The sequence below is a fragment of the Sorghum bicolor genome, chromosome 5 (assembly GCF_000003195.3).
Source record: "Sorghum bicolor cultivar BTx623 chromosome 5, Sorghum_bicolor_NCBIv3, whole genome shotgun sequence".
In the NCBI taxonomy this organism is placed as follows: domain Eukaryota; kingdom Viridiplantae; phylum Streptophyta; class Magnoliopsida; order Poales; family Poaceae; genus Sorghum; species Sorghum bicolor.
This window is the reverse complement of record NC_012874.2, coordinates 14,978,238-15,050,326: the sequence shown is the minus strand read 5'-3', so window position 1 is coordinate 15,050,326 and position 72,089 is coordinate 14,978,238. Positions and strand designations below refer to the sequence as shown.

At 40.3% G+C, this 72,089-nt stretch overlaps 3 protein-coding genes, 2 long non-coding RNA genes and 1 pseudogene across 10 annotated transcripts; 3 read left to right on the top strand and 3 right to left on the bottom strand.

Moving 5' to 3' along the window:
• On the top strand, positions 26,938-27,306 carry LOC110435884 (uncharacterized mitochondrial protein AtMg00810-like). Its single transcript, XM_021461980.1, has one exon. The coding sequence runs from the start codon at positions 26,938-26,940 to the stop codon at positions 27,304-27,306; it is 369 nt and encodes a 122-aa protein (XP_021317655.1).
• On the bottom strand, positions 28,152-39,340 carry LOC8060034 (disease resistance protein RPM1). Of its 4 annotated transcripts, none has more exons than XM_021461640.1 (3): positions 39,187-39,340; positions 34,601-34,670; positions 28,152-31,184 (listed from the first exon to the last, which is right to left on the bottom strand). In XM_021461640.1, exon 3 carries the CDS (start codon positions 31,177-31,179, stop codon positions 28,447-28,449), a length of 2,733 nt encoding a protein of 910 aa, XP_021317315.1. In that variant the 5' UTR covers positions 31,180-31,184; positions 34,601-34,670; positions 39,187-39,340; the 3' UTR covers positions 28,152-28,446. The 4 variants fall into 4 exon arrangements, with proteins under 4 accessions (XP_021317315.1, XP_002449338.1, XP_021317316.1 ...); XM_002449293.2 differs by having other exon boundaries at positions 28,152-31,181; XM_021461641.1 differs by lacking the exon at positions 39,187-39,340 and adding an exon at positions 34,831-35,132.
• On the top strand, positions 55,459-60,032 carry LOC8060033 (annotated as a pseudogene).
• On the top strand, positions 61,288-63,713 carry LOC8071589 (cysteine-rich receptor-like protein kinase 25). 2 transcript variants are annotated; one of them, XM_021461102.1, is made up of 6 exons: positions 61,288-61,711; positions 61,906-62,036; positions 62,160-62,421; positions 62,537-62,768; positions 62,880-63,030; positions 63,108-63,713. In XM_021461102.1, the coding sequence occupies exons 1-6, from the start codon at positions 61,534-61,536 to the stop codon at positions 63,285-63,287; spliced, it is 1,134 nt and encodes a 377-aa protein (XP_021316777.1). In that variant the 5' UTR covers positions 61,288-61,533; the 3' UTR covers positions 63,288-63,713. The 2 variants fall into 2 exon arrangements, with proteins under 2 accessions (XP_021316777.1, XP_021316778.1); XM_021461103.1 differs by having other exon boundaries at positions 61,628-61,711; positions 61,889-62,036.
• On the bottom strand, positions 63,709-66,158 carry LOC110435501. Its single transcript, XR_002453207.1, has 2 exons — positions 63,991-66,158; positions 63,709-63,905 (listed from the first exon to the last, which is right to left on the bottom strand). It is a non-coding gene; the product is annotated as an uncharacterized LOC110435501 (long non-coding RNA).
• LOC110435500 lies at positions 66,161-70,390 on the bottom strand. Of its 2 annotated transcripts, none has more exons than XR_002453205.1 (3): positions 70,203-70,390; positions 67,785-67,929; positions 66,161-66,221 (listed from the first exon to the last, which is right to left on the bottom strand). It is a non-coding gene; the product is annotated as an uncharacterized LOC110435500 (long non-coding RNA). The 2 variants fall into 2 exon arrangements; XR_002453206.1 differs by lacking the exon at positions 66,161-66,221 and adding an exon at positions 66,856-66,966.

Here is a 72,089-nt window from a genome sequence, read left to right as displayed (position 1 = left end):
CACATATAAAACCTCTATTCTAATAACCCGATCGAGTTAGTTTTAGCCTACTAATATCTCTTAGCACTCTATACTTAGGCTTTGCTAGGGTGCTGGTCCGATCGTGAAATTTCCCTTCGGTGGGAATGACTTCTCTCAAGAGAAAAGTGTAGAGGTCCTCAACTATGTTGTATAGAACAACTTGAGTCATGCTCTTCGCCTTTTCTAACTCATGTTGCTGCGAAGGAAGTTAGAAACATCATATATTTATAGTTCATAACACATGCTTAGCAACCAAAAATGGCATAACTATATAAATGACTATTAGAGCATTATCTTAGAAGAGTTAGTGACATATCTTCCCGTCTCTCTCATGGACTTGCAGACGTAGAATCCACAGTGGACCGATCCAACTATAGGCACGATATGATGAAAAATTGGATATTTATTAGTTACAACATCGTCTTATGCGTATTGTATGTATAAAATAATGATAACTTGTTAAATTTTGGTACGTACCGGCCATTTATAAAATAATCTCAATGGTTGCCCCAATTCTGATGACTCGCACCTTCCAACTTTAACCTTATAATACATATAGGCCCATATAGTATCGAATATACATTCCTCAAGTTATTCTGAAACTCTTATAAAGTATGTATGCATATTTAATTTACTCGGCTTACCGTTCTAAGTGTGTAATGAATTTTGCAAAACTTGAAGGATCGTAGTCTGTAGAGTCTAGGACTAGCACACGTCCTAGCCTACGATTAATGAGGAGGCAGATCTAGTGGTCTCTGAGAGAATCAATTTTATCATGCAAGTGTCCATTGAAATTACTAATACGATGATGCATACAAACTGATACTTACCCAAAGTTGTATGGGGCCACAACACATTCCCGATCTTGAAACTTGAGCAGTGCCAAGGCTATGTTGAGGTCGTATACACATTCATAATTTTTTTGCTTTTCACCTATTACCTTTGCACGCTCAGCGGGATCCAAACCTTTTAAGGAGTCATGATCGTCTTCGATTCTGAATGTGTGCTGCTCCTCGCATATCTTCATCGGGCTCAGATACGCAACCCTTTTACTGGCATTTCTATCCGAATACGAACCATACCGCATCTCTTTTTGTTCAAAATTCATTCTACAAGGCGCACTTGTATGTTAGATGTTGAAAATTGATGCAACTCATGAATAATAACACAAGATAGTATGAGTGACACTTACAATGCAAACACAGTTACCAGCTGCACATCTAGTCTCTAGAGGTTCATCATTAGCCACATATCCTCGAAGGTAACGATTGTCTTTGCACGGTCACTGTTGAATGCTTTTGGTGGTAGTGTCTTGATTAGAAATTCTTTGCACAAGATGACTCAAGTTTTCGAATTCTTGAGAAGCATACTTATCCTTAAGATGCGGCAACAATCCTTGAAAAGCCAGATTAGCCAGCTGCCGATCATCTAGAACCAGACTATAGCACTTGTTCTTCACATCTCGCAACCTCTACACAAAGCTCTCTACCGATTCATCATTATGTTGTCTTAGCCTTACTAAATCGATAAGCTTCTTCTCATGAATTCGGGAGAAGAAGTATTTATGGAACTGTTTCTCTAGATCGGCCCAAGTAATAACAGAATTTGGAGGCAACGGTATAAACCAAGTAAAGGCCGATCCAGACAAGGATGATGAGAACAACCGAACCCTTAATTCATCTCTGTTAGCAGCTTCCCCACATTGAATAATGAAACGATTGACATGTTTCATTGTCGATGTGTCATCTTGTCCGGAGAACTTGGTAAAATTTGGCACTTTGTACCGATTTGGAAGAGGGGTCAGGTCGTATGCAGGAGGATACGGCGTTTGATAAGAATAAGTATTAACCTTGAGCTTTATCCCAAACTGATCTCTCATGATCTCTGCTATCTCATCAGCCCAATAAGCATCAGCATCCTGCCGATGTGCTGGCTGAATTTCTAGCATCTGCTGATATGCTTCCACGTGTCTCTGTGGCACATGATCTCCAGCAAACAACATATTGGCCATTGCTTGAGGCCCACCAATCTGCTGAGCCGGTGCTTGATTCTGAAAGCCAACCTTCATGTGACCTTGCTGAATCCCTACAACTTGATGATTTTGTTGTGCTGTATGTTGAAAGGGTAACTGTCCTAACCAACCATTATTGGCATTCATCGGCACAAAACTTGCCGATGGCTGGTAATTTGCTGTCATTGCTAGATTAACATACCCAGCCTGAGACATGAACCTCTGTTGTGTCGACAATGGATTTGCCAATGAGCTTGCATTAGGCACTTGAAATGACAGCATCTGAAAACTCCCAGCAACTGGTCATTCAGTAGTTGTCGTAGAATATTGAGGCACTTAAGTCATCGGCGAGACTGGAGGAGCCGATGGCACATGAGCCTTCCCTACTGTATCAGGTGCCTGAGATAATCTAGAATTATTTGCCAAAAACTCTGTAGGCATACCATATCCCCACCAATTAGGAGAAACCTAGCTATTTTGGAATACAAACCCCGACATAGTTGATGTCGATAGATCTGTGTTGAGTTGAACTCACCTTCCTGAAGTCATTGGATCTGATCTCATCGGTGTGGACTGATCATTAGACACACTTGCCATACTCAGAGGAGACGTGACTTCTGTACCCGCAACGGCTGAAGGAGCCGATGGAGCAACAACCGATGACAATCCTGGCTGATGAATCAGGCTGGGCCAGTATAAAGTGGTGGCGCTTGTCCCTCTTTGAAAGTTCGAATCATGGTGTTGTAGATGGTGTTGGACAACACGTTGGAGTGGTTAATCAAAGCATGATTAATTGCAGAATTAACCATCTCTTGAAGTTTACCAGGATTGGAGTCAAAGGTAACCTGCCGAGGCAACGGCAGATCTTGCTTCTGGATGACTTCTCCACTCCTGTTCAGGCTAAAAGACTTCAAACAAAGCTGTTTGTACTCCTCCATAGCCTTTTCCATAGCATGCTTTTGTTCTTCTTTAAGATCGGCTTCTGTCATGCTGATGACGTTGTCTGCGTTGAGCTTAGAGCTAACATGTTGATCATGTTGATTGGTCCCACTGGGCATGCCAAAAGATGTGTTGATGCAAAAATAGATCTACAAACACAAAGGGCTAATACCCGATTTTGATGTCAAGGCGTGCCAGTCGATTATAATTCAAATACTTTGGTCCCGACAACAACGATACGCCCAGATGTTACGGCCAAGAGGTACTCACGTTGAACTTGAGGATCGTTGAGTGCAACTCGCCGAATCGATGAGAACTCGTAAAAAGAAAAGTATGCAAATTGACGAAGTCGTCGAAAAATAGATGCCAAAATGGGAGTAAACTTGTATTTGATATTGATTGATTTCTTTTTACATCACCTCTCAGCCTATATTTATACCCTGGTCTAAGGAGTTACAAGCAAATACGACTAGGACTCAATTTTTAAGGTAACAAGACTCATACATTAAGACATATTTTAACAAATATAGAAATAATAAAATAAGACCTAACTATTCATGTGTCCACCTTACTCGCGATGAAGTCCCCATTGTCTCCTGTCCCATCGGCAAGCTACAATCTTCACCAGCAGTAGTATTCAGATCTTTCCTCTTCGGCATCGGCAACAGAAGCTCTATCGGCAATAACCCCTGAATCGGCAAACATCATCCCTGATCTTATTAACCAACACTTCGGATTTTAGGCTAAGAGAACTCCTCCGCCGATCATCACCTTCCATTGGCACCACTCTCCATCGACTGATCTTCATCAGCACTTTCTTATCGCAACAATTTCCCTATTGCCTATTAGTCCATTTTGACTATCTTGACCCTTGCCAAAAATGGTGTCAACAAGAACATCCGCACTAGTCCAGTAGTAAGAATAGAAAATCTTGAGTTTGAGCTCAAGCCAAGCCTCATCAACATGGTGCAAGCTATCCAATACAGTGGAAAGGCAAATGAAGATGCAAGTGCACACCTGCAAGACTTCATGGAGATTGGAAACATCATCGCCATAGAAAGAGTTAATCAAAATATCATACTACTTCGCCTCTTTCCATTCTCATTAGTGGGAAGAGCGAAGCAGTGGTTCTATGCTAACAAAGAAGACATCAACACATAGGCAAAGTGTTCCAAGGCCTTTCTAGCAAAATTCTTCCCAATAGGCAAGATAAATGCCTTAAGAGGAAAGATTACCAACTTCCAACAGTAGAAGATAGAAACCATTTCAGAAGCATGGGAGCGTTTACAAGGATACATTCAAAATTGTCCTCATCATGGAATGAAGAATGGTTACTCATGCAAGGCTTTTATCATAGATTAAACCAAAAGATGCATGAACACAAAGATGCCACTGCTAAAGGATCATTCTTATCACTCACTCTTGGGAAAGCTAAGAAGCACAAGGAGAAGATATCAGATAATCAAAGCTGGTCCCAAGACAATGGTGAAGAAGCAATTGAAGAAGTAAATGCACTACCAACCAAGATGGATGACTTGCTCCACTGGCTAGACCAGAGGGCCAAGTACAAGGAAGACCAAAGGGTGATTGAAGCAATATTTAAGTCGAATTCAAGTCCCACCAACAGGAAGGTTCTGCATCAACCAAATTGGAGACAACCTCAAAATAGCCAAGGTATGAATTTAGGTAATTTTACAAAGCAACCGTCTTTAAAAGAGTTAGTTATGCAGCAATCTAAAATCAATCTAGACATTGAAGCTAGGCTTGCTATTAATGTTAAAACATTGGAAGATATAAATGTTAAAATGGATAGTTTCTCATCTGCCATTAATGACCAACTTGAATATAATAAAAAGATAGAAGCAAAGATAGCACAGTTGGCTGCTGCATTGCCTATTGCTACTAACCCTGAGCAAGTAAAGAATATCACTACAAGGAGAGGGAGTTCTACCAAAGATCCTCCTTACCCAAAAGGTACCAAAAGATCAGTCAATACCATCAACATTACCAACAATGGTGGAGAAAGAGAACAACATTCCTGAAGATGTACTACCAGAACCGGTCCAAGACCATGAGATGAGACAAGATTTTCAAGACACCAATTATCTACCATTTCCTCATCAGAATAGAAGACCACAACAAGTAGATGAGCTGTTTGGTAAGTTCATGGAGGTAATTCAAAAAATATATAACAATATACCTCTGCTGGATGCCATATAGGTCCCTACATACACCAAGTACATCAGAGACATTCTTAACAAGAAGAGACCATTGCCATCCACTAAAGTAATTAAGCTCATAGAAGAGTGTAGTGCAGCCATCCTCAACAAGTTACTAAAAAAGAAAAAGGATCCAGGATGTCCAACTATCGAATGTACAATTGGAGATTAACATTTCAACCATGCACTCTGTGACCTCGGAGCAAGTGTCAGTGTGATGCTCGCTTCTATCTACTACAAGCTTAATCACACTACACTTGAGCCAACATCAATGTGCTTTCAGCTGGCCGATAAATCAGTCTAATATCCATTGGACATCACCGAAAATACTCCAGTCAAGATAAGAGACTTCTTCGTGCCACTGGACTTTGCGGCACTGGATATGCATCCAGACTCAAGAATGCCACTCATTCTTGAGAGACCATTTTTGAGCACCGCCAATGCACACATTGATGTCAGAAAAGGATCAATCAAATTCACCATCAACGGTCAAGAAGAGCAGTTCACATTCAATCCAAAACAATAGCTCAACTCTTCTGCAAAGATGGTAGAGCAAGACAAGCCAAAAGAATCACCAGAGTCATTCACTCTAGAATCATCAGCAGAATAAATAATTTGGAAGGTCCAGCTTGAAGGACTCTAAACTTTGAACCCTCACCGGAAGGTAACTCAGTATTTACCTACATCTAATCTTTTTCATTTCATATAATTTTTCTTAAGCATATTTAATTTATAGCATTATAAAAATTCTAGGCCCCATAGAAATAATTTTCCTGGTGTATAACAACCTGTTAAAAATATTTATAGTGGTGGCACAAAAAATGATTAGATTTATTCTTAGCTTATTCTCAATTTTAATTCCTACATTATATTTATATATATTATTTCTTACATGAGGGGGCCACCACCATGGGTCCAACATGTCATAGACCTCACCTAACATACATCACATCACCACCTACTCTCCTCCACTCATCTTCCTCTTTTCCATCAGCCAAATCAACCAAACATTACTTTGCTTAGCAATGAAGCAAAGGTGTTGTGACAAAAATCTGAGTGGGAGAGGGGCCAGCACATGGGCGGCCGCCCACCCTCTTTGGGCGCCCGCCCAGCACCTTCTCCCCTATAAAAACCCTTCCTCCCTTCACTTCCACACACCACACACAAGCAGTTTCAGTAGACAAACACCTCGCTCTCAGCCTCCAGCAGTCAAGAGAGAGTTTGGGAGAGAAGGAGAGCATAGAAAGAGTAGAGAAGAGGGTGGGAACTAAGGAGAGTGAGCAAGAGCTCAAGGGCTAGTGTAAGAGGGGTAGTGCTGCAAGCATTCTATAGAGAAATTAGTGGAAGGGCTGTCCAACTAGGTTTAAGAATTCTAAAATCAAGGGGAGGTTCTGTCAAAATCCAAACTAGAAACTAGAGATAATCTAGGAAGAACGACTAACCTCCACATGGCTGACCACTAATCCCTCACTAATCCTTTGCACTAGTATTGTTTTTGTTTGTAAGCATTTGCTGCAGGATGAAGAGCTGGGCAAAGGGAATCGCGAACAAGGTCACGGGAAGGACCACAAGGAGCTCATCCCAGCACACTTCATCGAGGGTTGGTTCCGACATGAGCACCGATCCTCCCGCTGACCCTCACCCACCATCCTCTTCTGCTGCACCACAAAGGGTTCTTGTCCTGGCAACTCACTTTGCCTTGAGAGATTTGAGAGAAAAGAACATCTACAACAAATTGAAGAACAGGAGCTTCGTCCACACATTGGTCTTGGATGAGGTATTCCTCTGCAAAACTGGTATGGCAACTGAACTTGATACAATTTTTCAGTTTGTTGGTTGGAGTTCTTTCGCAACTATTACTGAGTTAGGGTCCAAGATTTTAACTATAGAATTCCTTTGCACCCTTCAACTCACCCAAACAGGAGTTTATTTTAGATTGTTTACCCAAGAATTCTGTCTAACATGGAGAAATCTTAGTGATCTTTTAGGCTTTCTCGCAAATACACGTTTAGACTTAACAGAAGCGTTAAAAGATTTTGACACGCATAAATTTTGGATTGAAATTTCTAAAGAGCCTTTCTTCCATGGCAATCGTACTCGGGATATAGAGCACCCTATAGTTAGGTTCTTGCATAAGTGGTTAGGTGTAGCTTTCTTCCCTCAAGATGATGCTAGTAAAATCAGAGTCATAGATTTACAATTAATTTATGCAGCAATTAAGAAAATAAGAGTGTCACCTATACATGCCTTAGTAGATCACTGGTTAAGCATTCCTGATTATAAAGTAGGAGATGTAGCAATTTGTTCTATTGTCACTCGCTTAGCTTTTAAGTTCAAATTAATTGAAGGTGCCTCTTTGGATTTCATCGATACACATAGACAAATTATGGATATGAGCATTTTAATCATGTGCACCTCATGAAGAAAATAAAAGGGAATTTATACATGACACATGGGGACACCAAGATTCGGTTACCTAATCCAGAGATGACATTATATTCTGTCCAAACTTTGCACATTGAGTTTAAGGTATGACCAATGAACAGGAGAGGAGCTCAGGGGGAACTTCTGAGAGGGCACCTCAGAGGACAGCCTCTGAGAGGTTTGCTCGTCAACACAAGCTGGTCTGGCTCGACGCTGACCCCACTCATGAAGCACCGGCGCACACCACCTATGATGAATGGCAGGCATGCTAGCGCCGTGCACTGAACCCTAGGATGTATCCCCCGTTCCATCCTGCCTATCATCCATATGGGTACTACCATCCACCACCATTCATCCCCACAGGGGAAGGTCACTCAGGTGAAGCACCAAGACATTCATTCAGTACCTATGGAGGAAGGACAGAAGATGAGGAACAAGACTTTGAGAAAGGATGAAGATCTTATGCTTCTAGGTTCTTCTATACCCAGCAGCATTATAATGAACAAATGGCATTTCAAAACTATGACCATGCTTCCCTTGCTCACAATGAGCAGAATTGGAATGACTAGCGTCAGTGGAACCAAAACACCATTCAGACGTTGGCCACTATTCAAGAAGGGCAAGATCAAGTCAACAACACTCTAAAAGACATCTCCGCGTTCTTGCAAATCTCGAAAGAAGACTAGCTTGGGGGAGGACCCCCATTATCAAGGTAAGTTTTCTTTTCCTTCATTTCAATTTATTTCCTTTCTCTTTATTGCAATTATAAATTTAGAAAACTTAATAAATATTTTTTGTTTAATTTGCTCAAGTCTGAGTTTGCTTAAAAATGAAAACCAAATAAAAAGAGTGTGTAATAGAAGTTTGCTTTATTTTTCTGTTAAGTTTGCTATAAATAAAATATGTAGAGATAAAGATGGATGGAAATTATGAGTAGTTGCTCTGCTGTAATTCTTTTCAAGTATCTAGCTTTATGTTTGAGTTCTCCTAAGGATTAGATAAACTGTTAGACAACTGAATTTACTCAACTCTTTAAACCTGTGGGAGCATATGCCTAAAATAAGTCTAGATAGTTGATAGACATGATATGATATAGTCTGAGCTGTTGTTTATTATGTTCCTAATGCTACTAAATTCTATAGATTTATTTTATGAAAATTAAAATGATTCATGATGAGTTCTATGTGTGATAGAGAGTATAAAATTCATACCACAGCCATATTTATTTAGAATAGGAAGCCTCCATATATATGTAGGGCTTTGTGTTTGCTCGAGCTGTGTTGACCCTTAGGAACTCATCATGTGACTAATCCCGGTATCACGCATACTCATGTTCACCCTTTGCTGCTTCTACTCTAGGAGTACGCACCACATATATATATTCCATATTCACCTATTCAAAAATGTTCCACTCTTACACTGAGAGTGAACACCAAAAATATTTCCCTTGCTTATTTGCTAGCCAATTACCTCAAGTTCAATGCTCCAAGTTTTATTTTTTCCTCTACAAAATATTTGTTGCAAAAAATAATTATTGGGCTGCAAGAAAATTATGGACAAAAGTTTCATGAAAGAAAGAAGAAATAGAAAGATTTATGAGCCCAAGTTTGTTATGAAAATTTCAAGTTCAAAGATAGAGGAACCATTCCAAATAGAGGAGCATTAGAATTATTATGCACTCCTTCTCCTTCCACAAATATTCTTTAGATTAGCATCCACATATAAAACCACACATGCACAAACCAGTTGGATTATGTGGTGAGTTCATTTGGATCCATGGTTTGATCAGACCCAATGCATTAGTTATCTCCACACCTATAAGCTCCACATAAGCTTTATTAGATATGGGGTGAGAGAGTGTGAAGGCTATATAAATGCCTTGTGCCAAAAATACTATATATCTTGAGAGAGAAGGCATCACTCCTTTCAATGCCTTAGAGAGGATCCAAAAATACCACATAATGAGAGACTTGAAAGGATCATACTAAAGAACTCTAAATTTTATTTTGAAAATCTTAAAAACTCCAGGACAGAGGTAGAACGATAGAACAAGAGACAAGAATGGTTGACTTAATTGTTCTATCTTTCAACTGCTCAAGACCCAAGATCAGGTAAAAGTCCTATGGTTGGAAGAAACATGAGTAAGTTTGGAAGTTATGATAGTTCACTCTGAAGTTTGGGGATGAGTTCTTATTTAAAGCATCTGTACTTGTAAGGTGTAAAAGCATTGTAGCAACTCCTAATCCATCCTTTGTAGCTATTTGCTTAGGGACGAGCAAAAGGCAAGCTCGGGGGAGTTTGTTGACGGTTGTTAACCATCAAAATTATATGTCAACCAATGAGAAGAAAGGGGATAAAAATTGAACATCACCATAGACTTAGGGTTTTTACTAAGAATTGCCACGAGTTTTGGTGAATGTCTATTTCTACAGACGGTTATCGGAATGATAACAAAAGGAGGTACACATACGGATTTACATAGAGAGAAGACCTGAATGTCAACTCCAGAACAATCTAGAAGACTCAGGAAGACGTGCCCTGAAAGCTGGGGCCCACCTGCCATAGGGCAGGGGACGGCGCCCAGGGGGCAGGGGCCGCCGCCTGGGGCAAGAACCAATCAGGTTCCACCTCACAGATCCTACCTCCACCGACTTTGAGGATTAATCTTAAGCGCACGTTTAAGTTGGTTTGATCCAAGGGTTGTGGTGCTTCCTATGGGGCTATAAATATAGCCCTGACCCCCCTAGAGGGGAGCTCAAAATTGAGAGAGAAAACCAGAATTATATTTTTATTCTCATCTAAGAATTAGAGGGAGCCAATAGAGCTAGGGATTACAGATAGATTAGCTACTCCTAATCTTCATCTTCTACATATAATTAGATTAGATAGAGGAAGAGTCGGGCGCCTGTGCTCGGAATTTCTAGATCTTCATCATCAGAGATTGGTATTATCTTTTATCTCTCTTTTGACTTTATTCTAAATATCATTATGTGATTTAGCTTGTGGTAGATAGCAGCGGGCATCACACTAACACTTGCTCCTAGGTCACAGAGTGCATTGTTGAAATATTGATCTCCAATTGTAGAATCAAGGGTTGTACATCTATCGATGGTAGATAAGTTCACTTTTAACCGTCAACATAGCATGAGAAAGGACTAAAATTATAATACTATCTAGCTATAGGGGTTATCACTAATAGAATTCCATAAGTTTTGGTGAATGCCTATTTCTATAGGGGGTTATCGGAATAAGAACAAAAGGAGGTCCACATGACAGATTTACATAGAGAGAATATGTGAAATGTCAACTCAGGAATACTCCAGAAGACTTGGGAAGACACCACCTGAAAGGTGGGACCCACCTGCCATAGGGCAGGGGTGGGCGCCCCACCTTGTCAAGGGCGGCCGCCTGGAGGAATCCACCAATCAAGGTGAACCTCGCGGATCCGGCTGTTGACGGTCCTTAAGTACTAGAATTAACAATCAAATAAACATGGAAAAGGATCAATATGCACCAAACATCTAGAATTAGGGTTTTATCTGACAGAGTTCCACGAGCTTTGGTGTTTATCTATTTCTACAGGGGGTTATCAGAGAATATGGAGAGAAGGCCCACATGTCATGTTTACAATGAGATAATTACGTGCCGTGCAATTTTCCTCAATCTAGAAGAGTCCAGAAGCCACGGGAACGAACGAGAAGAGGATCGGGATCGGGGGCAGGGCGGCCGCCCACCCCCTTAGGCGCCCGCCCAGGGTTAGAGTCCAATCAGGACTCTCTTTCGGGACTACGCTCCACCGACCTAAAGGATGAATCTAAACCATACAATCAATGTCGGTTTGATCCAACGGCCCAAATTCACTTGAAAGGACTATAAAACCAAGGCCTCTCCACCCCTGGAGGAGAGAGGAGAAGAGAAGAAATCATTATTCAGAGGTAGCCATCAAAGTTAGGGTTTAGAGCTTCTCTCCCATAGAGAATTAGAATTAGCTACTCCCTAATCCTTCAAGTTTAGAGGTTTGATTAGATAGCAATTAGAGAAGTAGAGCACTACGCTCTGGATTCAGATCTTCGGTAACAAAGATTGGTATTATTCATATCTTTATCTAATTCTTTGTTCTAATTGCATTATGTCTCTAATTATTATGTTCTTAGTTTTCTCTAGTTCTATATTTGATATAGTTATGATTGATAATGAGTTTATGTATAAGTTTGCAAAGCGCTTAGCTCTTAACGTGAGGGAGTTAAGTGGTAGATTACATGTGAGCGTGGTGCTTAGATGTTATTTACCTGCAAATGTATCCTATTGGCCGGGTCGTGTGGTAGTTCGCGATAGTGACAACTTCGTTGATTCTTATATAGTCCACCCTCCGTTGATAGGATAGGTAGAACTTGTATTGCGGAGTAAGTCTTGCGATGCTCTGATTTACTTTAGCAATGTTCCTTATACATGAATGAAGAGTCTTTTATGCTATATATGATCTTGTAGATAACTAGAGTAGATTATGACTTAATAGATAGTAGATAATTTAGAATCCATTCTCTAGCTAATCCGATGTTACCTACATATATGAGGAGTAGTCTATTTTCTAATCGTTGTGTTATTTACCCTTGAACTTATAATTCATTATCATTATCTTTATGGTTTACCCCCTGCTAAAGTAAGTGACTGTGTGACGAGTTTCTCATTAGTAATCATGTTCTTGCAAGTTTATCTCTAGTCTATGCCTTGATAGATTTTGTCCTTATCTTAATTTCATCTCTTTTGTTCTCTTAAGCAAAATTATAAATAACGATACCTGGAATACTTATCCTGGTGAAATGCTACAATGAGGTGTTTTATCTGTGCGCTTGCGGATAGAATAGATTATTTTCTAGAGAGCCTTTACATTTATAAATACCTTTGTACACTCTGGCACCATGCTGGGGATGACAACCTAGTATCTAAGTGGTGTTAGCTAGTGTCAACAAGCATTTCTGGCGCCGTTGCCGGGGATCAAAAGGGTAACACATAGGAACGGTAAGGAAAGTCAGGAAATCAGTCAAGGTTATTCACATAAAATATTAGACTAGACTATAGAGAAATAATTGCATAAAACAGCTACTAAGTGAGAAATCATAACAAGGCACCTCTACTTTGGCAGGTTCACCCTGTTGTTTTTCTATGTTTATATTTTTATACAGGGTATATCAGGATTGACTTTGGGTACATTCAACTCTTCATCATCAGAACCAAAGCAATCAAGAGAAGAAGAAGCTAGCTACCAATTGCTGAAGCTATGGCACAGAAGACCCTACAAGAATTCTCTACTCCAAGCCTTGAGAACATTCCAACTGGTCCAAGGTTTGCAATAGGAGTATTCGAGTTTGGGCTCAAGTCAAGCCTCATCAATTTGGTGCAAGCTACACAATTCAGTGGAAAGGCACATGAAGATGCTAGTACACACTTGCAGAATTTCTTAGAGATTGGAAGCACAATCCACATCAACGGAGTTGACAAAGACGTCATACTGCTTCGCCTTTTTCCATTCTCACTAGAAGGGAAAGCGAGAAAGTGGTTCTACACTCATCAAGATAACATCAACAACTGGACGAACTTGTCAGATGCCTTTCTATCAAAGTTTTTCCCCATAGGCAAAACAACTGCCTTAAGAGGAAATATTATCAGTTTCCAACAGCAGAAGACAGAAGCCATTTCAGAAGCATGGGAGCGTTTTCAAGGATACATTTCAGATTGTCCTCACCATGGAATGGCCACATGGTTACTTATGCAGACCTTCTACCATGGATTAACCCAGAAGGCTCGTGAGTGCCTAGATGCATGTGCTAAAGGATCATTCTTGGAGCTTACAATTGGAAAAGCAGAGATACTTTTGGATAAGATAGCAGAAAACCAAAGCTGGTTCCAAGATAAAGCTCAACAATGTCATCAAACTGAAGAAATACCAGAAGAAGTAAATGCATTATCAACTAAGATGGAAAATTTGCTCCATTGGATTGACCGAAGGGCCAAGTTCAAAGAAGATCAAAGGGCCATCAAGACAGCATACAAATATCAACCAACCTCGAGTCAACCCAATAGCAAAGGTATGAATTCAGGTAATACTTTCAAGCAACTTTCATTAAAAGAGATAATTGCTCAACAAACCAAAACTAATGATGAAGTTAAAAAAAGGCTAGATACAAATGAATCATCCCTAAAAGATATACACAATAAAATGGATTTTCTATTAACTGCCTTTGATGAGCAAAACACTCTTAATAAAACAGTAGAGCTTAAATTAATAAGACTAGCTGTTGCACTGCCTGTTGCTACTAACATTGAGCAGGTAAAGAATATAACTACTAGAGGAGGCAAAGCCACCAGAGATCCCCCATACCCAAAAGAGAAACAAAGAACATCAGCACCAGTGCAACCAGCAGTGATAGAAGAAGAAAGCCCAGTTGAAGCAGAAGATCTGCTACAACCACCAAGAACTGGAGAAATGAGAAAAGATTTTTACGACACCAACTATTTGCCATTTCCCAGAAGAAACAGAGGACTGCAGTCAGATGAGCAGTTTGGTAAGTTTATAGAGGTCATTCAGAAATTATATGTCAACATACCTCTGCTGGAAGCCATACAGGTACCTAGATATGCAAAGTACATCAGAGATATTCTTAACAAGAAGAGACCACTGCCCACCACTTAGGTTATCAAGCTGACAGAAGAATGTAGTGCGGCCATCCTCAATAAACCACCAAAGAAGAAGAAGGATCTAGGATGCCCCACTATTGATTGCTCGATCGGAAACCAACACTTCAACAATGCACTTTGTGATCTCGGAGCAAGTGTCAGTGTTATGCCAGCATCAGTCTACAAAAAGCTTGAGCATGCGACCCTAGAACCAACATCAATGTGCCTACAACTAGCGGATCAATCGGTTCGACACCCGTTGGGTATCACCGAGAACATTCCAGTCAAGATTAGAGATTTCCTTGTGCCAGTAGACTTCGTAGTACTGGACATGAGTCCTGACTCAAAAGTATCCATCATCCTTGGAAGGCCATTTCTGAGCACTGCCAATGCCCACATTGATGTCGGGAAAGGAGAAATCAAGTTCAACATAAATGGAAAAGAAGAACACTTCACATTCAAACTCAGACCAGAGAGAGACTCTACAGTGAAGGAAGTTCATGAAGAACCACTGGAGACACCATCTCCGGAGGAAGGTAACTCAAAAGATTAAAAGATTTGGAGGTCCAGCTTGGGGGACCTAAAAATCCCAAACCCTCACCGGGAGGTAAATCGGTATTTATCCGCATTATTAATTTTCTCATATTTAAATTCTTGCATAATTAATTCTTGCATTAGTCATAGCATTATTATAATAATAATAAGCCCCATATAAATAATATTTATGGTGTGTAACAACCCATACTTTATTAATTATTGTGGAGGCACAAAAATATTTTTCATTATCATTTCAAATAAGTTTGAATTCTCATAGATTTTCCTGCATTATATTTAATTATATTAATCTTCTAGAAGCATGACCCACACTCCTTGGGTCCCACATGTCATACACCACATCTCACATACATCCCATCACATTATTTGATCCACCAACATGCCTCCACTAACCAGCACTTTTCCACCAGCCAACCACCACCCATGATCCATTATCTTGCGTGAGAATTAAGCAGAGAAGGGAGTGGAGAAAGGGCAGCCAGAATGGACACCACAAGTGGGCGCCCGCCCACCTACCAAGGGCGCCCGCCCTGCCCCCTCTTCCTCCTATAAATAGCCACCTTCTACCTCCATCTTCTTCACACAAGCATTCTAGAAAACCACACAAGTTTCAGTTTCCAGAGAAGGAGCTCTTGTAGTGAAGTAGAGAAGAAGAGAAGAGTGGAAAAGAAGTTGGTAGTTTTTGAGTGAGAGAGTGGGTATCACCTAGTAAGTAGTGATCCTGCTGTCTAAGCGGAAGTAAAAGTCGTTTAGGGGGAGTTTCTGCCAAAATAGAAACTTGTCTTGAACAACTAACCCCTAGACTACTGACATTCCGGACAGCTAACCACTAATATTTTCTCTCACATTTTCCACTAGTTGTGTTTTTGTCAACTTTTGTTTACAGGATGTTCAAGAAGGTGAAGAATGCAGGGAAGGCTCTCAAGAACATTGGTACAAGGAGTTCATCCCGACACTCCTCACACCCATCAGAGATGAGCGTCGACCCAACGCCTACACAAGCTCCGTCATCTTCATCTAATCAGCAAGTCAAGGTCCTTCTCAAGATAGGAGACCTTGGACTAAAGACCCGAAGGGAAAAGGAAGTCTACCAGCAACTGAAGAACAAAGATTTCATTCACACCCCTACTTTTGATCCAATCTTACTACAAGAAACAAGTATGAACATTGAATTTGACTTAATTTTCTAGATGATAGGTTGGACAAATTTTGGGAATATAACTGAGCTAGGTTCTCGTCTTCTCACCCTCGAATTTCTTTGTACCTTACAATATTATGAGGGGGGAATTGTTTTTCGGATGTTCAAACAGAAGATTATGTTGTCTTGGAGAGAACTGAGCGACCATCTTGGTTTCTCTTCAAGATGCATCCTGAATATTGACTTTGACTTACCCAACTTTGAGAGACACTAGTTTTGGAGAGAAATATCTAGAGATAATTTTTATAGTCAAGCCCGAACCAGTGACATGGAACACCCCACTCTTAGGATGTTCCACAAATGGCTTGGGTACAATCTTTTCTATCGTGATGATATTAGGAAAGTAAGAGTAGGAGATTTGCAACTTTTATATGCTGCTATTAATAAAGAACCCACTTCACCTGTTACACTTTTAGTTTTTCATTGGCTTAGTATACCTAGTCTTCAGGGACCAGTAGGATGTACTTCACTTATCACTCGTCTAGCATCTAATCTTCACTTGCTAGAAAACTCATCATTGGAATTCATAGATGAGTTAAGAATTTATCATGGCTATGACACATTTAGACAAGCTCGGATGTTAAAGAAAGAGAGGAATATAATGTATATGCTATATGATGATAAAGGCAAGATTCGGTTACCTAACCCGAACCTTGGCCTCTATGTTGTTCAAAATTTTTTGATTGAGATTGCAGCAACACCAGTGAATCAGAGAGCTCCACAGCGAGTGGCATCTGAAAGGATGACCACCCGTCAAGAACGCACCTGGTATGGAGCTGATCCCGGGCCAGAAAAAGCAGCGCACCTGCATTATAGCGACTACAGCCCCCGAGTCCTTCGAGACCCATGGGTTCGACATGCGCAACCACAAGAGCCTACACAGGAGACATGGCCGGAGAGCCAAGATCACCAGTGGACAAACCCGCCTTTTCATACGGGTAGGTACTCCACTGATCCATATGGAGCTTCAGGATCCAGACCTCCGCCCCAATTCGATGCAGGATGATACTCCGACGCCTCCTACGCTTTCACGAACGATTACTACCAAGAGGCCGGTGCTTTCTTTACCCGTACCGACAACACCCTCCTCGACATCCAGAACACGCAAGCAGAACATGGACGACTCCTGGAAGAGCAATAAAAATGGAACCACAGTACAAGAGCTGAGACAAGATACAACAACAATGAACGACAACATCACAACCATGATGCGGTTCTGGAACATCGGGTAAGACCGACAGCAACATCCAGCTTGGGAGAGTTCCTCCCCAATTTATCAAGTAAGTTTTTATTTGCTCTTCTTATTTATTCTTTTCTATTTTAGTATTTTATCTTAAAAAAATTAGAAAACCCAATAAATATTTTCTTGCTTTATTTTACTGCATTTTATAAACATGAAAACAAAATAAAAAGAGTGTGTAGATAAGTGTGCTCCATTTATCTGCTAAGTTTAATCTCTAGAAAAGTAAAAAGACCAAAAAGATGTATGATGGAAATGATGAACAGTTGCTCTTCTTGCTTACTTACAAGTACCTAGCTTCTATATTAGAGTTCTTCCAGGAATCACTAAAACTGAAATTACTATCTATGGGAAACATAAAACTAGACTAGGTAAGAGAAAGACATGGTATAAAGTTTGAGCTGCTGTTTATCTTGTTTCTACTACACTAAGTTCTGGAGAATTATTTTGGAAACTTACAAATCACATGATGAGTTCCTAGCATTACAAACTACCTACCACAGCCATACTTGCTATAACATCTTATATTCACATTGAGTTTGATCGAGCTGTGTAGACCCTTAGGAGCTTTTCATGTGGTTAAATTAAGATATTCACTTGCACACATCCACTACACCATTCACCACCATACATTAAAATTGCTAAAAATAATATTATCACTCACTATCCCAAATATTGTTATTCTCTCTCTAAAAAGATTCAATGCAGAAGAGGCATGGGTTATGCAAAAATATGCGAGGAAATAAAAAGGGGCAAGTGCCCGGAACCTCGGAAAAGAAAGAAAAAGAGTGAGACAAGCGGTAAAAATGGACAAGTGTCCGGAGTAGAATTAGGGGTACATAGATGCCCACTTGAGCGGAAAAAATGGACAAGTGTCCGACAGTAGAATTAGGGGTGTCTACTACCCACCTGAAAAAGAAAAGAAAAAGATAGCCCATGTTCTCCTAAAGCAAAGATCAAAGAAGAGGAGAGATATCAATATGAGGAGCAATGAGAAGTAAGTTTTATCACTTATATATTTTCAATATCACTATCATTTACTCCACCACACAAGCACATCTTGATTTAATTATATGCTGAGTTCCCTTGGATCCATGGCTCGATTAGACAACACATGTATGAGTTGTTTTTTCACTCCTATGAGCTCCACTTAAATATTTCATTAGCTACAGGTAAGTGACATTTTGGTAAGGATCCACAAATACCACATATAGAGAGACTTGAGAGAATCATTGCTGGGAACTCTGAGTTTTATTTTGAAAATTTATGAAAAACTCTGAACAAAGGTGAAGTATAGACAGGAGGAATAGTGCTTGACTTAATTATTTTGTCTTTCGATTACTTAAGACTTAAGTGCAGGTACTAAGCCCCTTAACCCTTCACTCTAATCTGGAAGATTTTTTATGTAAAAGCATGTGTGCTTGTCAGGAAAGAAAACATCGAAGCAACTCCTGATCCATCTGAGTTTAGCTGTTTGCTCAGGGACAAGCAAAGGGTAAGCTTGGGGGAGTTTGTTGACGGTCCTTAAGTACTAAAATTAACAATCAAATAAACATGGAAAAGGATCAATATGCACCAAACATCTAGAATTAGGGTTTTATCTGACAGAATTCCACGAGCTTTGGTGTTTATCTATTTCTGCAGGGGGTTATCAGAGAATATGGAGAGAAGGCCCACATGTCATGTTTACAACGAGATAATTACGTGCCGTGCAATTTTCCTCAATCTAGAAGAGTCCAGAAGCCACGGGAACGAACGAGAAGGGGATCGGGCTCGGGGGCAGGGCGGCCGCCCACCCCCCTTGGGCGCCCGCCCAGGGTTAGAGTCCAATCAGGACTCTCTTTCGGGACTACGCTCCACCGACCTAAAGGATGAATCTAAACCATACAATCAATGTCGGTTTGATCCAACGGCCCAAATTCACTTGAAAGGACTATAAAACCAAGGCCTCTCCACCCCTGGAGGAGAGAGGAGAAGAGAAAAAATCATTATTCGGAGGTAGCCATCAAAGTTAGGGTTTAGAGCTTCTCTCCCACAGAGAACTAGAATTAGCTACTCCCTAATCCTTCAAGTTTAGAGGTTTGATTAGATAGCAATTAGAGAAGTAGAGCACTACGCTCTGGATTCGGATCTTCGGTAATAAAGATTAGTATTATTCATATCTTTCTCTAATTCTTTGTTCTCATTGCATTATGTATCTAATTATTATGTTCTTAGTTTGCTCTAGTTCTATATTTGATATAGTTATGATTGATAATGAGTTTATGTATAAGTTTGCAAAGCGCTTAGCTCTTGACGCGAGGGAGTTAAGTGGTAGATTACATGTGAGCGTGGTGCTTAGATGTTATTTACCTGCAAATGTATCCTATTGGCCGGGTCGTGTGGTAGTTCGCGATAGTGACAGCTTCGTTGATTCTTATATAGTCCACCCTCCGTTGATAGGACAGGCAGAACTTGTATTGCGGAGTAAGTCTTGCGATGCTATGATTTACTTTAGCAAATGTTCCTTATACATGAATGAAGAGTCTTTTATGCTATATATGATCTTGTAGATAACTAGAGTAGATTATGACTTAATAGATAGTAGATAATTTAGAATCCATTCTCTAGCTAATCCGACGTCACCTACATATATGAGGAGTAGTCTATTTTCTAATCGCTGTGTTATTTACCCTTGAACTTATAATTCATTATCTTTATCTTTATGGTTTACCCCCTGCTAAAGTAAGTGACTATGTGACGAGTTTCTCATTAGTAATCATGTTCTTGCAAGTTTATCTCTAGTCTATGCCTTGATAGATTTTGTCTTTATCTTAATTTCATCTCTTTTGTTCTCTTAAGCAAAATTATAAATAACGATACCTGGAATACTTATCCTGGTGAAATGCTACAATGAGGTGTTTTATCTGTGCGCTTGCGGATAGAATAGATTATTTTCTAGAGAGCCTTTACATTTATAAATACCTTTGTACACTCTGGCACCATGCTGGGGATGACAACCTAGTATCTAAGTGGTGTTAGCTAGTGTCAACACCTGCCTCTACCAACTTTGAGGATTAATCTTAAGCGTACGTTTAAGTCAATTTGATCCCAGGGTTGTGGTGCTTTCTAGGGGGCTATAAATACAAGCGTGACCCCCCTGGAGAAGAGAATCATTATGAGTAGTACAAGCGTCCCTCGATTGGATAACCTGTCTTCTCTTTGAGTTGTAGAGGCGTCCCTCAAATGGATGATCTCTCTTCTCTAGAGAATTAGGGCTAGACATTCCAATGTAGTAGATTAGTTCTAGTTAGGAGTTAGGGAGAGCACAGCTGTGCTCTAGTTCTAGAGGAGTCTTCTTCAGAGTTTTGGTATGTCTTCATATCTCTTCTTTGTAAGGCTTATGCTTTAATATATTATCTTCTCTATTTACTTTATGCCTATTTATGATTAGTGTAGCTATTATATCTTGGCATGGGATCTCCGCTCATGGTAAAATATAAATAACGATACCTGGAATACTCCCGGTAAAATGCTACGATGATGTTCAGTGTGCTTGCAGAATCTTTCATATTACTTTTCGCACAAACGAATGTCAACAAGCATTTCTGGCGCTGTTGCTGGGGATTTGGCTTTTTGTCTATCTTTGGTGATTACGTTAAAAAATGCCAACAAGCATTTTTTGCATCGTTGCCACGGATGCAAATGTCTATATGTAGGAATTAAAAATAAACTAAGGGATATGTGTAAATATGAATGCATTAAAGTATTTTTGTGCCACCATAATAAATATTTTTAATGGATTGTTACACACCAAAAAATTTATATGGGGCGTAGAATTTTTGTAATGCATGTTATAAAGTAAATATACCTAAGGAAAATTTATATGGACCGAGAAATTAAATGCGGGTAAATACCAAGTTACCTTCTGGCGAGGGTTCCAATTTTTAAAGTCCTCCAAACTAGACCTCCCAAATTACTTATTCTTCTGATGCTCCCAGAGTGAGTGACTCTGGTGATTCCTCTATCTTGTTTTGATCTACCATCTTTGCAGAAGAGTTGAGTTTTTGTTTTGACTTGAATGTGAACTTCTCTTCTTGTCCGTTGATAGTGAATTTGATGGATCCCTTTCCGACATCAATGTGTGCATTGGCGGTTCTCAATAAGGGTCTCCCAAGAATGAGTGACATTTTTGAGTTGGGATGCATGTCTAGCACCATAAAGTCCATTGGCAAGAAGAACTCTCTTATCTTCACTAGAATATTTTTGGCAATGCCTAATAGATAATAGACTGATTGATCAGCCAGCTGTAGACACATTGATGTTGGCTCAAGTGTGGTGTGATTTAGCTTGTGGTAGATAGCAGCGGGCATCACACTAACACTTGCTCCTAGGTCATAGAGTGCATTATTGAAATATTGATCTTCAATTGTACAATCAATGGTTGGACATCTGTAGACGGTACATAAGTACTCCTTTTAACCGTCAACATAGCATGAGAAAGGACTAAAATCAGAATACTGTCTAGCTATAGGGGTTATCACTAACAGAATTCCACAAGTTTTGATGAATGTCTATTTCTGTAGGGGGTTGTTGGAATAAGAACAAAAAGAGGTCCACATGTCAGATTTACATAGAGAGAATATGTGAAACGTCAACTCAGGAATACTCCAGAAGACTCAGGAAGACACCACCTAAAAGGTGCGGCCCACCTACCATAGGGCAGGGGTGGGCGCCCCACCTTGTTAGGGCCGGCCGGCGGGAGGAATCCACCAATCAGGGTGAGCCTCGCGGATCTTACCTCCACTGACTTTGAGGATTAATCTTAAGCGTACGTCTAAGTCGGTTTGATCCAAGGGTTGTGGTGCTTTCTAGGGGGTTATAAATACAAGCCTGACCCCCTGTGGAGAAGAGAATCATTATGAGTTGTACAAGCGTCCCTCGAATGGATGATCTCTCTTCTCTATGAGTTGTAGAGGCGTCCCTCAAATGGATGATCTCTCTTCTCTAGAGAATTAGGGCTAGACATTCCAATGAAGTAGATTAGTTCTAGTCGGGAGTTAGCGAGAGCAGAGCTCTAGTTTTAGAGGAGTCTTCTTTAGAGTTTTGGTATGTCTTCATATCTTTTCTAGGTAAAACTTATGCTTTAATATATTATCTTCTCTATTTACTTTATGCCTATTTATGATTAGTGTAGCTGTTATATCTTGGCATGGGATCTCCACTTGTGGTAAAATATAAATGACGATACCTGGAATACTCCCGGTAAAATGCTACGATGATATTTTGTGTGCTTGCGGAATCTTTCATATTTCTTTTTGCACTAACGAATATCAACAAGCATTTCTAGAGTTCTTGCTCGGGATTAGGCTTTTTGTGTATCTGTTGTGATTACATTAAAAAATGCCAACATGCATTTTTGGCGCTGTTGCCACGGAAGCAAATGTATATATATAGGAATTAAAAATAAACTAAGGGATATGTGTAAATATGAATGCATTAAAGTATTTTTGTGCCACCATAATAAATATTTTCAATGGATTGTTACACACCAAAAAATTATATGAGGCATAGAATTTTTATAATGCAATGTTATAAAGTAAACATACCTAAGGAAAATTTATATGGACTTAGAAATTAAATGTGGGTAAATATCGAGTTACCTTGTGGCGAGGGTTCAAATTTTTTAAAGTCCTCCAAACTAGACCTCCCAAATTACTTATTCTTCTGATGCTCCCAGAGTGAGTGACTCTGGTGGTTCTTCTGTCTTCTCTTGATCTACCATCTTTGTAGAAGAGTTGAGTTTTTGTTTTTACTTGAAAGTGAACTTCTTTCTTGTCCGTTGATGGTGAATTTGATGGATCCCTTTCCGATATCAATGTGTGCATTGGCGGTGCTCAATAAGGGTCTCCCGAGAAAGAGTGACACTTTTGAGTTTGGATGCATATCTAGCACCATAAAGTCCACTGGCATGAAGAACTCTCTTATCTTCCCTGGAATATTTTCGGCAATGCCTAATGGATAACAGACTCATTGATCAACCAACTGTAGACACATTGATGTTGGCTCAAGTGTGGTGTGATTTAGCTTGTGGTAGATAGCAGCGGGCATCACACTAACACTTGCTCCTAGGTCAAAGAGTGCATTGTTCAAATATTGATCTCCAATTGTACAATAAATGGGTGGACATATGTTGACGGTAGATATGTACTCTTTGTAACCGTCAACATAGCATGAGAAAGGACTAGCTATAGGGGTTATCACTAACGGAATTCCACAAGTTTTGGTGACTGCCTATTTCTATAGGGGTTATCAGAATAACAACAAAAGGAGGTCCACATGTCAGATTTACATAGAGAGATAAAATACATGAAACATCAACTCAGGAATACTCCAAAAGACTCAGGAAAACACCACCTGAAAGGTGGGGCCCACCTGCCATAGGGCAGGGGTGGGCGCCCCACCTTGTCACGGGTGGCCGCCCGGAGGAATCCACCAATCAGGGTGAACCTCGCGGATCCTGCCTCCACCGACTTTGAGGATTAATCTTAAGCGTACGTTTAAGACAGTTTGATCCAAGGGCTATGGTGCTTTCTAGTGGGCTATAAATACAAGACTGACCCCCTGGAGAAGAGAATCATTATGAGTTGTAGAAGCGTCCCTCGAATGGATGACCTCTCTTCTCTATGAGTTGTAGAGGCATCCCTCAAATGAATGATCTTTCTTCTCTAGAGAATTAGGGCTAGACATTCCAATGTAGTAGATTGGTTCTAGTTGGGAGTTAGGGAGAGCAGAGTTGCGCTATGGTTCTAGAGGAGTCTTCTTTAGAGTTTTGGTATGTCTTCATATCTCTTCTTTGTAAGACTTATGCTTTAATATACTATCTTCTCTATTTATTTTATGCCTATTTATGATTAGTGTAGCTGTTATATCTTGGCATAGGATCTCCGCTCGTTGTTAAATATAAATAACGATACCTGGAATACTCCCGGTAAAATGCTACGATGATGTTCTGTGTGCTTGCGGAATCTTTCATATCTCATTTTGCACTAACGAATGCCAACAAGCATTTCTGGCGCTGTTGCTGGGGATTAGGCTTTTTGTATATCTTTTGTGATTGCGTTAAAAATGCCAACAAGCATTTTTTGCGCCGTTGCCATGGAAGCAAATGTATATATGTTGGAATTAAAAATAAACTAAGGGATATGTGTAAATATGAATGCATTAAAGTATTTTTGTGCCACCATAATAAATATTTTAAATGGATTGTTTCACACCAAAAAATTTATATGGGGCGTAGAATTTTTATAATGCAATGTCATAAAGTAAATATACCTAAGGAAAATTTATATGGACTCAGAAATTAAATGCAGGTAAATATCAAGTTACCTTCGGGTGAGGGTTCAAATTTTTTAAATTCGTCCAAACTAGACCTCCCAAATTACTTATTCTTCTGATGCTCCCAGAGTGAGTGACTCTAGTGATTCTTCTGTCTTATCTTGGTCTACCATCTTTGCAGAAGAGTCGAGCTTTTGTTTTGACTTGAATGTGAACTTCTCTTCTCGTCTGTTGATGGTGAATTTGATGGATCCCTTTCCGACATCAATGTGTGCATTAGCGGTGCTCAATAAGGGTCTCCCACGAAAGAGTGACACTTTTGAGTTTGGATGCATGTCTATCACCATAAAGTCCACTAGCACGAAGAACTCTTCAAGAATATTTTTGGCAATGCCTAATGGATAACAGACTGATTGATCAGCTAGCTGTAGACACATTGATGTTGGCTCAAGTGTGGTGTGATTTAGCTTGTGGTAGATAGAAGCGGGCATCACACTAACACTTGCTCCTAGGTCACATAGTGCATTATTCAAATATTGATCTCCAATTGTACAATCAATGGTTGGATATTTATTGACGGTAAATAAGTACTCTTTTTAACCGTCAACATAGCATGAGAAGGGACTAAAATCATAATACTATCTAGCTATAGGGGTTATCACTAATAGAATTCCACAAGTTTTGGTGAATGCCTATTTTTGTAGGGGGTTATCGAAATAAGAATAAAAGAAGGTATGTCAGATTTATATAGAGAGAATACATGAAACGCCAACTTAGGAATACTCCAGAAGACTCGGGAATACACCACCTGAAAGGTGGGGCCCACCTACCAAGGGTAGGGGTAGGCGCCCCACCTTGTCAGGGGTGGCCGCCCGGAGGAATCCACCAATCAGGGTGAACCTCATGGATCCTGCCTCCACCGACTTTGAGGATTAATCATAAGCGTACGTTTAAGTCGGTTTGATCCAAGGCCTGTGGTGCTTTCTAGGGGGCTATAAATACAAGCCTGACCCCCCTGGAGAAGAGAATCATTATGAGTTGTAGAAGTGTCCCTCGAATTGATGACCTCTCTTCTCTATGAGTTGTAGAGGCGTCCCTCAAATGGATGATCTTTCTTCTCTAGAGAATTAGGGCTAGACATTCCAATATAGTAGATTAGTTCTAGTCGGGAGTTAGGGAGAGCAGAGCTACACTCTGGTTCTAGAGGAGTCTTCTTCAGAGTTTTGGTATGTCTTCATATCTCTTCTTTGTAAGACTTATGTTTTAATATATTATCTTCTCTATTTACTTTATGCCTATTTATGATTAGTGTAGCTGTTATTTCTTGGCATGGGATCTCCGCTCATAGTAAAATATAAATAACAATGCCTGGAATACTCCCGGTAAAATGCTACGATGATGTTCTGTGTGCTTGCAGAATATTTTATATTTCTTTTTGCACTAACGAATGTCAACAAGCATTTCTGATGTTGTTGCTGGGGATTAGGCTTTTTGTCTATATTTGGTGATGGCGTTAAAAAATGCCAACAAGCATTTTTGGCACCGTTGCCATGGAAGCATTTGCCGTAAAGGTTCTAATAATGATCTTGATGTCTGCTAATTTAGTGTACCACTAGCTTTATTAGGATTACCCGTTTGTTCTGTTGAGTGTGGAATAGACAAGACATCAGATGCCGCTTCGACCTTGCGACAAGATTCCACAAGATTGAAGAACCCAGGGTGCTTGAACATTCAAGATCCATCATTCTGGAACCCTGCCATCTCACAGGTTTGTGTATACACATATATATTATTTATTCTAACCATGTGTAGATTGGAGAAAAGGTCATCGTCACAAGAATACAACTGTGATAGATATTTACGCTACGCCAGTCATCCCGGTTGTGTATCATGGTAAGTGTGATCAAGGTGAGATAGTCTTACTCATGGGCTTTAAACCTTATGTGTAGTTACATTTTTATTTCCTTACATACCACTGCATGTTTACTTTGAATCATCCATGCATCCACTTTATTTAGTTTTCTCATATCAAATCCACATCATGTTTAGTTCCTTGTATGTGTACAATTCATCTGCATCTAAAAATACAATAATATTTCTCACTACGATCATACTATATCATCACTATTGAGTAAATCTCTATAATGCTCTCATGCTACCTTTGTTTGCTATAGTATATGTTTAGGTTTGGAGTAGTTTCATACATCTCTTAAATAAAGCATCGTGCCGAGTTTAGGAGTGGTGATCTTACTCTCAAAGGCTTTTAATTACATGTGGTTAAAATGCCTTCTTGAATCAAATTAGACATGGTGTCTAGGTTGATTTTTGAGCTGATAGTATGCGGTTACTTCTTCACCAGCGGCAGTACACTCTTGATATCCTGGAGCGAACTAGGATGACTGACTGCAAGCTTTGCTCCAATCCGGTTGACACACAAGGCAAGCTATCCGAGGCCGAGGGCACCCCAGTGACAGATCCCACTACATATCAGAGTCTTGTTGGTGCACTTCAGTACCGCACCTTCACCCGGCCGGACATCACCTATGTAGTTCAGCAGATATGTCTCCATATGCATTATCCCTGGGAGCCACACCTCACTGCTCTCAAGCGGATCCTTCGCTACCTCCGCGGCACCGTCGACTTCGGCCTCCTCCTTCACCGTCGGTCGTCCTCCACCGAGCTCGTCGTCTACACTGATGTCGACTAGGCCGGCTGTCCGGACACTCGGCGCTCCACCTCCAGCTACGCCGTCTTCCTAGGCGGCAACCTGGTGTCCTGGTCGTTCAAGCGCCAGCCGGTCGTCTCCCGCTCCAATGCCGAGGCGGAGTACCGCGCTGCTGCTAACGGCATGGCTGAGGCTTCCTGACTTCGTTAGCTCCTCGCCGAGCTCCACAGCCCTCTCTCCCGAAGCACGTTGGTCTATTGCGACAACATCAGTGCGGTGTACCTCTCAACTAACCCTGTGAGCACCAGAGGACCAAGCATGTGGAGATCGATCTACACTTCGTCCATGATCGGGTCGCTATCGGCGATGTCCGGGTCCTCCACGTCCTGACCACCTCTCAATTCGCCGACATCTTCACCAAGGGTCTCCCGTCCTCAACCTTCGGCTAGTTACGTTTGTGGAGGGCTCGTGTGTTGTACTTCTTTTCGTGTCCAGCCTGCAAACTCCGCGGTGCCGGTAGTTAAGACTGCGAGGGGTGTTGGAGTATGAGTAATGTAGGCCCATGAGGCTAGGCCCATGAGGCCCATGTATGGCAACTACATTGCTACCCCGTCTAGGGTTAGCCCAATTAAAGAAAAACCTAATTCTAACAAATAGCATCTGCAAAACATCAATTTCTGATCATGGCTCTGTTACAGGTTAGAAGCAAGGTAAAAATGTGTTACCGCATTGCGAGTAATTTGGATTCCTGCTTCTAATTAGTTCTACCCGACTACCCCTGAAATCGAACTACCGGAAATGATACAGTATAACTCTATCTGTCTGAATTGAGGATATAAACACCTCTTCAAACACACACAAACATAATCTATTCATGCAAAAGATTCTTGGAGATGGAAACACTGAATGCATTATTATTGACAAAATAGAAAAGTTAAATTAAAATGGAACATGTTCTTACAAGAAAATCAAGAGGAGAGGGAAACTGAAAAGGCACCACAAACTGAACCCAGCTTCCCCAAGACAATGAACAGGAAGCACGGTAAGATTTCCCAAGACAATGAAATTGAAATGTGGAGCTGCCGACGATGTAAATGACAGAGTACTTAATGGAGAGGGTTCCAACTTGCAAGTGCTACAGTATACAAGAAAAGTAGTGCGGAAGGAACATATCTGCCCTGTCTAAACACGAATATCTAGGACATGCTGCATCTTATCATGCATTCCGCTCTTGTTCCACTCAGTCAGGAAGCCCCTGTGCAGGTTCACAAGAGAGAGCTTCTTCAGGGTGCGAAGTGATTCCATGCCTTGAGGGACCTTATCGAGCTCCGCCAAGGACACAATGTACAGACCTTCAATGCATCGGAGCGCACCTTTTCCAATCACCAGCTTCTTGACATTAGGCATGTGCATCAAGACAAGCAACTTCAGGTGGGGAAACGATCCTGGAGGAAGAACCAATGTACTTGCACTACGCATGTTGTTGAGTCTCAGATTTGTGAGGTTTGGCAATTGCGGAGCGAGCATCTCCAGTGGATCTTCTGAAAGGTGGCACCAGCTTAGAGCTAAATACTTGAGGTGTCTCCCATGTCCTCGAAATAGTGGGCACTGCAATGTTCCCTTCGCCCATTGCCCTCTGATAATCAACCTGTGGAGTCCTGTGGACCTTGGCTTGAGTGCCTCAAAGCACAGTGGCTCATTTTCATCCTTTGCAGAAAGAAGCAAGTTGGAAAGGAGTGGCATATTTGATAGGCTGGCAAAGATATTTGCACAATCAGCAGCACTAATGTTGTCAATCCACAGAGTCCTTAGCTGCATCAGTTTCTTCAGCTGTTCAGCCAAATCCTTGCTGGCTTCCACAGTCTCAAGAGTCTGAAGTTCTACCAAGTTCGACAGATCTTTAGGCGCTTGCATCCCGATGAAGTACCGAAACTGTGACTGCTTCTCATCAGCATATCTGTCAGCTACAAGGTGCCGTAGCTTCTTAACCTTAGAGATTCCTCGTGGAAGTTTCTCTATTTTTGTTTGCTTGATATCCAGAGTCTGGAGGTTCAGGAGCTTCTCAACAGAATCTGGTAGTGATCTGACCTTTGTACGGCGTAAGCCGATGTAACGTAGGTTAAATAGATTCCCTATGGATGCAGGCACTTCAGTGATTTCAGAATCTTGTAGCTCAAGAACAGTAAGGTAGCTGGATTCAGATAAAATTGACAATAGCATGTTTGGGGAGGATGAAATTGTTCCAAGTGATACTAGAGTTCGAAGACGTGGAAGTCTAACAACTACAGATGTACTGTCTTTCCATCCATAAGATGATAGGCGTCGAACATCCTTATCCCTGTCCATCAGTATCATTGCTCTATAGTTGTTTGCAGTGCCAAACCTCTCCTCTTTTGCAACAGAAAGGGCAAGATCTCGCACAATATCATGCATTGTACATGTACTCACCCTCCCCTGCTCATCATTTTCCATTACTACAAGCATATTGCGGTGGATCAGTTCCATGAGATTTCCCTCCGCCACCTCCTCTGCTGTGTTGTTTTCTTTGCTCAATGCAAAGCCTTCTGCAACCCAAAGCCTCACGAGGCTCTCACGTGGGATAGGATAATCTTCAGGGAAGAGGCTGCAGTACAAGAAGCAATTTCTGAGGTCTCCTGATAGATCATGGTAGCTCAGGTTCAAAACTGCTCGGACGTGATCATTGTTTGATAGCTCACTTCGAAGCCGCTTGTAAATTTGATTCCAGATGTAATATGTTTGTGCCCTCGAAGACAATAAGCTAGCTATTGATACAATTGCTAGTGGCAATCCCTGGCACCTATCTACTATAGAAGTAGCAACCTCCACAAGGTCACTGGGGCATGCATGGTCTTTCTCGTTATAGAAAGTCCTTCTGCAGAAGAGATCAAATGCTTGAGCATTTCCCAGAGGCTGGATATCAAGGCGACGGGTTGGGTGAGCAAGAGCAGCCACATGATTCTTCCGTGTTGTGATGATGATACGACTTGATTGAAGATTTTGGAATGCATCAGACATTTGAAGGTACACTTCCTGGTCCCAGACATCATCCAGTACAATCAAACATTTCCTAGTTTTGAGCTTTTGCTTTAGTTTTTCTTTCAAATCATAGACATCCAATTTGTCAATGTTAGGTGGCACCTGCTGTTCACCGCCAACCTTCATAAGTAACTTCCTAAGCAGAGCTTCTATAGTGTAGGTCTGGGACACAACCATCCATGCTGTAGCAGAAAAGTTGATTTTTTCACGTTCATAAACATTTGTTACAAGGGTAGTTTTTCCAAGTCCACCCATGCCTGATACTGTTATGACTGTGCTATCAAGCTCATCAGAATACAGCCATCCCATGAGCATTCTCCTGTTATCTTCAATCCCCACAAGATCTTCATCTTTAATGAGTAATGGGAAGTTATCATGGGAACGTTGTCTTTCCATCTCAATTAGCTGATCAGCAACAAGCTGTGAAGGCTGAAACCACAGCTCTTTTAGTTCTATAACTTTCTTGATCTCCTTCTCAATCTTGATCACCTCTTCTGCTATTTGAGTAAAAACCAAGACATAATGTGATGCTTTAATGAAGTACTTCTTCAGGAACCATTCTTCCTCCATTTGAACTGTGTGATATGTGTACTTGTCCATTACATCCTCAACATGGTAGGCTACCTTTCGCACTTCCCCAATCCAACCCCTAACGACATCATCAGTGAGGTATACTGTACCAATCTTTCGTATAACATTGTTCATGGTTGCTAGTTGCATTCTTATTAACTCGATCTTGTCATTCAGATCCCTCAAATTATTAACCTTTTCAGATAATTTGGCCAGCATTTTCTTGGCAGTTTCATTTGCTAAAACGCTAGCAATCTTCGTGAGAGCAAGGAGCACTGCTTCTGCCATTTCTGCTGAACAAAATAACAAAAACAAATCCTGTTACAGAACATAATGACGAATATCATTGAAATGTACATGTTTTTCTTTTATAAAAATGCTATGGTTGACGATGCTGAAGAGAACCATACCAATCAACAGAGTGTACTGTGTTAATAGAATGGAAAATAGATGAGTGGACTTCATTGCCTGAGATCTAATACGTGATAGGCTAATGGAGTTCTCTAATGTAGCCTTTAAAGTAAAACCATTTTACTCAAAATCATAACAGGCTAACTAAGAAAACCTATTGCACAGTATAATGTTTATTTACTGAATAATTCAAAGGATTGTTAACAACTCCTTAAATATGGGAAATGTAAGTGCAGACTAGTTTGGCGGAATTGCAAACTGCTAACACTCAAGAAAGTGAAACTGCAAACTACACAGGTAGGATATGCAATGATATAGGGAAAAGCATGAGTGACAATGATGTGATACGCATAGTTAAGTCCTTTTTTCCTGGGACCAGGTATCCCCTGCATAGTTAAGTAAGTCCTTTATGTGGTTGGATAGAAAAAGTAGTTTCTGGTGGTACGGTGAGTATTAAGATGAATAATACAATTGGGCCTTATATCAAAAGTTATAATGGCGTTAGGCCAGGGGACCCATTATCCCCAATTTTTTTCAACTTTGTTGCTGATTGCTTAATAAAAAAGGTGGAAAATGCCCAAGGTAATGGTCCTTTTACTGGTTAGTGGATGAAAATACCCAAGGTAATGGTCCTTTTACTAGTTAGTGGATGATATTATCCCTAATGGAGTGGCTATTCTTCAATACGCGGACTATACTATCATTTTCATGAAACATGGTATTGAAGAAGCCAGAAACATGGAGCTGTTGTTATACATGTATGAAATGATGGCTGGCTTGAAAATCAATTTTAATCTGCGTCAAATATTTGGGCTACCTGTTAGCCCTAGCAGACTGCATTGGTTGACAAAAGTAATAAGAGACTAGACATTTGGAAAGGGGGAACTATGTCGATTGCTGCAGAGCGACTCTAATATGTGCTAGTCTTAACAAGTCCCCTATATATCATGTGTCTGTGTACTTGTTACCTAAGACAACTGCCAAAAGCTTGCTAAAATCAGGAGGGCTTTCTTTTGGCAAGGTGTTGGTAGTAAAAGAACGTATCACCTAGTCAAATGGACTTCTGCATTCACCCAGTATACTTGGACTTGAATCTCCTGTGAAAACTAAGAAACCTACAAGGTGATCTACTGATGTATCATATATGATTGTATGTACTAAACTAATAATTAGTGATTACTCAAATTTTACACTTTCACAATTTTAATTTGCATTACTATTTATTTTATTAAAAAAAATTAAAACGTATCCACGTATCCTGTTTTCTGAGAAATTGCCGTATCCACGTATCCATATCCTTCCGATACCGTACGCATATCTGTATCCGTGCTGCATAGATGAATAGTAGCTTGCTATGTAAATGTGGTGGAAATTAGAGCAGGAAGAAGGGTTATGGCAAGAATTATTATAGCCAAATATCTTCACAATAAATCCATTTTCTCTGTGAATCGCAGACGCAATGACTCCTATTTGGCATGATCTTCTCCAGGTGAGAAGTATATACCTTCAAGGAAGAAGTATTAATATTAGTAATGGTATTAACACTAGAATTTGGATAGACTCTTGGTTATATGATAAACCTTTTTGCACAATTGCCCCAATTCTTCTCATTCTGTGTGAACAAAAGGAAATGAGCGTTGCAAAAGTGAAAAATGGGGAGGTGCAGCTTAAGTTTAAGAGATGGTTGACAGATGACTTTCTGCTGAGACAAAATTTGGGCTGATGTGGGGAGGTTTCAGCTTCAGGAGGGCCCTGATATCATAACTTTGAGGCTTGACAAAAACCAACGTTTTTCAGTTAAATCCTTGTATATTGGGCTAACTAAGAATAATGCTGGCTCATTTTTAAATAAATATGGAGAGGAAAAGTTCCTGCTAAAATTAATTTCTTTATGTGGCTTATGGAAAATGGAGCCATCCTAACAAAAGATAATTTGATCAAGAGGAATTGGATAGGCAATCCTATGTATCTTTTTTGTGATCAGGAGTCTATAGCACATTTATTTTTTCAATTGTCCAACTGCAAAAGTAATACGGGCAGTGATTGCAAAGTGTTTTGGGGTGACTGACATTTCCAGAAACTTAATGCAATGCTGGAAATGGTGTGACATTTGGCTGCCTCAGGGCAAAAAATGCCACATGTGGGGGTGGCTGCTATATGCTGGGCCATATGGAAGACAAGAAAAAAAGTATGCTTTGATGGGAAAAAGTTTCAGAACTCTATTGAGATAATTTGCTATGCTTGCGCTCTTATGTGCTATTGGGCAGGTCTATATGTAGAGGTGGACAGGGAGATGCTCATAAACTGTGTCAACACCATGCTGGGGGTGGCTACGGAGATTCTGACATCCAAGCGCAAGAATCCTGGCAGAATGGAGCGGCTGGAACTGGGAGATCATCAAGAGAATGATGATCGGAATGCATAGGTTGAAGGAAGTAAGAGCTGTGTGGAAAGTGGACTCCTTTGCAGTTAATCTGTAATAACTTTGTGGTGGTTGTGCTGGGCCTGTGCAGTCTGCAGCAATCATTTTGAGTTTTTGTCTGTTGTTAGGAGTTTTATCTGGTAAGGATCAGTCTAGTTTTCTGGATGCTATCTGGCTCTGAGACAGAGTTTCAGATGTGCAGTAGCTCTAGAGGGCTGATCTTGGTCTGTCCCTTGCCTTCTGTTCTTCAGACGCATGTATTTCCGTTTTCTGGATGAGAATAGGGTTAGCCTCGTGTGGAAAAAAATGTCGAAGTTAGCCATATTTTTTATAGCAATGAAGCAGTTGAATCAAATTATATTTAATAAAGTTAAATGTGAAGGATATGGAAAGCATTGGCTGCAAAATACAACTTGCTTGACACCATAACACGAGGGCCAGGGCCACATCTACTACACAATAGATAGCACTTATTTTCTAAAACTGCACTCTCAACTCTACCAGGTGAACACCTAGGCAGCCAGCCTAATTACTTGAACATGTGTAGGTCGACTTTGACAGTTCAACCATCTCCTAGGGAAATACTAATAAACGTCAAAATCCTCTCACTTTTATTTGATGCAAGATATTGCTAAACGCACTTGTCTAGTCCCATTGAAGGAGAATTTGAAGTGAACAATAAAATCAGCATGTCATTAATAAATGAACTATATCATCCATCGATGGGCATGTACGAATAATTGGAACATGGTTGCAATTGTCCAAGAAAGTCCATCCAGTTACCAACAACATTACAACAAAGCATCAAGCAATGATCCGAAGATTTAATCTATAAGTTGACGGGCGATTCGTGTGTGTGATAGATCTGGTGCTCACCTGCTGGATACTTGCTGCCGGACTACACAAATGGGGTCGAGGCCCAGGTACGCTCGCTCAGCAAAAAACCCTGCAGTAATAAGGAAGATAAGAGGGGATGAAAGTGGAGTCGAGACAGACATGAATGTTGAAGATGAGATGACGTATAAGGGATTGTGTTTCTAAAAAAATAAAAGGTCAAAAATCGGATGAAATCAAATTAGCGCCGTCGCTGTGCATCGCGTAAGCACCGCACGAGTGCAGGACTGCAGGCCCGCAGCGTATCTCTATCCGCTCGCCGGCGGCGTGAAGTCGGCAGCCTCTCGACGACGGCGGCGCAAGAGATGGGCCCGGCATAGGAATGGTTGGAGTCCAAGGGGCTGTGGGCCGCGTGGAGGGAGATGAGCCCAGCCCAGACAAAAGCTCGGAGAACAAAGGTGGCAAAATTCCTATCCATTGTTTTTTTAGGAAGAAGTTCATTTTAGGTCCCTTAACTTTCGTGAAAGTCTATTTTTCATTCTTGAACTTCAAAACCGGGTAAAATACATCCCTCAACTTTCGAAACCGTGCATATTACGTCCCTGACATGGTTATGAGTGGTTTTGAAGGCTGTTTTGTCTTTTTCATTTTTATTTATCTCGGTTAAATATTTGCAAAATTATAGTAAATCACATAAAATTCATAAAATAGTAAATCTGATTTTGTTAGACTCCAGATAAGTATATCTATACAATGAACATATAATATGGTATGCTTTAGTAGAAAATTTTTGTTGTATCTTTAGATGTGTGTTTTTCTATAATTAATTAGAATAGTTCATAGTTATAGTTTATATGGTCCAATTATGATGAATTTTTTTATTTTGGGCTAATTATTATATGTTTAAATTTTGGTAAAATTCTAATACTCATTAGATCATGTATAACTTAGTTATAGATTTATTAAGATTTAACAAGCATAAACCTAAATAAATCTATAACTAAATAATACATGATCCAATGAGTATGAAATTTTTACTACAACTCAATCATAGAATAATTAGCCCACCATATAAATTTCATCACAATTGGACCATATAAACTATAGTTATAGTTAGTCTAATTAATTATAGAAAAGCATAGATCTAAAGCTGCATCAAAAAAATTTATACTAAAATATACTATATTATATATTTCATGTGTAGATCTACTCATCTAAGGTTCAACAAAATTGAGTTTTCTATTTTATGATTTTTATGTGATTTACTGTGATTTTTCAAAAAATTCAGCCAAAATAAATAAAAAGAAAAAGACAAAACCGCTTTCAAAACTAGGTCAAGGATGTAATGTGCATGGTTTTAAAAGTTGAGGGATATATTTTGTCTGGTTTTAGAGTTCAGGGATGAAAATTAGACTTTCGTAAAAGTTAAGGCACCTAAAGTAGACTTTTTTCTTTTTTTTAACACGGATATCTTATCTTTACTCCTATAAAGCTAAACCCCACTAACTATTTCTTTCAATATGCAACCTATCCAATTAAGCAATCTATTACTATACACAATTAAAAATCTAATAATTCATATAATTGTAGTGTCCATGTCAGCAAGTCAAAGGTGGCAAAAATTCTATCCATTGTTTTTTTAACAACAACATATCTTATCTTACTCCTATAAAACTAAACCTCACTAACTATTTCTCTCAATATGCAAGTTATCCAATTAAGCAACCTATTGTCATACACAACTAAAAATCCAATAATTTCATGTAATTGTAGTGTCCAGCAAGTCAAAGGTGGCAAAAATCCTATTCATTGTTTTTTAACAACAGCATATCTTATCTTACTCCTATAAAGCTAAACCCCACTAACTATTTCTCTCAATATACAAGCTGTCCAATTAAGCAACCTATTATCACACACATTTAAAAATCCAATAGTCCATATAATTGTAGTGTCCACATCAGCAAGTCACTATTTTCTCTCAACATGCAAGCTGAGCAATGCACTATCACTCACAACTAAAATCCACTAGACATACAATTGTAATGTCTACGTTACCAAGCACATAAGTATTTTGTTTGTCCATGTCATCATGTCACGTAATCCACTGCATTCCCGCAGCAATGCGCGGGGTATTCTCCTAGGATTATGTATTAAAACAGACATTTTACATAGAGGTCCTCCAAGGAAGACCAAGTTACATCAAGGTCATGCGACCGGAGAAGGAGATAGCAACGTCGACTGAGGCACTGACGAGGATGGCGAGGGGTATTCACAAGGACGTCAAAGGCACGTGCTCTCGGATGGACTAACCGCGCATAGCGACGGTGAAGAGTGGGTTGGTAGACCCGTTGAAAAAGGAACATACCAACAACCGAAGGATCATGTTGATATTATTATTAAAGATAGAAGAAGCTCAAACCAAAAACCTATGTGAAGGCAGAATTGTCGAACTAGGGATAGAGAAGTAGCTATCTGGTTGGAGCAGGGGACTGCAAGACCGGAGGCTGCAAGGTGACAGTGGAGGCATGCAGCATCCAATCTTTCAGAATGAAAGGCATGGTCGCCTTGAAGCCGGAGAGGACAACTGGGCGCAACTAACGGAGCCGCCGATTGCCGAAGCGAAGAGCCTAGCAGCGAAATGTGTCATCCTCTGGCCCCCATCATTATGAGTTCGAAAGCTTGGGGAAGGCTACTCGTGGGGCGATGTGCGGCGGTACAGCAGATCCACCCAATAGGGGACCCAATCCATAGGCAGAGCCAATAGATCAGCCTCCAACTCATGGTGGCAGCAAAAAAGCTTGAGACCATGGATGAAAGAGGGCATAGATGGAGTTGCTTGAGAGAAAGAGAGGGTTTATTTTATTTCTACTAGATTTAGAAGCGACGTCGTTGTTGGAGACGAAGGATGCCGAGAAAGACCATAACGGCAACAACGGCAACCTCTAGGCAGGACTTCCTATAAGGGGCTACGGCCATCTAGGCACTCTACAGGATCAACCACTACCTATACTAAGGCCTTGTTTAGTTCACTCAAAAAATAAAAAACTTTTCAAGATTCTTCGTAACATCGAATTTTGCGACACATGCATAAAACACTAAATATAGACGAAAATAAAAACTAATTGCACAGTTTACCTGTAAATCGCGAGATATATCTTTTAAGTATAGTTAGTTCATGATTGGATAATAATTGCTAAGTAAAAACGAAAATGCTACAGTACCCAAAACCAAAAAAAATTAGAACTAAACAAAGCCTAACTACAGAGAAGGCAGGGCCGAAGGTAGAAGGGAGGGAATCGACAAGATCTAGCTCTGGAGAACTCAAGGAGACGGAGCCGTGTCATGTACCCTATCATATGTTGAACAAGTTCTTTGCTAAGCTTTTCCCTGGACACGTTATTATAAAAGAAAATTAAGGCAAATTACTATGTTTTCACAAGAGAATAAGATTTCCTGAATACATACATTCAATTTTTGTTGAATCATGGAGGAGAAATGTGCCATGTTAAACAAAGTTATTTCTTGTCCAAGTATTTTTCTTTCCTTTTATAGGGTGTTTCAGGATTTAAAAGAAAGTCACATGCATAGATTTTTATTTTGCAATTCTTTTTAATATATGATATTAATTTTGCAATATATATATATATATATATATATATATATATATAGCGCTATTCTACACCCTAGGTGTAGAATATTATTCTACACCTTAGGTGTAGAATAATATTCTACACCTAAGGTGTAGAATAGCGCTGCCGTATATATATATATATATATGTGTGTGTGTGTGTGTGTGTGTGTGTGTGTGGGGGGGGGGTAAGAGAAATTGATACTCATATTATAAATCAAAATACTTTTACAAATTACAGGCCTTGCAATAAAAAGAGATAAAGCACTAAATACTTTTATTTTGTCAAACTTTGCTAGTTTATTATAGAAGCCTAAATTGCAAACAAATATGCAAGGTCAGTTAGCAAATCACTAAAAAGATCACTAGTGACAAACGCTGAGACAGTAGGGAAGACGCACAAACAAATTGTCTTGAGTCAATCACCAAACAAACAAACAAAAAAATCACTGTCCTAGCATGTATCCACACACAGTTTATCTGCTGAATCTGCCCATGATTTAGGAATAGTTTTATCTCACAACAAATTAGCTTTTTAACCAAAGGCCGCGCGCAGAGGCTGTGAGCGTAGCTTTTAGGCCTTGTTTAGTTGCAAAACTTTTTGCAAAATGGACACTGTAGCATTTTCGTTTGTATTTGACAAATATTGTTTAATCATGGACTCAAAAGATTTGTGTCACAAATTACATACAAAACTGTGGAATTAGTTATTTTTTTATTTATATTTAATACTCTATACATACGTAAGATATGATGTGGTAGAGAATCTTGAAAAATTTTGTAAATTTTTTTAAAAGTAAACAAAGCCTTAGTGGTGAGACGCCGATCCAAGGCAACGCATAGCAGCATTGAATCTAGAACGATTTCTTCAGGAGAAAACAAGATCTGAAACGGCTCAGGTGAACTGCTAACTACTACTGATGATTCGCTCTACAGGCCACAAACGGCCGCAGGTGGACAACAGAGAACCTGAAGTTTTGGAGCAGAAAGATGTACGCACCTGCTGCTTGCAGGCTTGCAGCAACGGATCGGAGCTTGCGCCCGCCCGCCGGAGACGATGACGATATAGGTTGGGACTTGGGAGACGACCTTGACTGCGACTTGGGAGGAGATGCAATGCAAATGCAACGATGGTTTGTGGTCCCAGAGACAGCCAGCTACGCCTTCACTATTCTTATCTTTGGGTCAACTCTTGCTCCCTTGTCGGCTTGTCGCTTCCACCACGTACTCGTAGTATACTTAGACCATGTTTAGTTCCAAAAATTTCTCGAAATTTTTAAATATTATTTGTCACATCAAATCTTTAGATTAATGCATTAAACATTAAATATAGATAAAAAATAACTAATTTTACAGCCTGTAATTTGCGATATAAATTTTTTAAGTCTAATTAGTTCATAATTGAACAATAATTATCAAATACAAATGAAAATACTAAAATATTCAAACTTAAAATTTTTTACCAACTAAACAAGTGCTTATAACCAAAATATTTTAAAGACTTGGCAGAGTTGTCGACGGTCTGCAGCAGCCACAACAGAAGCAAATGGGACACGTTCTGCAGGCGTCGTTTCCGGATGCAACCAAGTAGCGCCCATAGGCTAGGTCCAAGGTACTATGTGATGAGTCTGATTTCTCGCTTGCATTAGCATTGTATTGTATAGTATTTTTATAGGTTATATACTTATATATAAGCCAATGCAATTTGCTGTTTTTCCCGTTGGCTATTATGGATTTGATTGGTTTGTTGCGCATCTGGTTGAACCATATAGGGGGGAATCATTATTATCTAAAAAAACATTTAGGGGAATGCAAACAACTGTATTTCCCTACTCTAATATGGGCATCTTCTCTGGTCCTGTTTTGCTTGAGCTTATCTACCGAATCTGGTAGCCATTCAGTAGTGTTTTTCTCTCACAACAAATCAGCAAACAATACTTGGTATCATGACACCTCTCCTACCGCGCACATGGACATGATTGAGGCGGCCACCCTCAACTCCTCTGCTACTCCCCTAGTTTGGCATGACGACAGCGGTCCCCAACAACAACACAACGCTCATCGCCTATTCCCCTCTCTCCTCTTGGTTGGGTTCTAGACACATGTATTCTCGTAGCGTAAGATCGAGTGGTGATCTCGGCGGTACGGTGAACAATGCCGGTGGATTGGAGTCCACAACCTAGAGTAGCCAGCCCAACTCCAACAACTTGGAGAAGACCAACACCACTGAGGTGCTATTCTTTGTCTCTTGTTTGGTTTGTTAAGGATTAGTTTCCAATTTCTTCGATTTTGACAAGCACTAGTGGAATCATATGATTGGAAGTGCCATGATTACGGATTGGTTACTCAAATCAAAGCCCCCAGGTTAGACTTTGGATTTGTGAAGAAAAATCACCATTATAGGATACATTCTAGTGGTTTATGAATCTTGGTGTATTACTCATACTTAATTAGGTATAAGTAGGCTTAGTTTGTTATTGATGTGTGTGTGTTTATGACTCTGTTTGTTCATTTGTAAGGGTCATTTAGGATGGACTATGATGGTTTTTGAGTAACCAAACTTACTCCACTTCATGGATATTTGTTTATCAACTGTTATAACATATTGTTCAATGAATAGTGAATATTACTCCAAGTAGACTTAGACTAGTGTATATGGTTACTCAAATCTAATTAGACCAACAGATGTTTGTTCAATTTTTCATCCATATTCGGTCTCAATTAACATGTGTTCATTGCATTGTGCTCCATGTTCACGATCAGATTAGTCTGACACTTCCTCCTGCAGTCCTGCAATGTGCCAACTAAAGGGCATTGATCGCTTGACCACATTGTGTTGCTTCCATGGGAAGCTGTCACGCTACAAGGTCTGGCTAGTTGGGAAGCACACCAGTCGACACTTCCTAGCTTGCTCCAAGAAGGTGAAATGCTTCAATACCTTGGATTAGGGCACCGGATGAAGTTTCGATGAAATGTTATCGCGTTTCGATGAAGTTTGGGTGCCGGATGCAGCACCGGATGCAACACCAGACGCTATGTGAGTGCGTCCGGTGAGGTTGACTCAAGACAGAGTGACTGGGTGCCTAGGGTTAGGCACAAGACGCTAGAACCAGACTCACCAGGGAGCGTCCGGTCCTATACCCAGGGAGGTCTGTAGGAGACCAGGGCACCGGACGCTAGCACTGGACTCACTAGGGAGCGTCCGGTCCTAAACCCAGGGAGGGTGTAAATTCACCCTCACACCGGACAGTGTCACCGGACCCTCTGAGGGAGCGTCTGGTGCATTGTCAGAGCAAGTACAGTTAGCCATTAATGTGTCACCGGACGCTCGGTGCAGTACGTTCGGTGCAACATTACCAGCGTCCGGTGCTCCCATTTTTAATGTAAAACGGTTGGCCGGCCCTTGGACTTGATGGGGAGTATTTATACTCCTCCACCTCATCTATGGGAGGTCTCTTGCCCATTTGATCAGTTGAGAATCACCTTGTGGTGCAAGAGAGAAGCAAGAGCCTAGAGAGGATTGAGAATTGAGAGATTTCTTGAGTTAATCCTTCTCTAGTTGAGTTCTAAGAGTCAAGTGTGCATCCACCACTCTCTAGTGCCTTGATTGGGTCAAGTGAGAGTTCATTGCTTGTTACTCTTGGTGATCGCCATCACCTAGACGGTTCGACGGTGATTGGAGGCACGAAGATCGCCCAAAGTTCTTGTGGGTGGCTCGGTCAAGCTTGTGAGCAGTCGTGTCACCGCGACAGAGTGTCGAAGAATCAGCCTGTAGGGAGCACTTGGTCCTTGCGTAGACCAAGGTGGAGCAAGACCCTTGCGCGGGTGCTCCAATGAGGACTAGTGGGGAGTGGCGACTCTCCGATATCTCGGCAAAACATCACCGAGCCTTTCTTGCTCTCTTCCTTTACTTTCTAGCATTTACTTTGTGGAATTACTTTGTGCTTTTACATTCCTAGAATTGCCATGCTAGAATAGGATTGGAACTAGGTTGCAAAACTCTTTTATCCGGTAGCTCTCTAGATCGCACTAGGCACAAGGGGTTGAATTGGAGCTTATAGGTTGCTTAAATTTTTAGAGAAGCCCAATTCACCGCCCTCTTGGGCATCTTGATCCTTTTAAAATCTATTGAGAATAAAGTCTTCCTAATATACAATTCAATACTGTAAAGTAAGAACTAGATCTATTACCGAACTCTTGTGCTCTAGACCGACGCTAGGGGCTCCAGATCAAGATGAAGAACTAGATCTCTACATCTAATCTAACTAACTAGAACTATGAACTAGAAGGCTCTTGATAAACTTGAAGGCGCTTGATGCTTGATGGCTTGAGGCTTTGATGAATTGGTTAGGGGTCTACCCATGTATTTATAGTCCGGTGGGATGCGCGTGCGCCGTAGGATCAAACCGACTTAACCAAGGGCCAAGATGACTGCTCAAAGGCAGTGGAGGAAGCTTGGCAGCCGCCAAGGCCCCCGTTGCTTCGGGTGCCTTCTCGATCCTTCCTGAGTCTTCTCGTGACATTTCCCGTGGCGGATAAGTTTGTGTTTATTTTGCACTAGAGTCCCTCTTTTCAGCTTTCCTCAAATTCACCCTAGAAAATACAGAATATACAAAACTCATGGAAATTGTTAGATAAAACCCTAGACTAGTGTGTTTTCATGTTTTCCTTCAGGTCTAAAGTTGTAATAAAAGTTGACGTTATCCACCATCAACAATTCCCCAAAGCTTACCTTTTGCCAGTCCGTTGGCAAACCAAGCCAAAGCAGTATATGTATTTGGATCAAGAGTTGCTACAATGTTTTCATTCTTTCCAAGTACACATGCTCCCAAACAAAGATTCTCCTCCAGATTAGTTAATACGTGCTATAATCTTCAAACTTACCCATTTTACCTTTAACCATAGGGCTTTATAGCTTTTGCACGAGTCTTGAGTAATTAGAAGATAGAACAATCAGGTCAAGCACTATGTCTCAAATTCTTTACAGAACCATTATTTTAGAGTTTTTATAAGTTTTTAGAATAAAACTCAGAGCTTAATTGTATGACACCCTCAAGTCTCTCAATATATGTGGTATTTATGGTTCTCTCTTGAGGCATTAATGATGTTATACCTCCTATAGCTAAAGATATATATATGGTAGAGCTTATAGGAGTGCTAATAACAAGGATAGGCATACTTGCAATACATGTATTGTAAAGTCAACTAATGGATCCATAGAGAATCGATGCATACAATCAAACCAAGGTGTGCATGTGTATGGAATATGGTGGATAGGTGTATTTGTGGTACTTGTAGCTAATTTCTATTTCTACTTTTTCTCTTTGAGGATAAATCTCTCTTTTGATCTTGGAACTTTTCACAGGAAGACATGGGCTATCTTTATTATTCGTCATTTTTTAAGTCAGGGAGCGGGCATCTACTACCCATTGTTTTAATTACTAGGACACTTGTCCATCTTTTACTCCCTTTTCCTCTTTTATATATTTTTGCATAGCCACATGTATCCTTTGAATACAATAAATAATTAGAGAGGTAATACTAAAAACTTAGAACATTAAAGGCAAGGGTTATCCTATAGGGTGATTGTCGGTGTTTACTCCCAGTGTAGGAGAAAAACATGATTGATGAACATAGAATGGAAATGATTGTGGTTACTCCTAGTGTGGGAATAATGCATATGTGAACTGGAGTGTGTATGTGATCTTGATTTTTAAAAGCATGACAAGAGTCTCATAAGGTATACTACAAAGTCTGACTAAACTCAATGCAAAGCAAGCAGCATAAATGTGCAAATGTTTTCCTAACTCTAATTGGATATTATATATGGCCTTGGTAGGAATTAATAATTTGTCATACAAGAGCTCATCATGTAGGGTTTAGGGTTTTCAAAATAAATCTCTAGAACTTCGTAATGCTAGGAATAAGATAAATAGTAGCTCAAACTTTCAATGATCATATCAACCAACTACCTAGACTTAACTCAAACTTATGCCTCCACAAATTGCTGGTTTAGAGTAAATCTTCAAATTAAAACAGTAATGTCTAAAACTCGAGAAAATTTAACGTTGGAATCTAGGTACTTGTAAAGAATAGAGCAACTATTCATCATTTCCAAGACAAAATTTTGATGTTTGATCAATTTTTATTTGGTTCTAGTTTAAACTTACTCTAAACAGACTCTAATATTTAACTAATTATAAACTCACAAAGACTCTATGACTTGTGGACCTTCATGTACCTACATATTTTTGATATTTTTATATCTAAGTAGACTCGATAATCGCTTAGGTATAATTACCTGATAACTAGGGATGCTCCTCCCCAAGCTGGATGTTTGCAATACTTGGTGTAGATGTCCTTCGGGTGAGCTAACCAGTGGCGAACCCGGTGGGTGCCACTGATAGACTCTCTCCTCGCTATGATGTTATTCCTACATAGTCATACTCCAATAAGAAAACCAAAACTCGAGGCTTGAATTTAATAATGGGTTAGCGGTCAGCCAATGAGTAATTGATTATTCTTATGAGCTAATTTTAATGTTGTCTGATTTAAACAGGATTTCACTTATCTCTTCTTTTTGAATTTTCTATTTATGATGCAGGAATTAAATATGAATGCTATTTATTTATTTTTTATGCCACCACAGTAAATATGCCTAAGGGGTTACCATAAGTTTATTCACATGGGGCTTTGGTATTTATGATGCAGTAATAAAAGCAGTAAATATTTGTTTGTATTTTGTATTAATATGCCAGGAGAAATAAATATTATACTAAGTGTATTAAAGTGAAATTACTAATGCATGCTAATTTAACTAGATAACTACCATTCTGAGCTTATGGCTAGGGTACGGAATTTAAAGTCTACCGACAGGACTTAGATGACAGAGAAGACTTACTCAGTGGGTTCATTGTCTGAGGTAACCTCAGTTAACTCTCCATCTTGTGGTGATGTCGTACGTGCGTCTTCCTTCCATCTTGATTTTGTCTCTTTTGCTTCTTCCTTCTCTAGTTTCAACTCTTTAGCTTTGTTCTCCTTTTCCCAGGCTTCTAATCGGGCTAAGATCTCTTCTTTCTCTTTCTTGACAATTTGGTCCATCCTTTCAGCTTCTTTGGCCCACTCACTCCATCGGGGTGCTTGTGTGTTCTCTTCTTACTTCGTGAAGCGATCTTCATATTTCATAATCTTCCCAGGAAAGTCTTTCCATCCGTAGTGAGGCTGGGCAGCCTCACAGTGGGCTTGGCGTCTTCTCCTGTTGCGTTGCTTCCTGATCTGTTCATGGTTAACTTGTATTTTAAATTGACAGCATACCTTTCCGGTAGGTAGGTTGAAGTGGATATGCCCTGATCCGATGTAGATGTTGGCTCTGGCTGTATAGAGGAACGGTCTTCCCAAGAGGATTGGGGACTCATCATCTCCCTACATGTCAAGAACTAGAAAATCTATAGGTATATATTGTCCTTGAATTCTTACCATGACATCCTTGACCACTCCTTCTGGGAACCTTATTGATTGATCCGCTATCTACAACTAAATATATGTTGGGTATAAAAGTAAATCAAAAGATTCATCATATACCTATTTTGACATTACATTGCAGCCTGATCCAGTGTCGCAGACAGTGTGAGGGAAGGTGGTGTTTTTGATTGTGCATTCGATGATTGGGATTCCTGGATCACCTCTCTTGATTGGAAATGGCTTGGGTAGCATATGATCATTCTCTGTGTTGAGAGCGGTGATCAATTGAGTTGTCTCTATAGGTGCATGCTTGGTCCTCCATCTTTTGTTCTTCTTCTTCTTCTTCGGCATTGATTGTTGTTCTTGCTTTTCTTGTTGGTAGAATTGCTTCGAGGCTGCAGGAGCTTTTAGGACACGTTTCTTGAATGTGAATATCTCCTTCCTGTCCTTGATGGATAGGACAATCTTAGCGTACTCCACATAGATGATGGCTTTTGTTGTGCACAAGAATGGTCTGCCCAAAATGATGGGTGCCTTCCGATCTACTCCTGTCTCCATGACCACGAAGTCAACTGGGACATATGATTGCCCCACTCTAATGACAACTTCTTCTAGTACTCCCTCAGGGTAGCAGATGGACTGATCTGCAAGCTGCAAACGCATATTTGTGTACAACAAGGGATCATTTAATATTTTCTCATAAATTACCTTCGGCATGATGTTGACACTTGCACCGAAGTCACAGATAGCCTCTAGAAAGCTATGGCATCCTATAGAGATAGGAATGACAGGTCTTTCAAGGTCTCCCATCTTCTCTGGTAGAGAGTGGTCAATCCACTGTACAGCTGCAGGCTCAATATAACATTGGGTTGCATTGTGAATATCAACAAGGTTAGCAGTTTCTAAATCTTCAAGTTGGCCTGGAATCTTGCCTTTTTCTAATGGAGGAACAACAGCAGCTAATTGAGTTAATTGTGATTCTAGCATTTTATTGAAACTATGCTGATTCTTTATAGCAAAAGCAAAAGTATCCATCCTAGTATGTATGTTTTCCAATATTTTATCATTTGATGTTAGTTTCCTAGTCATTTGATCTAGTAGTTTGGATTGACTAGCAACTAATTCTATTAAAGGCATAAAATTGTTATTAAAATTATTACCTTGGTTGTTACCTTGGTAATTACCTTGTCAAGGTTGTTGATTCCATCCTTGATTTTGTTGAGGACGATAGTAGGTGTTATTGTTGATGAAGTTCACATCCTCTTATAGTGTAGGGCAACTGATAGCTGAGTGCTCGTAGTCTCCACATTCTTCACATATCATATGAGAATCATTGATGTGCATGACTTCCTTCTTCTCTATGTCGAGCTTCTTCATGATGAGGTCTAGCTTGGCAGTGACCATGTCAGCTTCCTTGAGATGATGGATTCCTCCTCCTTTCTTATGAGATTGCGTACATTCTTCATTGCATGTTGAATTTGAGGCCATCTTCTCAACAAGTGCTTTAGCGTCTGAGAGCTTAAGTGACAGGAAAGCTCCGCCAGCTGTAGCATTAATAGACTCATGGGTACTAGAGATGAGCCTGTGATAGAAAGTCTGCATTAACAACCACTCCTCTATCCCATGATGAGGACAGTCTTCAATGTAATTCTAGAATCTTTCCCATGCTTCAGTGAATGATTCATCATGTTATTGTTGGAAACTTAAAATCTTCCCACGTAGAGCATTAGTCTTGGCTATAAGAAAGAATTTTGCCAGAAAAGCAGTTGAGCAAAGGTCCCATGTATTGTGTTTGTTCTTGTTGGTGTAGAACCACTGCTTGGCTTTCCCCAATAATGAGAACGGGAAAATACGGAGTAAGATAGCATCCTTTGGTACTCCTCTGATCGTGAAGGTGCTATAGATCTCTAGAAAGTGTTGTAGGTGTGCACTTGCATCTTCATGAGCTTTTTCCTGGCTGGCTTGAACCATGGTGATGAGAGCAGGCTTGACCTCAAATCCATTCTCCCCAGTGTTGACTGCTGGTCCAGTCCGAATGTTTGCTGTTGTTGGGGCGGAGAACTCTCGTAGTGTCTTCTCAGCCATGTCTTCAAACACAGGAGCTAGGTTTCCTCCTAACTCTTCTGCTTATTCTTCTATTTGTCCTTCAAATTCCTCTTCCAATGTTAGAGCTGGCTCCTCTGAAGAGCTAGCTTGAGCAGCAGAGGGTGTTCTTGATGGTGATTCAAATTTGTCCCTTGCTTCTACAAACTTCTTCCTAAGGAGTTTCTCTGGATCTTCAGTAAAGTTTCCTGGAAGAGCAAAACCATTCATTCATCACCCTGCATAAGATAAGAAAATGATAAAGACGAAGGGTCTACCTGATGGAGTAGAAATTGATTGGTAATATAACTTTATCCATATGTATATATGTTATCAATATATCCTAATTTTATTGTGCCTTCCCTGGCAACGGCGCCAAAAATGCTTGTTGACATTTACTACTGTCATCACTAAAAATAGAGATAAACCCTACCCCTAGCAACAACACCAGAAATGCACGGTATATCATTAACTTGTCAAATATCAACAAACCACTCTAACATTCCTCAGCATAAAGTAGGTTGTCATCCCTAATTATATTGCTAGGAATTTAATATACATTCACATGTTCTACTGCAACTAGGCATAGCATAACTGATATGAATATAATTATAAACTAAATGGGTTCTGCAAGCAGATAGATAATTATACCGTTGTAGCATTTTACCTAGGGAGTTCATCTAGGTTGTCGATTTATATTTATACCACTGGGAAGGCTAAGTGTTAAACTATAATCTATTATATTGATAAGAAACTATATAGGATGAATAAATGATATTACCCAAGGTTATAATCTACTCATAACAGGCAGAGGTCACAAGATAAATATAGATAAATAATAGTGATAGCATAATCATTAAGTATCATAATTAAGGATAATCATCAGAGCATCTACTAGTCATAATCATAGTTAGCCAATGGATAAACTAGAGAGTTGGATCTGACATAATTCTATAACTACGCCAATGAATAACTCTAATTAGTGCAATTACATCTAGAAATCATCGTTAAGTCAACCCTATATCATTATTACATGTAAAGAGGCATCAACTAATGAGGATATTAAGACACAAGGGTCACCTCCTTCGCGACCGCGCCCATGCTTGTCCTACGTATGGGGGGTGGACTATAGAGGAACCAACACAGCTGTCACCTACGAGGACTACCACACGATCGACACATCAGGGTGCACTCACAAACAAACAAGATATCTAGATACCATATCTACATATTGTCTATCATCTACCCAACGATTGATTAGGTAAACGCTATACGAGCAATTACATGAATTCCATAAGATCAAACCAACTATCCTAGACATATAATCAAAGTAGACAATGACTAATGCAATTAAGAACATATGGATCTATTAAGAATAAAGTCTCCCTAATGTACAATTGAATACTGTAAATTAAGAACTAGATCTATTACCGAACTCTTGCGCTCCAAACTGACGCTAGGGGCTCTAGATCCCGATGAAGAACTAGATCTCCTCTACTTCTAATCTAACTAACTAGAACTATGAACTAGAAGGCTCTTGATGAACTTGAAGGTGCTTGATGCTTGAGGCCTTGATGAATTGGTTGATTCAGGATTGTCTCCAGGGGGGCTACCCATGTATTTATAGTACGGTGAGATGCGCGTGTGCCGTAGGATCAAACCAACTTAACGAAGGGCCAAGATGACTCCTCAAAGGTGGTGGAGGAAGCTTTTAGAAGAGGGGGCCGAAACCCTAAAGGGGGGCACTGGCCGGCGCTAGGGTGGGGCCGGCCGGACCCACCTGTCAGCCGCTAGGCCCCCCGTTGCTTCAGGTGTATTCTCTATCCTTCCTGAGTCTTCTCTCGATGTTTCCCGTGGTGGATAAGTTTTGTGTTTATTTTGCACTAGAGTCCCTCTTTTTAGCTTTCCTAAAACTCACCCTAGAAAATACATAATATACAAAACTCATGGAAATTGTCAGATAAAACCCTAGACTAGTCTGTTTTCATGTTTTCCTTCAGGTCTAAAGTTGTAATAAAAGTTGACGTTATCCACTGTCAACATATAGCCAAGTAATTTGCACTCCCTAATTTGGTATTGGTTGCCTTGTTATTGAGCATTGCTAGTGAGCTTAGGAGCTTAGTGCTTTTGCTTACTAGTTGTTTAGGAGCTTCCCCGGTTTGCAAAGTACTAGTGGCATAGGTTTGTGTGACCTTGCTCCTAGAATTGGTTAGGTGAGCTATTGCTAAGGTAGCACCTTGTTTGCTTGTTTAGGATCTCTTAGAAGGTGCTAGAGAACTTAGATAGAGGGGTGTAGTCTTGACTAGACCGATAGTTTTAATTCCGCATTTGTTTCGGTTAGCCGGCGTGATAAGTTTTAGAAAGGACTATTCACTCCCTCTCTAGTCTGCCATCTCGACCCTTCAGCCTCTTAACACAGTGCTTCAACATTTTAGTGATCGTTGGCAATCAGTAGCTCACATTTAACTAAGGACATGTGGCAGCGATCCAGTGGTGCTGTCAGAGGACCATCGAATGCTAGGCAGCATCTGACGCCTAGCGTTAGTGCGTTCGACAGCCCTGACAGAGGGAGGTTCTAGAGGGTAATGACTATTTGTTGGGGACCTCCATAAATACTTGTTGGCCAGCTCATGGGTGTCTCTCTTGACACTTTGACATACTTGACATCTGTGTGAGCCTAAGCAAACACCTCCCACTCATCTCCACCATTGATTCATCATCCTAGTGAGATTGAGAGTGATTCAAACTGCATTTGCTCGAGTAATTGCATCTAGTGGCACTTGGGGATCATTGTGGCTGTGGTTTTCTTGTTACTCTTGGTGGTTGCTGCCACCTAGACGGCTTGGAGCAGTAGAGGAGTATTGGCATGAGTTAGTGATTGTTCGTGGCCATCTCCTAGTGATTGTGAGGGGTTCTTGTGCCTTCCCTGACAGAGCGCCAAAGGCAACTCTAGCGGACTTCTCATGTCATTAAGCTACCTCACTTTTGGGTAGGTTCTTGCAGTGTCCTACGTGCGGACGGGGTTTGTGCAACACCTCTTAGCCACCGAACTACCAAGTGTTGGTCGACACAATAGGGACTAGTGTGCGAGCAAGCACCACGTGATTGGTCCATCTCTTGTGTGTGATTGGATTTCTCCCAGTGATTGGTCTTTATTGTATTGATTGGTTCACTTGCCTCTACACGGCGGTATAAAGAACTCATCCTCTCCATTTATATTTCCACAAAGTAGTGTAATTAGTTTTAGTTGCTAGGTTAGCTTTGTGTAGATTAGTTCAGTAGTGTAGCTTGTAGTGACATAGCTCTTGTTTGTCTAGTGATCTTAGTAACTAGAATTGTTGGATAGGTCCTTGCAACCCTTGTAGAGCTAGAGCAAATTGGATTGCGCCATTTGTTATACTAATCTTTTGCTCTAGTACTTTATAGATTTTTAAATAGGCTATTCGTCCCCTCTAGACATAATAGGACCTTTCAAAAGTGTCACCCCCACCACCTTCACCAATGGAGGATAGGCCATAGAGAGCCCAGAAAGCAGAGGCCCAATAGTTAGAGATGGCCCGCGGAGGTCTGGCCAAAGTGCCCCTAGCACCGTAAGACTGAAAATAGGATATTTTGAAGGACTGCCATAGTCACAGGGCATTTGTGTAATTGGCCCACAGAACAAAATGTGTCCTATAAAAAGGGACACTGAATGTTGTAAACGTTTGGTTAGTGCTGCTCACCAGTTCCTTCTAGGAACCTCAGCCAGTCCGAGCAGAGGTCCCCCTAATCCACCTGCTAGAATCTGCTATTGCAACAATAATAAATAACGAGAGTTTTTACTAGCAAATAAGCACCAACACGAGTCTATCGAGATCCAAACTATTTCTATCTAGACACCAAGAGATAGAGACGAGATACAAAAATTGTAACTAGTTTCATAATTTTCAAACTAAAATAAATTTTTTATGATTTTTAAAGTTAAACTAGATTTTAGGGTTTTTAATTGTATTATTTTTTCATGTAAAATTTTTGGATAAAATTGTTGAAAAGTTATTTTTAATGATTTTTAGATATTTTTTTTAAAAAATATTTGTAGACTGATTTACTTCCTTGAACATTTAACTTAGCTCAATTTTGTGAGACCTAGCTCATTGGGCTAGTTGGGCTAGACCAAATTCACGACACTGTAGCGATGAGGTACTGTAGGTTTGGGGTACTATAGTGTCGGGCATAGTATTACTAGTTTAGTCTCATATCGGAAATGGAACAATCGTCGGATCAGCTTAAAAGCTTGGACCTACGAGGTTGTTAACTCCAGAACGATCCTTTTGCATGAAGTGAGGACGGAAGCACAAGAGAGTTAATCAGCGGGTGTGGTTCATTCAATGTGTAAAGTGGGCCTTAACCGTCATCCTGAGTCAGGGCATTACAAAACGGTATTCATAGCCAACTCTCGCGGTTTTACTGTGCGTATGATCTGAAAGCCTAGACAAATTATTGTATGGCTCTAGTGAGGGCATGGCACCTAGGCAGGAGAACTGGAAATAAGAACGTGGCCAAGAGAGTCGATCTTGAACGTTTGTCCCATATGGTAAGATGGTTTGATAGCTCGACGAAGACATCAAATCCTTTGAGGGTGGGTGGATATGAGATCTAACTCATTGGGCCAGTTGGGCTAGACCAAAGTCGCAACTCTGTAGTGATGAAGTACTATAGCTTCAGAGTACTGTAGCACCAAGCATAGTATTAGTATTTCTAGTTTAGTAACTCCGGATCGATCCTTTTGTGTGAAGGGAAGACGAAAGCGCAAGAGAGTTAATTAGCAGGTCTGGATTAGGGCGTTACAAATTTACCCTCTGACATGGCGTTACATCAGTAGATTCATCGTCAAAATTGTCTAGTGTCCAAAAAACAGTTTTAAAAAGCTGAAAGGCATTAAAAAACTGATTTTTAGGTAGTAAGATAAATCAAACGATCACAAAAGTTAAGAGTTAAGAGGATAAAAAAGACTGTTTCGTTTCTCTGACCATGTTCACGGTTATCTAACTGGAAAATCTCGTCTGTATCTATTACAAAATGAATATTTGAAGTGCTTACATAGGTGGGCATTAGAGTCACCGCTTTCCAACCGCTATCGATTGGTTTCTGTTTTATTCTGTTTTCAACATCTCTTTTTTTTATATTGTTCCATGTAAGAATGTGAGTTTAAAAATAGTTTGACCATTTTCTCAACCATTTTAGACCATTTTCATCCTTAGAGCATCGATCTCCAGCAGTACTACCTAAAATAGCCTACCTAATTCTCAGTTTGGGTAGCCAGCTATTTCTATACTACTTAAATTTTACTTTTAACCCCAGCAGTACTACCTAAAATTGACTACCCAAAACAATCCTAACAGAGAATAACAGTTAGGTCCCACATGTCATAATATCTTCTATCTTCTTCTCCATGGATTGCTTCGGGAGATGAACGCACTATCGATGCTGGCAAGGAAAGCTCCGACGGTGGCGTCTGGCTGGCCGGAGAGGAGTGCAGGGCTACGACAGGCCATAGAGTGGCCATGATGCGGCCTCAGGTGGGCCCGCGGCTTGGCTGGGAGCAGCACAGCACGCTGGCAAGTAGGACTCCGGCAAGCAGCTGCCACGCGGGGTAGCAGGGGCTGCCGCGTCGGAAAGCAGGGCGCCGCATCCATGAGCAAGGGCGATGTGCTATGGAGCAGGGCGCGGCGCTAGCGAGCTGGGCAGCGCCGACGAGCAGTGCAGGTTTGGTGCGGGCACGCGAGCGGGGCAGCGCCGACGAGCAGTGCAGGCTTGGTGCGGGCATGCGAGCGGAAGGAGAGAGAGGGTCACATCGGAGAGAGAAAAAATAGGTAGAGAGATTTGTTGGCCCAACAGATGTAGGTAGTGGGAGGGAGAATTTGTTGGACCAACAAAAGTAAGTAGTCACATAGGTAGCCTGTTGGAGGGCGTTTTTTATTCTCCACTACTAAAAAATAGGATAGGTAGTGGGTTTAGATAGTCTGCTGGAGATGCTACCAATATTTGGTAGGCCTTTTTTTTTTTTGCATGCCCAGGTGGCCAAATCGGGTCAGCCTTTTCCATTTCGGCCACCAAAGTTTAGCTTGCCGCCAGAATTTAGCATGGCACGTGGGCACCATTTAGGCCCATTTGATAGGTTTTTTTTAGCAGGAGCGGGGACTCAGATCCATCCTTTCACCTCAGCCATGACCTACCGCGCTCCTATGCCCTGATTCTCTTCCTCCCGGATGCGGTCTATTGCGCTGTTCTGCCTAGCTGCTCTTTCTCAGGGACGCGGTCTGCTACACCGCCATGCCCTGCACCTCAGGTCGACCATGGCTCGTCGGCGGCGAGGCTTGTTGCACCTCTGTCCAGGCATGACTCACTCGTGGCGCAGTCCGCTACTCCTCCAGGCCTGGACGCTGCACATGGCGGCCCTCGCCCATACTCGGTGACGACACTCATCCTACATGCACCGAAGCTCCTGCCGACGAAGGAACAAAGGGGACGACGAGGAGCAGCGGCACCCGTCTTACATGCCGACAAAGACGCCTAGCAGCGGTAACTCCTAGCACTCAATGAGGAGCCACCAACGGCGAGATCTAGAAGCCCTTGGCAGTGGTGCCTCCCCTATCACACGCAAAAAAAGAAAGATCAAGTCGTGGGGAACTTGCGCGAGGGTCACAGAAAAAGCAGGTCAATCCCGTCCAGTTCATTTTGGAGAAACCGGCTTGACCTGCATCTAAGGGGTATATTACCTATGGGGTTTAGTCGGCTCCCAAGCAAACACTATAAAATCTAGATTGAACCCGAGATAACAAGGGTGTTCGATGCAAAGGCTAATTGCTAGTTAGCTGAAAATTAAGTAAAATTGGTTCTAATGCATCTAAATAGGAGGGCTAAAATCATTTTTTAGCAAAGTCTTTACCTAATTATTAGCCAACTACAACTAATTTCGGCTAAATTTTAGCCCTACTTAATTACTAGCATGTGCATCTAAACAAGCCTTATACCTGTTTGATTTAAATCTGGTCAGCTAATAGTTAGCTGTTAATAATTAGCTCATTCAAATCAAACAGGTCCATCTAATAGTTTAGCCAATTACTCCCTCCATATTCATAAAGAAAGTCATTTTGGACAAGGTTTTGGTCAAACATCATCATAAATAACTTTTAAGTTGTTCAGGCCTTGTTTAGTTCCGAAAATTTTTTGGTTTTCGGTACTGTAGCACTTTCGTTTTTATTTGACAAACATTGTCCAATTATGGAGTAACTAGGCTTAAAAGATTCGTCATGTGATTTACAGATAAGCTGTGCAATTAGTTTTTGTTTTCGTCTATATTTAGTGTTTCATGCATGTGCCGCAAGATTCGATGTGACAGGGAATCTTGAAAAGTTTTTGGATTTCAGGGTGAACTAAACAAGGCGTAAATTTAGAAATTGAAAAATCATATGAATAGATTTGTCTTGAAAAATAATTTCATAAAAGTATACATATACCAAATTTTGATAAATATTTTTATAAAAACAAGGAGTCAAAGTTAGTTTTGGAAATAGTGTCGTTGTCCTAAACGACTTTTTTTATGGGTGCGAAAGGAGTATTAGCTAATATTTTACTGACAACTATTTTTCTAGTTGAATCAAACTAACTTGAAATAGACTTCACAGTTACAGTATGGTACTAATTTTTTTTTGTGGACCTTGACGCGCGGAAGCGGAGTCAAGTCAACACAGCGTGACATCGGCGTCTACCATGCTCACACATTTCTTCGGAGAAGTTCCCGAGAAAGCATCCAAAGGGAGTCTTCACCAAATCTTTGCTCCTTGCATCACTGTGCAGATTTCCTCTTCGAACCTGCGCTGCAGTCCGCAGGTGGAGCTTCTGAGCACGAGACCAGAGCGAGCGCCCGGGGAGCTGCCACCACTGCTGTCCTCGTTGCCGCATCATCAAGTAGGTGATTCCTTCATCTTTTCTTGTAGAAGCTTGTGTTGCTGTTCTTCGTAGCACCTCCTACTTCTTGGGTACCATTCCGCCTCCGCCTTGGATGTTGGAAGGACCACATACTCCGTTCGTCCGAGGGATTTGGCCTCGCGTCAGAGGTCGGTCCCCGCGCACATGACCTGTTCGACGAATTGTTGCGCCGCCGTGCCTAATACATGGCTAAAATGTTCGTTCCTGCCGTATTTTGGATTCTTGGTTCTCTGATACTGTTTTTCTCATGGTCGTGAAGACAGATTGGCAATTGAAATTTTCCAATTAGTTTGTCTCCAGAATTGCTACTTCCAACAGGAGCATCTGTTATCTGATTGTTCAACTGTGGACATTTTAAATCTCCTATAGACATGTAGGTTGGGGCCTCCATATCCGTTTGTTTCAATTGAAATTGAATGGTAGTATGCGTTTTTTTAATGAAATTTTGGCATAAAAAGGAGCTTCTTTTTATTATTCCATGAGTTTGTGATATAAATTGTTTTGGTTATGCATCACCACTTCTGCAGATGGTCTCATGACTATTCTACTGGTCTGAATTGTGAATGACAGTATCTTTAAAGTTTTGGCATACACTTAGACACTTAGCCATAGAATAATGTCCCATTTTATAAAGATATGCGTGCACAGTGATATTGAATACAGAAAAATGAGATTTATAATTAATTCCTTAAAACCAACTAGACAGTGTTTCTGTTATGAAAAAAGCTGGAGTTTCCACATTATGGAAAAATGGAAAGTGTTATGCTCTATGAACCTGCCTCCCCTCTTTGTTTTTGTTGCATATAGTAATTTAAAACATGCTTGTCTGTTTTTCTCAACAGGATGGCTGAAGCAGCGCTCGTTGCTCTCTCAAAGATCGGTTTCTATTTAGCAGGAGAAGCTGCAACTTTTGTGGCGACCAAGTTTTCTAATTTGACAGAGCTACCGAACACAGTGCAGCGTGTGCGAAGGCAACTTTTGATGATGAATCTCTTCATACGGAAGACAGGTGCACTGTATCTCAGTGATGAACTCCTGAAGGGATGGATCTCAGAGGTACGAATGTTGGCCTACCGTGTTGAGGATGTAATGGATAACTTTTCATACCACTATCTTCGATACAAGAATGACCAATTCCTGAAAAGACTGAGCAATGGAATAAACTATACTGCGATATTTAGTGGAATATCTGATGAGCTAATTCAGATTGAGAAGGAAATTGTGCATGTTTCCATGCTGAAGGATCAATGGCTGAGACCAGTTCATGAGTTTCTTCCAACCCAAATCCACAACAGTGAACTACAATTCCCTCAGTACAGTATGCCCCAATTTATGAAAGACGAAGATCTTGTGGGGATTGAGAAAAACAGCGAGCAGCTAACCAAATGGTTGAGGTCAGATACACACGATCTTAAAGTGGTATCAGTTTGTGGTATGGGTGGAATAGGAAAGACCACCCTGACCGCAAATGTATATGAGAAGCAAAGGGATAACTTTAAGGTGCTTTTGTGGCTTACTATTTCACAGACATACAATAGCGTGGAGGCATTGCTGAGGAAGCTACTTGGGATGTCAAGAGCTGACAGTGGCAGCATGGAAATGGGGAAGAGGAAATCAGGAGGCACTGACAGCATGGACATCCGCAAGGTTAAAACAGAGCTAAGGGAAGTGTTTGGAACAAAGAAGTATTTAGTTGTATTAGATGACATATGGAACCCCCAAGTGTATGAATCAATGCGAGATGTGTTTGAAGATTCTAAAAATGGAAGTTGCATTGTTATCACAACAAGGAAAGAGGATGTGGCTGCTCTTGCTTCCAAGCATTATCAGCTCAAGCTTAGTCCATTAGGTCTGAAGGATGCTCTTTGCCTACTTTGCACCAAAGCTTTTCCTTACAACGACGAGTCTGACGGCCCATCAAAGGTACTCGAGTTAGCTACTGATACTGCAAATAAATGTAATGGGTCATCTCTGGTGAACTGTCCAGCAGAGCTTCATGAACTAGCCACTGGTGTTGCTAAGAAATTTGAGGCCCTATTGCTGGAGCAGTGCCCAGCTGAACTTCAGGAGCTAGCTACTGATGCTATAAGGAAATGTGAGGGCTTGTCAATGGCAAAAAGCTCATCAGAACTCCTGGAGCTAGCTAATGATATTGCAAAGAAAAGTGTGGCCCTGCCAGTTGTCAAGTGCCCATTAGAGATGCAGGTGCTAGCTGTTAATATTGCAAAGAAATGTGGGGGCTTGCCTTTGGCAATTGTATCTATAGGAAGCTTACTTTCTACAAGGAAGCTAATTCTGCCAGTTTGGAAGCAGATATATGATCAACTTCCCTCTGAACTAGAGAAGTATGCACAGGTTCGTGGAATTCTAAGCCTTAGCTACTATGACTTGCCAGGAGAGCTTAGAAATTGCTTTCTGTACTGCAGCATGTTCCCTGAAGATTATCTCTTGCCAAGGGAAAAGCTTGTGCGACTATGGATTGCGGAAGGGTTTGTAGTAAAGAAAGGGAACAGTACACTAGAGGAAATTGCAGAGGGCTATCTCATGGAACTGATCCATCGAAACATGTTGCAAATTGTTGATAATGATGAACTTGGTGGGGTGAGTACATTCAGAATGCATGATATCTTGAGAGAGTTAGCCCTTACAGTCTCTAAAGTAGAGATGTTTGGTATTGTTAATGATTTTGGTGCAGTAATTCAAATGGATAAAGATGTGCGTCGCTTGTCTGCATTTAGATGGAGAAAGATGAAAAATGATGCATCCAAGATGAAATTTCCACGCCTGCGGACGCTGATGGCAAGTGAAACCATTGTGATGTCTATACCTTCAATATTATCTGAATCCAAATACCTTACTGTCCTTGAATTGCAAGACTCAGAAGTCACCACATTACCTGCATCAATTGGTCATCTGTTTAATCTACGCTACATTGGTCTGAGAAATACAGGAATAAGCGTACTGCCAGAATTTATAGAGAATCTCATCAATCTTCAGACTCTTGATGTCAAGTCAACCAATATTAGAAATCTGCCACATGGGATTGTGAAGCTCACTAAGCTTAGGCACATTCTTGCTGACAGATATGCTGATGTGAAGCAGTCAGAGTTCCGGTACTTTGTTGGAGTGGAGGCACCTATAGGGCTTTCAAATCTTGAAGAACTTCAAACTCTTGAGACTGTGCAATCAAGCATTTACTTGGCCGAGCAGCTTGAGAATATGATGCAACTAAGGAGCGTGTGGATTGAAAACATAAGTACTGCCCATTGTAGCAAGATGAGCCACTTTCTTTTGAGGATCTCAAACCAACTTCCACAAAGCTTCACAGGTTGATTGTCAGAGGTTGTTGGGCTGGCAGAACACTGAAGTGCCCAATGTTTGAGCACCATGGGGGAAATCTTAAGTATCTAGCTCTTAGTGGTTGTCATCTTGGAGGAGAAGATCCATTGGTCTTCCTCGCGTCACATGCCCCGCACCTGTCCTATCTAAGACTCAACAACATAAATAGTAAGCACGAATTAGTTGTTCCTGCTGACTCCTTCACTCACCTTAAGACACTTGTTTTGATGGGTTTGCATGATGTGAGTTTTCTGGACATTGGACATGGTTCACTTCCAGTCATCGAGGGTATATACATTACATCGCTACCAAAGCTAGCTACAGTCCCTCAAGGAATTGAAAACTGTCCCTGTCTTAAGAAGCTTTGGCTGCTTGGTCTCCACGAGGACTTCAAAGCTCAATGGAACAATAAGGGCATGAAACAAAAGATGCAGCATGTTCCAGAGATCCGCATCTAGGGGGATTATCACTATTTCTTCAGCAGTAATCTTGTAAGCGCTCATGTGTGTTTCATCCTTTTCAAATTCCATGTTTTCTTCAGTTACTGACATTGTCTAGCATCACATTCATCTTTTCAGCTGAATCATAGGCAGATGTTCACATTAATTACTGCCAAAACATGGCTATCTGCCTTTGCCTCAAGGAAGTAGTTACCTGCGTCAGCCTGCCTTGTTCCAGTTATTTCTCACATTAGCTCCATGAAAAGACTGCCAATCCTTTTTGTGGAACAGCATCCAAAGTAAAGTCCTTATTGTAGTGTAAGTGAACCGCCCATTTTTTCTTGTCAGCTTATATTTTTGGGTTGAATTGGAAGGTGTACTGAACTCAAATACTCAATAGCCCCTGTATCTCATCCCTGCTAGATTTTGATGTATTTGTATGACACCGTAATGTTATTCTGTATTGAACTTTTGCTCCAGTACGGTTGCAAAGGCTCCGATGCCAATTGACAGTATTGTATTATTAGTATTGTTACTAGTTTCTTTCAAAGAGATACTCCCTTCATCTCTAAATGTTTGATATTTTAATTTTGTCGTGAGTCAAGTATGTCCAACTTTGGTTGATGCCATTGAATCCACTCGTGGCTAACTTTTAGGTAATTATAGGTTAGTAGCAGGAAAGACTACTTTTCTCTTGTTTTAATCTTGATCCTACGCTACAAGCGCCCCTAGGGCCGTAGGAGTTACCTTACTCATCGTTCCACGTATACAGTTGATGGGTATTCAAATATTTGCACTGACATCCACACATAATCAAATGACTAGGATTTGGATTAGAAATGGGTAGAATATGGCTATATATTTTTTTTTGAAGTTAGAAATGGGTATATTTACTAGTACCCAAAGATGATCAATTGGTACTCTAATCCAAACACCTCTGTCCTATTAGCTTGATCATCATCACCTTTTTGGTTTGGGCGTTTGGCAAATTAGTATGGATGATATAAAGCATCTTCAAGAGTTTGGTATAGTTTACTTGCTAAATTAATAGATCTAGCAAGTTAACAGAATAAAAAGCAACCTTAAATTTTGTTCTTCAACAATATCTTATAGGAGCTTCCTAGATGATTTTGCATTGGAACCCTAAACTATTTCTAACCAACCAAATACTTTTTAATAATTTTTTTATCTCTTATCATTTTCTCATATGGAATCCTTTATTTTCTTAATTGACTTCAGTCTCCCAAGAAAGATGCTAGATGGGAAGCAGATATGGAGTTCATACAAGGTAAGGAAAAAGGGTTTTCGAAAAAGGGTGGCTCTCAAAACATGAGTAGAACAAGGTAAGGAGAAGATCCAAATCAGAATGAACATGGTAAAGAAATTTTAAAATTTCAATAAGGCCTGGCTCCTATTAGACCACTTTAGCCCTTCAAGCTCTAAACGGAAAGTCTAAAGTGTTGTCTAAAGCTAACTTCACGAAAACTTTAGACCACATAAGTGAGCTAGAGTGGTCTAAAATTTTAGCTATCAACTTTAATTGACTAAACTTTAGACCTAAGAATTCAAACGATAAGAAAGAGATTTTAATGATATTTATAAACAGACTACATCACCATTTAGACGAACAGCATCAGCAACTTCGCTCTTGCTCTTGGAACAGGATACGGTGTACTCCCTCCGTCCTAAAATAAGTGTCGTTTTCGTTTTTCGAGAAATAACTTTAACTAAATATATAGTAAAAAATATTAATATTATAGTACATAATTAGTATCATTGGAAAGATATTTAAGTCTAGTTTTTTAACAAATTTATTTAGACATATAAATATTGCACGTATTTTTTATAAATTGAGTCAAATTTGCGCGAAAACTTAAAACGACATTTTTTTTAGACGGAGAGAGTAGTTGTGTAGACATGGTGAAGACAGCCACATGGGGTGAAGGGGATATTTTCAAGGTCCTGCGCAGGCATCCCCCACTCGTGGACTCTCACTAACCTCCTCGCAACTGCTGAGACATGCCTTTGGAAATTGTCTCATCCTACTTGCTCACATGGGTCTAGAGTCAAGTCAACTCCCTCTCTCTTATCCAGATCCCATCAGGCTGGATCATATACAATCTCAAAGCGTAGTAGCACCCCCCCCCCAATCTTGCCAGCAATCAAAGCCCGTTCATCTGGTTCTTCGATCTCGATCTCCCCAGGTTGGATCCCTCAAGTTCCCTGCTCCAGGTCAGTGCTTCTCTAACAAGCTTCTTACTTTCGTTTGGTTTCAGAACTTTCCAGTTTATGCAAAAAAATATGTTGTGTTATGCTTGTATATATGTGTACTATGTTCATGAACAATTGCCATATTTTTGCTGGAGTTGAAGTTGCAATAAATCTTGTTTAATTCGCTCTGATATGCAGCTGCGTCAAATTGTCAGGAATGGCCAGCAAGTCGAGTTTTTTGAACACCTTGCCGACTAACTCACCAGCACAGTTTCTGAATGGTATCACGGATGGGTTCTCTGATGCGCAAAAGCTTGGTGAAGGTGCATTTGGAACTGTTTATAAGGTACTGTACCATACCACTATGCTCAACAATAATGTTCTCCAGGTTTAGAATATTGTTCAATAAGCGCACCCTCAACAATAACGTTCTCCAACAATTACGGTGTCTGAGAGGTCAAAGTAACAGGGCATTCTGCAAGATGGGGAGCCAATTGCTGTGAAGAAGCTTGCAGATAACGCCCCAGTGGCACCTGAGAAACAGTTCAAGATTGGGGTTGGGAATCTTATGGCCATGCAGCATCCGAATATAGTGAGGTTACTCGGCTCCTGCCGTGAACCGCAGAAGAAAGTGATCGAGCATAGTGGAAGATACATTATGGTAGATGTGGTTGAGAGCTTACTCTACTATGAATATATTCCTAACGGAAACCTTGACAAGTATATTTCCGGTATGCATCCATGAGAACGCGGTATCCAACATATTTGTTCTGTCATTTAATTAATTTACAGATGAGATGTAAAATGTTATAAGGATACATGATACATGTTTTTCATTCTCTTCAGATACATCTTTAAGACCTGATTGGAAGACATGCTTTGAGATAATCAAAGGCATCTGCCAGGGCTTACTCTATCTACATAAGAAAATGGATAGACCAATTGTTCATTTGGATCTTCATCCTACCAACATATTGTTGGATGAGAACATGGTGCCAAAAATCACGGATTTCGGCCTATCAAGACTCTTCGGAGAAGAACAAACCCGAATAAACACAATAAATGTCGTGGGAAAAAAGTAAGCCCAATAACCTTTTAGCATTCATTATTTTCTGTTCCTTAATAATAATACAATTAAATTGCATTGTCCAATGATTCTTATCGTTCGATTGACATTCACGCTTTCCAGAGGGTACATGGCTCCAGAATATCTATATAGGGGTGAAATTTCAACGCGGTCAGATATATATAGCTTAGGTGTAGTAATCATGGAGTTCACAACAGGCGAGAAGAGTTGTTCAAGCGACAAAGATATGTCTGCAAGGGACTTTGTGGATAAGGTAAGACTAAGACTGGAAAACATGGTTTAGATGCTCATTCTATGTTGTCCCTTAAGCTCACACATCTAACTCTGTAGGTGTGTGAAACGTGGACAGATGAGCATATTGCATCCAAGCACTCAGCACTAGATGCAGGAAGCCTCCAGGAGGTAAGAACATGCATTAAAATTGGGCTAAAATGTGTGGATATTGATCAGAACAAGAGACCTTCTATAGTTGAAATTGTTGACGAGCTCAATGGAAGGCGTGCTCACTGAATGGTGAACTAGTGCATACTATGCAAGTGAAAAATCTGTTGCAGACCCATGGCGATTTGCTCTAGATGGAATCATGGACAGAATAATTGTATCAGTTACCAATTATGTTCTTTTGAATAGAGTGTTGTGTCATGGACCGAAAAAGCAGGTCAATCCCGTCCAATTCGTTTTGGAGAAACCGGCTTGACCCGCATCTAAGGGGTATATTACCTACTAGTGGTGTTGCGCGCGCCTTGGCGCGCCCGCGGTATTCTCGTGGATAAGGAGGACGGCTGGCTTTAACGTAAAGTATTCAGAGATACGAAATGGTTATAGTAGAGCCTTATAATATTTCTGAATGTATTTGAACTATATATGGTGTGGCTTTATTATTTGGGGCTTTCGTTTTAACTAATTAATAAAGTAAGTGAGCATCAATACGAAGTACGACTGTTGTCTTCTTTAATATTACACAGGTTATATTACAGTAGCAGTACACATCTATGGCGTATTAGTTTATATATACAACTGTTCTAGTATTGTACGTAGGAAAGTGCGTCAGATGGAGGTGCACACTGTATGTTGATCGTCGCTGCTTGTTGAAGATGTCAACCATTTTTCCAGCTGCGGCGTTCTAATCTGCTCATTAAAGGTGTATGGTTCTTAACTGTAGACGTGTAGATATAGGTGAATATATATAGTTTTTTGTATTCTGTTACCTTACCTGAATCGGCTGGATAGCAGAGACAGTATTCGCTGTGATTGCAGGGCGAAGCAGTACCTGCAGAATAAAAGGCGTGGTCTTTGTGTTGTTTCTGGGTTTGTTATATATGATTAATAAAATAAGATGTGCAAAGGTAATGAGTTTTACATACTCGATGATCCTGGTGTTGTTGGACTCACTACAGAAAACTAGGCTTTGCCGACTGCTAAAATCTTTTGCCACCTGATAAAAGAAGAGCAGTCGGTAAACATTTTCTTAGCCGACCGCTCCGAAAAGCAGTCGGCAAAGGATTCTTTGCTGACTGCCCAATTATCCTGGCAGGTGGCAAAGAAAAGCTAGTGGCAAAGGTGGCTGCCTGGCAGGTGGCATCCCCTTTGCCACCTGCCAGGCCGTTAGGCAGTCGGCAAAGATAAAATTTTTTATTTTCGAAATTTGAATTTAGGTTTTAGACATTCGACGTCGTCACTTGCTCCAAACTTTCTCAAATTTTTTTCATAGCCTCCACATGCAATAAGAGTGAACCTTAAAAACTTTCGTGATTTTGTGACCCTTTTTGCTATATTTTGTTAATTAATTTCTTTAATTGTATTTTCCACCGCAGAATCCTACTTTGAACTATACGTGCATCAAATAATGAAACTTAGTCATTCGAAAAATGATATTCATGTTGGAGAGTCTATTTTAAGGTCGTTTCCAGAAATTCACCCAAAATTTTGACGTCTTTATCCACGGAACATGACCATCCAGGTGTGGCAAAGGTGATTTTTAATTATATAAAATTCAAACGAAGTCGGAAAATTATGAAACTTGACGAGGTGTCATGTTATCACATGTGAAGCCTATGTTACAAGTTTGAGAAAGTTTTAAGCAAGTTGCGATGTTGAATGTCCAAAACCCAAACACCTCTATAGTTCTTATTGCCTATTTGCAATCTTAATTTCAGATATTGGATGATCAAGATGTCTTCTTTGCCAATTTGCTAGGTGGCTGTCTTGGTTGCATTGTCAAATCTGCAACTCGAGCTAAGGGAGATAGGGGGCTGCAGCGACAAAGGCAAGGCTGTTGCCTGTGCTTTGTCCAATGTTACCCCTTTTAGTAAATGTTTAGCTAGTACTCTCAGTTTTGTGGTTGTGCAAAGAGTTTGTTATGTTGATGCCAAATATTTGGAGAAGGTTTGGGTAGATGGGTGCCAAAAGTCTACGCGCCTTGTGTACTTTGTTGTTATGTTGATGCAACATTAGGATATATTTGTATTTAGTGGATTCATGTTGGACTACTAATAATATATATAATCGTGTGTATTAGGTCATGTTGGAGTGTTGTACACATGTTCTTATTCAAGTATATTAAATATATTTTAAATTGTATAGAAAAAGCTATTTTACGATTTGTTGGATGATGGACTTGTTGGACTCATTTATTATGGTTTATGTGTGCTATATATGTGGATTTGTGTGATATATATGGATCTGTGTGATATATGTGAATTTCAGTATATAATCATATTTATGATGCAAAATAAAAAAACTGGTCAAAATTTTACTTATTCCAGCTTTGCCACCTGCCACGTGAAAAGCAGGTGGCAAAGCTGGAATCTCACGAACAATGACAGCTTTGCCACCAGCCAAGAAAGGCAGTCGGCAAAGAGCCCTTTGCCACCTGCCAAAAAAGGCAGTCGACAAAGAGCTCCGTCATCTCACAACGGCGTTCGTTCCCTTTGCCGACTGCCATACTAGCAGGTGGCAAAGGCTTTGTCGACTGCTTTCCTCTTGGCAGGTGGCAAAAGTTTCTTTGCCAACGAATTCTTTGCCACGTGTTCTTTGCCGACTGCCACGTTTAAAGCAGTCGGCAAAGTCTTTGCCACCTGTTTTAGGGCCTTTGCCGACTGCTTTTGGCAGTCGGCAAAGAACGGAATTCCAGTAGTGACTGTCGTCGTTTCTGTTTAGATCTAACGCGCCGATGTCGTTACCTAAAGTATCTGTTGTATAGCAGTGATAGTAATAGTATCAGTATAGTAAATGTAATACCCAAGTTTAAGGATAAAAGTCAAATCTCACATATAGCTACAAATAAGAGGTAATTTCAAAAGACAATGCATAAATATATAACGTACTTAGTAAAAAAAAAGATAACCTTTGATAGCAAACAGCGGATAGACAACTCCAAGCTTCGGGTATTAACTTCTCTCTACAGGATCCAACTGACTGGTTGATCACAAGCCTAAACTTCTCCTGAGGTTTGGGGGAAATAGCAAGAGTGAGTCCATGTCGAACTCTACAAGTATAGCAACTAGATTGTATAGCTCCCACAATCTCATGATCAATGTGACATAAATAATGTAAAGCATTATACAATAAACAATGAGCATATTTAACACACAAGAATCATCACCCTTAATGTAGATGTCCCCAAGGCCGCTCCTGACCGTGAGCTCGGCTAGTATACTAGTTTTTAACCCTCTGCAGAGGTTGCACATCTTTACCCATGAGTCATGATTTACCCTTTCGCCCGAGGTAGCTAGTCTCTTAACCCCCTTCCTAGGGAGGTCGGCAGGGATCACTATGAAGTCTTTCAAAGGTTCGTCTAACAAGTTAGGGCCGCTTGGTTTCATTAGTCAGTCCGTGTGATTCACCCGCAGGAATCCACGGTCTGCTATTCCCCAATTGCGCCACAATGGGTAACCGCTAACGAGCTAGAAAAGTTACTCGTACTTAACTAAAGCCAGAGCCATTATAGCCCTCATGGTTGCACTGTTGTCCCGGGTGATCACGTACAGATAAATCATCAAGTTGCTAAAAAAAGTCATTTTTACCGTTTATTACTTAACATTAATCTAGTCACACGATCATGGTCACAGAAATAAAATCCAAATGCTATACTTGCCTTACTCCAAATGCTCTTGCTTATCCTTTTGGTTCTGCTAGTCTTTACTTGTTGCTAAAGCTCTTATCTTGATCACTAAAAACTGCTCACCGTCTAAACTCGATCATCGATCACACAAACAAACGGAGATAAAATTACACGAAGCAAACAAAGCTATGATTAGAACAGTACACCAAACAATAAAAAGGTTTAAAAACTAATCTACGTATTGCTACGAACACTAAGACGTGAAAAGCACTCTGATTTGATCACGGTCACAAAAACGCAAGAACCAACGAGGTCGAAACTACGATGTAAAAGGAATAATCGCCGAAAAATTTATATCGTAAAAGAAACAGCTATGAGCTTGATTTATATTAATTACGAAAAACAATGTGAGTAACATTAACTCAAATTAAATAAAACATATTTAAACTTGAAATCTGAGTTGATGCTAATCATATATTTTTTTATAAATGTTATCACCTAATTTACTAAATAAGTTATTAAGCTTTATCTTTGCAAATTGCAAAAGAAATAAATATGTGAGAGTATTTAGTCTAATTAGAATTTCGTATATGAAACATGTTTGAACTAAGCAATTTATTATTTAGAAATAAGATTATGTTAGTAACTTACCATATTAATATTTATATAAAACACCAAAGTATAAAATCTATATGGATTTTAAATTAGAAAGCCAGTTGCACACAAACATCAACGTTAGTATATTTTAGGTTATAAAATTAAGAAATATTTAGTATGTTCGCTTCTAATCATTAAATTATGCTGACCCCAAACTAACATCAACTAAATCGGAGCTAGGATAGTGAAACTACTAAGTTTTGAAGCTGTAGCTAAATAAAGAAAATATCAGATGATAGATAGAATAGACTATAGATAAAACTTGAAGGATAGATGTTCGATCTGACCGTAGTGGAATTCACAAATTTGCTCCACATATAGCAGCAGAGGGCAGATTTTTTCTTCTCTCCTGTCGCAACCGGCAGCAGCAGTCCACCTTGATCCGTGTGCGATTGATGACGGCACCAGCACTGCACAACGGAGCAGCAATGCCTGGAACAGCAGCGGCAGTAGCCGAGATTAATCAGGCCGCGGCGCGATCTCGCGGCTAGGAACAGACAAGTATAGCAGTAACGCGCAGCAGATTGGATTTTTTTTTCAGGACCATGCCCGCACGATCTTATGGCAATAGATCGGCCCCGTGATCCAACTCCGCCTTGGACTCGATCGACAACTCCGCCTTGGACTCGTTGCGTGAAGTCGCCAGTTGCATGGCACGGAAACACGAAGAAATCGCTGAGTGCGATCTTGACAGCGGCGGCGCGATGAACAGAAAATTAAACCCTAGTTTTTTTAAATCTTGTGTCTAGCTTTTTTTTTAGTATTTATATAGACGTCAGTCATTAAAAAAAAGATATTTTATTATTTTCGAAATTAAGTAATTATATAAATAAAATAATTCAAGAAAAATCCAGAATTATTGTTTAAGCCGTGAAGAATATCCCAAAGCTCCAAAAATTTGGAGAAAACTATCAGAGATGTTATGGAACATGAAGAACCCAAATAAAGTATTTGGAGCTCAAGATGAGATAATTTGGAGCATCTAAAAAATTAGATTATGCTCACAGAAAAGGTCGGAAAAATTCCTGAGAACTTTTGTAGAGATTGCTTGATGGACGAGAAACTGAAAGGGGTAACTTAGGTATGAAAGAAAAGATTCCCAGAGACTCTGAATGAAATCTTGAGCTGAGAGACAAGGAATTTGATTGTAGAAAAAAATATAAATATATACCGAAGAAGGAAGATCGATCTAATAAACGTATTTTAAATATTTTTCTCACTATCAACACACAAAGGAGAAACAATCAAACATTACACCAAACCTTATGCACCAGCATGTATGCACAACAATATTGCTAAACCCAATGATGAATTTTAATTTAATGAAAAATATTATTTTCTCTATATTTTCATGAGCACAAAAATACATATTAATTTATTTTAACTCTATTTTGAAAGGAGCAAATTTCAGGGTGTTACAGTAAAAGGGCGTTTCTGTTGGTTGCACGATTAAATACTGAGTGTTCACTGTGTATGTACCTATTGGTCTCTGTCGTTCCTCTTCTTTCTGTATTATTAAGTCATCTTCATCTGTTAAGTCCATTGGATCCATGTAGATGGGCCAGATGTGTAGCATTGTTCTGTTATGTTCAGTCTTTCTGAGGCCTAGATGAGCCATGTCTGGAATCATGGTTATGGTATGTGCGTGTGCACAGACGCTATATGTGTAGTCTGTGATATCGAACTGGATTGAGTTTATAATGCATCTGTTCTTCAGGAGTGCTATCACTGTGTTGTCAGTACATAGATGGGCTGGGAGTCCTTTGATGTTTATTTGTAGACGTCTTAGTGGTTTAGGCATGGTGTGGACAATGTTGCTGTATTCTGGTTCATAGGAAGGTGGCGGTTGTGTCCATGCTGGAATTTTGATACAACCATATTCAGGGTACCATGGCTTCAGCTGTGCTCTGAGTTCGAAAACTTGTAAGAATCCGGTGTGAAGCATATTTTTGGTCACACTGTGTGGATATGCATAGAAGATAAAGTCGGAGCCTACTGCAGAAATTTCATGGATGTTTAGTTCGGTGTCATATTGCTCTTGTGCAGCTTTTTGGATATCATGTATAGTGATGAAGCGATCTCTGTTTGCTGGCATCTTGGCGATGAGGAATCTTTGCATAGCCTTGATATTTGGAAGCGTATGCATATCCTCATCGATGATTGTTAGGTTTGGATACTGAAAGTTGTCCATGCGGTTCCTGTAGTGACAATATGGAAGCAAAGTTGTAGGAATGCTGGTAAGTTTTGTGTGCTGTTGTGTGTGACATAGGAATAGGAGCTGACCATGGATTAGATTAGTATACATAAGAAAAAAAACAGGTATGTTCCTGGGTCATATTCAATTGAGTTTTACATGCGGTGATATGCTGTAATGAAGATCAAGGCTTCCTTGAGTGTATATGCGAGTAAATTAATGCTATTATGAACGCTAGGTATTTTGGTGAAATGGAAACATAAAATTTAATCGTAAGAATGCACAGTGCTATTAGGGAAGAAAATGAATGCGCGCCTATAGTTCAACGAGATAAAGGGGATTTTGTTGCTAGGGATCATTGAAGGTATATGTATGCAGCAAAACAATGCATGTGGTGTTTTTGTTGTAAATCTGGTAGGTACTTAGGTTTTTATAGTAAGAACAGCTTGTGTAATCATAGCGTGGCTTCATGGGTAAGTTAATAGCGCGAGATTTCGACAGGGAAGCGTACCTGCGGATTAGTCGAAGATATTAGGACCTGCGCGTGTAGCGGTGAAGAGAACAAGGTGGCGACGGCGATCTTGCGGAGGCAGGTTACTGATGCTGTAGGAGGCGACGAAGGGAGAAGCGATGAAGAGGATAGGAGAGGATGGATGTTGTAGATAAGGTTGGCGAAGGCGTGATGCTTTTGTGGAGCTCGTTTTTTTTTGTGCAGAGTTTTTGTGTTGCGTGTTCTGTTTATATGGGCTCATAGTTGGCTTCCTCAGGTTTTTGGTTGATTCATGTTTTTGGTGCTGGGCCGAATGTACGCAGAGTTTTTTTATTTGGGCTGTATTCATGTGCTAATCTTCGACGGGCTAGTTCTTTGGGTATGGTCGAAAGCAAGTGGACGGCTAATTTGGGTGGGTTCTGTCTGCGCTTTGGAGAATAGGAATATACGTTGGGAAAATAAATACATGTTTGTCGTCGTAGTTGTACTGATAAGTTGTCGGCATTATGTAACGGTTGCCTGACATACGTTGTTACATAAATGCTTGCAACAGAGATCATTATGTAGTCTTGCTGAGAATTTAACATGAAGTAATACCGATATGGTAACATAGTTCGTTAAGAAATACGCTTACAACAAAGCTTAGTAACCAATGTGTTCTGTAGACCTTGGGTGATGCATATATGTAGGGATAAGATGATTATACGGCCTGATACTCCATGATTGATATTAGAGGCTATTTCTTGTAATATATAGTGGCTTCATCTCAGATTTGATGAATCTGGTCTGATGTGTTCAGAGAAATACCGGATCTGTATAATGATCATGTTTGTATTAGTACCTGTAAAATATGAAAAGTTTTATTGAGACACCTCGTTGGATCGAGATCGTACCTTGCTGTCAGCGAAATCATTGCTTAGTCTGATGATATGGCCATGATAACTTTGAATCATATTTTGTAGCTGTTGCATATTGGTCTGTAGTTCTATGGCAGCTGAGCAATCACTGGTTATGTTGCTGATTTCTTTCTTCAGAACAGGGAAACACTCATGTAGCTGCTCTGTGTGGTCTGTTATGGTTCGGGCACAACACTGTAACTGGACCATGTTTGTGTTTTGCTGGTTCAGAGCAGAAGTGAGGCTTAACAATGTAGGATAGTTTAGGTCCACTATCCTGTAACCAAGTGTGTTTGCGACATATTTCAAGGAGGCATAGATGGCAGCTGCTTCAGCAGATTGCGGTGTTTTGAATGGAATGTGATGAATTTTTTTGTTCTGTTTATTATTGTTAAGTCTGCACCGAATGTACCTGTAAGTGTTTGCGATACTGTAACGAAGGCTGCACCATGGTATATTTGATCTATAATGGCCGCGTGAATGATTCGTAGTGTTGTTACATACGTTTCTGAAACTGCTTCCTGCATTGGAAATAAATAAGTAAATAGTTAGCGTAGCATGATTCCTTTAACAATATGAGTGGTGTAGGCAGGGATAGCTCACTTTTTGCAGAGGTTCCATTTTGATGAAATTGTGTAGGTTGAGAATGTGTCCACACTGAGTATTGATCCGGTGGATGAGGTCGCTTGTGTTGATTGATTCATTTGCAGCATTTGAGATTATTGTTTGAAATTCTGTCGCTAGGTTTATGACATTGTTCCATTCATGGTGTGCAGTCGTTGATTCTAATCTTTGAATGGCGCTGAAAGTTGCTTGGATTTCACTGGCAATGTTTGCACTGTAGTGTTGTAGAAGTGATGCCATTTGGGTGACAATAGATCTGCTGATGCTCAGAAGGTTGTGCTTGTTGTAATAATATTCTCTAAGATCGGTTATCATGAGGTAGCTGAAGTCCGGTGTCCTGAATTCATGATGCTGTCTTATTATGGCTGCATGGTTGCCTGTTGCAAGT

Bases quoted from the DNA above. Each gene is read 5' to 3' on its own strand.
- LOC110435884 (XM_021461980.1), top strand. From the start codon at position 26,938: ATGCGGTTACTTCTTCACCAGCGGCAGTACACTCTTGATATCCTGGAG.
- LOC8060034 (XM_021461640.1), bottom strand. From the start codon at position 31,179: ATGGCAGAAGCAGTGCTCCTTGCTCTCACGAAGATTGCTAGCGTTTTA.
- LOC8071589 (XM_021461102.1), top strand. From the start codon at position 61,534: ATGGGTCTAGAGTCAAGTCAACTCCCTCTCTCTTATCCAGATCCCATC. The intron at 62,422-62,536 runs GTATGCATCCAT...CATTCTCTTCAG, and splicing joins CCTTGACAAGTATATTTCCG to ATACATCTTTAAGACCTGAT. The intron at 63,031-63,107 runs GTAAGACTAAGA...CTAACTCTGTAG, and splicing joins CAAGGGACTTTGTGGATAAG to GTGTGTGAAACGTGGACAGA.